General features: G+C 35.6%; 1 protein-coding gene and 2 non-coding genes across 3 annotated transcripts; all 3 read right to left on the bottom strand.

The window, feature by feature from the left end:
• Positions 1-18030: 18030 nt before the first annotated feature.
• On the bottom strand, positions 18031-18168 carry LOC126005494 (U4 spliceosomal RNA). The gene has a single exon (XR_007494551.1). It is a non-coding gene; the product is annotated as a U4 spliceosomal RNA (small nuclear RNA).
• Positions 18169-22785: 4617 nt separating this feature from the next.
• On the bottom strand, positions 22786-45768 carry LPL (lipoprotein lipase). The gene is made up of 10 exons (XM_049770965.1): positions 45536-45768; positions 39372-39538; positions 34491-34670; positions 33895-34006; positions 32586-32819; positions 30703-30945; positions 28951-29071; positions 26892-27074; positions 25697-25801; positions 22786-23068 (listed from the first exon to the last, which is right to left on the bottom strand). Coding segments are annotated over exons 1-10 (1434 nt in total). The 5' UTR covers positions 45624-45768; the 3' UTR covers positions 22786-23067.
• Positions 45769-71829: 26061 nt separating this feature from the next.
• LOC126004684 (U6 spliceosomal RNA) lies at positions 71830-71936 on the bottom strand. The gene has a single exon (XR_007493949.1). It is a non-coding gene; the product is annotated as a U6 spliceosomal RNA (small nuclear RNA).
• Between the last annotated feature and the right edge of the window lie 153 nt (positions 71937-72089).

The following is a 72089-nucleotide window of genomic DNA, read 5'->3' as shown; positions in this document are numbered from 1 at the left end:
CTATCCCTCCTGGCCCCACTTTATTCCTTTAATTATGTCCTTTATTTAATCCTTTTATTTTCTTTTAAGACACTCTTTTTTCTTTAGATATGTCTGAGCATATATATTTTTAGTTTCTGTCATGGGTCTGTTTTCTTCTCTCTCCACCCCCAAATCCACCAGCAATATAATGTAGCACCACTTCCTCCTGCAAAGACATATTAAACAAAGGGGAAATTGTACGTGTAAAAGCAAGCTCTTATCTACTAGGGATAAGAACTTATACGTTTTTACAACACAGGGACATCTTCCACCCTGAATGTATGTCATGGGGAACCAACCTAGACTTCAGGGAAATAGGCACCTACCGTCCATCCTTGACTCCTGGATCCCAGACATAGAAACGACAGAGTTCTCCACAATAGCTCCAGGAACCAAGTACCCTCCAGGGCATTCATAATGCTGCTCTGACGCCAACATACGCCAGTTCTAAATTTATAACCTGACAATGAGGAAATGGGAACAACTAGATCTAAGAGCAAGTTATCCTTCCTCACCAGCCAACGATAAGACAAAATCAGAAGACATGTCACCCTTTGATCTGTGCAAAAACCAAGATTGCTACAGATGACTGGTTGTTACAACCAGGACTAGACAGTACGCATCCTGGGACCACCACCACCAACAACAACAAAAATCTCTAACCTAGCTTTTGGTCTACAATCTGTTCAACAAACAAGATCTCCAATTCCAGAGGTCTGACTGAGACAACCGCAAGTGAACGGGTCTTCCAGAAACATAACGAAAGACTGTCCCAGGCTCCATCTTAGGAACAACATAATGACCAAGAACACCAACTACAGAATGTGAATTAAAATGACACTGAAGAAGCAGAACTGCTAGAACCACAAAGAAATCCTTAATCATTAGCTCCATTCCTTGAGCTGCACAGTCACCAAGATCTCTAGATACAGAGGACTGATTTTACCATCCATGACGAAGCAGAAGTCTTCCATACACCACAAAAGCACCGAGGGGAGAGTAAATGATCATGCAAGGAGTCTATAGTTAATCCCATGACAGTATAGTTCAGGGATGGAGAAACCCTGTATCTCCTAGAGTAGACCAAGGGAATTCCCTCTATAATATCCCCAATAGTTGCTGTGCCTATGCATGGGGAAAAAGAAAAAAAAAAGCACAAAATAATCATTTTTCCACATATATATTTATTAATTGATTGATTGCTTTTTTGATGTCCTTATTTTGGTGTAGATATTGAAGTTGATGTCTCCTTTTTTATTTTATATTATTTTATCTTATCTTTCTCTTTCTTTTTGCACTCTGGCATGATTTGAATTCAGAACTGAGACTATTGTGTGGTGCTTCACTTTATTGCTATAGGGCTCACTGGATATTTAATTTGACATTTATTTTTGTATTGTTATGGTGTTTTAATTACCTTTTCACGTCCTCTCTCAAACTGAGGCTGATAGCCACTAGAAGGACTCCACCCATTTTCAGCATATTTTTATTATTTTTCATCTTTTTTGCTTAATCTTTACCCCATTCTATTGCTTTTCTTTCCCTCAAACAAAACCACATAACTCAATTTATCTAGCTTAGCCTCTCAAATAGAGGGAGAAACAAGGGAGGGCACCAGGACCAAACAGATGTATGATCACTGATAGGAAGCTAGACAAAGAGGGGACCACCTACCATGCCTGGGGGGTGATGGTGGGGGATATGGGTTGCAGAAAGGGAATGGGGAAGGGGGGGAGGACAAATTTGGTGGTGGGTATTCCCCTGGTTCAATGTTAATATGCACCTAAAATACTAATGTGAAAGATATGTGAGCCACTATGATCAAAATAAAAATTAAAAAAAAAAAAGAAATGATCTGCAGCAGTAAGGGATCAGGTAGTGTCCCCAAGCTGAGAGTCCTTCTGGAGCTGAATCCGGTAGTAAGCAACAGTCCACATTGAGGGCAAGTGAAAGAAAAAAGGCCACTTAGAATGAGTCAGCAGGAGCGGTGGCTGCAGTTTCCTGCCTGGACGAAAGATGAGGGACTGAGAGGGTATCCTTTCTTTTTAGGAGCCAGGTGGAAGCTTACTGGGGCAGGAGAGATAGTCTCAGTTCCTGAGGAGTTAAAAACTGAGTGTAGGGCCCGGAGAGATAGCACAGCGGCGTTTGCCTTGCAAGCAGCTGATCCAGGACCAAAGGTGGTTGGTTCGAATCCCGGTGTTCCATATGGTCCCCCGTGCCTGCCAGGAGCTATTTCTGAGCAGACAGCCAGGAGTAACCCCTGAGTACTGCTGGGTATGGCCCATAAACCAAAAAAAAAAAAAAAAAAAAAAAAAAAAAAAAACCCTGAGTGTAAAGAGGGCTAAATGGGGAGAGATAATGGATCAGAATGAGAGGGTTGGAGTTTTGTAAGGTGCTGAATGGACTGGGAAGGAGGGATAATATATGCGGGATTATATACAATATAGGCAGGGATTTACAATACAGATTAGGCAAACATAGAGGAGTCCATTGCACACACACTAACACCCACTTACAGACAGACATTAGAATTGGATTCATAGGTTGTAGTTGGAGGTCTGACCCTTCTGGGATGGGTAGAGCATTTAAAAATAAACAAAAATAAAAGAAATACATTTTAAAATTTGTTAAAAATGGGGTCGGCACATCAAAGGGAAAGATTTTCCAATTTCTAGGCAGTTCATCAATGGCAAGAGTGAACTTTGCTAAATGAAGCTTTTGGGGTTAGATTGTGCCTGGAGCATTTTAGGATAGCCACAATTTTCATGTCTAGAGTATTAAACAATATGGTAGTGAGCACTATTAGAGAAGTCTACTCCATGTAGTATCATCCACTGTGTCATGTGCACAGAGATTCCTTTCCTGAAAGGAAACGACAGTATGGGCATTATGATATAATAGTAACGTAGCTTGAATTGAAAAAGATGAAAAAAGGGGGAAAGTGGGAGGTTAATAGTAATTTGTGAAAATGTTACTCAATGAGCAGAACCTGTAACAAAAGTGTGTAGTGTGCCTGCCTATGTCAATGGTCTCTATGGTCATAAGCTTTGTATCATAGTAGCAGACATACTCAAAAGGAAATAGATTAATTGGAGTCAATTAGTTTTGTCTATACATTTTCATAATGTGCACTATATTTGGAGTCTAATATGACAGAGTGCTGAATTGCAAAATTAGGGTGTCAACCTATATCTCCAAGAACCTCTGTGGATAAAGAAGTTGAAGAGTTATTTTATACATAGTTAAGGCACTAAAATTACTGATAGTGAGCACAGAAGTGGAAGTTTCTGGCTTCCAATCATATTCTGCACCTGATTTTGTGGATACAAACTTAGATTATTATAGTCCTTTGTAGTGAGAGGTTGATTGAAGACCTGTTCAATCTAAACAGCAGGTTTCTTTGTTGTATAAAAGGAAGTAAAAGCTTTGTGTTTCTCCTCTTTCGTTCGATTTGTTCCCTTCTCCTTACACCTATTTGTTCTCCCTTCTCCTTGGCACCTATGATGTTCACAGCATCTTCCTTTGTATTCGAGGAGTTATTCTAAACACCACATATAAGTTATATTATTCTGTATTTATCCTTATTCTTTCAAGAAGATTAACTTAAAAAATGTATGAGCCACAGAGATATCATAGTACTAAGCAGGGTTTTTTTCCTTTTAATTTTCTTTTCATGAGGTTCACTCAGGTTCAATACAAAATTCCATATTATCTAGAAGGAATGATCTCTGAGTTTAGAGCCAGAATAAGTCCTGAACACAGCTCGGTGTGGCCCCAAAACTACAAAAAAGGACATTTAAAATATTTCAGTAGGGGGGGCCGGAGAGATAGTATGGAGGTAAGGAGTTTGCCTTTCATGCACAAGGACAGTGGTTCGAATTCCAGCACCCCATGTGGTCCCCTGTGCCTGCCAGGAGCAATTTCTGAGTGCAGAGCCAGGAGTAACCCCTAAGCGCTGCCGGGTATGACCCAAAAACCAAAAAAAAAAAAAAAAAACCAACAACAACAACAACCAAAACCAAAAAAACTCACAAATATTTCAGTAGGTCTTTTATTTTAATGTATCCTACCTTTTCCCTTTTTGCTATTGTAGTTACCAGTAATTAAACACACTGGTTGCATTGGCCTCAAGATTGGATTGTGGTGTTCAACCTGGACAATACACTATTTCTTGAAGTGTACATTTACCCTTACATGTTGTGGTGCACCAGCATTTACATATTCTGTTGCATAGTAAATCTCAAATGATACTGTCATTGGTTTTGAGCTCAACTCCAGCCCCAACTTCTCTATCTTCTGCTGAATTGCTAACCCACAGTACAACTGTTAGCCTGTAGCAAAGCTGATAAGCCAATCTCCCTTATCTTTAGACTAAGGAGTTTTTCTTAACGTATACAGGGGCATTTATAATTTAATTTTATCATTAAAATAACTCATTATAACGAAATTTGCCTTTTAGTTTTGAAGGTGCTCTGCTAGGAAAAACCCCTGAGCACCACTGCTATGTCCTCCAAACAAAACAAGCAAACAAACAAACAAAAAAGTAGAGAGTCTATTCCAAAAAAGTATAGAAAAGACTACTCAGACCTCACCTCACAATTTGAGCTACTTCACTCCTTCCTTACAAACATAGAATAATATAGACACTTTATAACATTCTCTAGCCCCTGATCCTAGTTTCTGGAGAATACTTTCTTTTCCCTTCAAATATCCTGTTTAGGGTTGATTCATGCATGCATAAATATTTTGCTTCCAGCTACAAGGACCTACCCTGTTCTGTCACTAATAATCTATCTCAGGTTAATTTGACTGTTTGATCAGCTTGAGAAGAACATAAAGATTTAGGACAAACTTTCTTTTTGCTACTAAAATCACACAAGAAAGACAATGAATTGCATAATCTTGAAAATACTTTGGAAAGAAATGCAGCAATAACAGAATCTTAGGCCTAGAATAAAGGGTATATGAATAAGAGATTTAGAGGGAAGCTTTTTCTCTTCCATTTTGAGTAGCTCTTTGGGGAGATTGCAAATGAAATGATAAATAGGAGGGAGAATGGTTTATATATGCCAAAGTTGTTGTTTGTAGCAATGTGGAGTACCATGAAGAGGAAGTAATAGCCAGAATAGAGAGAGAAAGTGTTAACAACCACCCTATTCATTCCGTATCTATCTTACCAGTGAGGTTCTTGAGGGTGGGATGGTTAAGACTGATAAAGTCTGTGCAAGCACCTGCACAAAACGGACACTAGAGTGCAGACATCCACCCATACTCCCAGATTCAATCTCTTTTTTTTTTCCAGAAAATAATTTCATAAGACAAACAATGGTTTTAAAATGTTTATTTAGGAACCCTATCAAGTCAAAGAAAGGAATTTCTCATTCTAAAGGGGCAGTGGGCAGCCCACTGAGAATGGTACATTTGCCACTCGCTTTTAAAAGTTGTTTTTTTTTTTTTTTTTTTTTTTATAGGGTTTACAAGTTTCCATAGTTTGGGGCTTTCTGAGCAGCTAAATTGACAACTAAGATATTAGAAAGAAAAAATGAGCTTGTGGTGATTTTTTTATGTTCTTATTTTAAGGCTTTTTCTTCTCTCTTTTCTTCTCATCTTTCTCCTTGTTGGTTAACATTGATATTATTCACAGTCTTATAAGGACTCAACATCTCCAAAGAGAGTCCTACTTCCATACTTTTGCAGTAGAAAAAGAGTTGGTGACAAAGTAACTTCTTTTCAGATTATTCTTGGTTTTGTGATTTAACATCCAAGGGGTTCCCCCTGAATTAATACCTATTTCACTTAAAAGCAATGGCAAGTGTACGTGTGCAAGTCATTAATAGCTAGAGATGAAAACACTTATTGTTAAAAGAGGGGGAGGGGTGGTGCATAGCAGGCAATGTGCCTTGTATTGGCTGCTGCTAATGAAAATGGGAAATTTGTCTCTGAGCTGTTGAATTAATGTGAAATCAGAGAGATAACTAGGAGCAGCTTTATTTTCTGAGGGCCACTTTAGCATATAAGATCATGCAACTAGTCTTTTTTTTTTTTTTTTTTTTTTTTTTGGCTTTTGGGCCACACCCGGTAATGCTCAGGGGTTACTCCTGGCTATGCGCTCAGAAGTTGCTCCTGGCTTGGGGGACCATATGGGATGCCAGGGGATGGAACCGCGGTCCGTCCAAGGCTAGCGCAGGCAAGGCAGGCACCTTACCTCTAGCGCCACCGCCCGGACCTAACAACTAGTCTTTCTTTCTGCACCTATTTTAATTCAAATATCTTCACTTTAACTTTGGGAGTCTGAGTTAGTGCCCACAAGTTAGCTGGCAGACAAAGGCAGTACACAATTCAGTGGTCTATTCTTGTTGTCTTAGGTATGTTCTTGTCTATAGCCACTCAAGATTGGAAGCAGGAATTGAAAATGGTCAAATTCAAGCAGACTTTATTTGAAAAAGAAAGAAATAAAGAAAGCAGGAGTGCTCTCACAGCAGTAAAGATTCCAAAAAGAAGGATTACTTCTTGGGTGCAGAATTATTGCTCTCCCTTTTTTATACCTCTAACTTTAGGGATGCAGCAAACAATTTTTTTCTATCTTTTCATTAAACCTAAATGCTACTAGTCTCCTTTCTTTAGGGTCCTTATAATGTTAATGAAAAGACAGGAAAGCACAATAGTAAGAAGTCTATAATCTAGCTAGATCACATGACATTTTATTCATTCTGTTTCTGAATTTTACCCTGCCTATTTGTTTTTTCCTTATAATACCATCATCTCAATTCCATGATGGCCAGTCAACACTCATACTTGAAAGGAGTGTGAAGAAACTTGGAACATAATTACTTTTAAAGAGAATTAGAATTTTAAATTGATCAAATAAATAACCCTTAAATGGAAAATTAACATTTTATTTTCTTTAGTTATTAATTAAAAAAACAGGTATTTAAGAGAAAGGAAAGCTAACATAGAAAAGAAAGGGATATAACTACCCTGAAGTAGATTTGAATTTGTGGGTAGTTTATATTGACTCCTGTCTTCTAAATTAGAGATACTTTGGAGTTGGTGAATAAAAAAGGTACCTTCAAAAGGAATGACTTTGAAAGTTTATTTTGTTTCTACTCTAATGTGATTTACAATATTGTTAATGATGATTTCCTGTGTAGGCACAATGTTTCCCATGAAGAGGCCAGTGAGACTTTCACATTCTTAGAACTACTGAGACTTAGAGTGTTTGACTGAAACTGGGAATCTTGTCAAATTTTTATCCTGAGTACTATTTATATGTATTATTTATGTTTAATACATATAAAATAATTTGAAAATTGTCAAAGTCTATTTTAGTTAGTTTTTGTTTAATCGACTCTAAAGAGAATTGCTAATAGAAAGCAGCTGTTGATATGGTCTTGATTTGTTGTTTATGTTTTGTTTTTGTACATGAGGAAAATTTGTAGCTCATGGAATTTTTGAAACCATAAAATCCTAATCTTGGCATATTATATCCTGATTTTTGTATCTTAGTACAAGAAATAGTTCTTGTCTTTCTATTTTACTCTTTCTAATAAAGTCTAAAATTGTATTGTCCTAAGCAGAAAAGTATAAAAGTCTCTAGTACAATAGTAGAAGTCACTGTACTTTTGTTTGGGGGAAAGTCAAATGATCATTTCTTGTCCTTGAACTAAATATCTATTTTAAAGTATTATCTTAGAATCTTTAAAGTATGTGAAGATTTATGAAGTTTGTTAAAGTACTGTCATACTACTTAAACACATATTCTCACTGTCCTGAAAACTGCTTAACGTTAGTGATTATAGGTTAAGTATAAAAAGTAGCATTAAACCATAAAATTCTTTGTTGGAAGGAGGTTACTCTAGGGCAAATTCCTTCTGATAATTCTTAGCTGTATTTTGAATGTAACTACAGCTGGTTCTCTAAAACAACATGTGGGTTTGGTTTTGCGGAATTTCCTGTAGAATTTTCTAACATACTGAGGCTTTTTTTTTTCATGTTTAGAGAGTGCAAATAGACTAAAAATGGCCTCTCCAAAGTCTCTACATCATATATACTAAAGTCAATCTTCTCCTAAGGAAAAAAAAAACACAATGCTTTTAAATTTTTAATTCATATCAGAATTAACTGAAGACATTTTCATTTTTTTATTTTAATAATTTTTTCATTGAATCATTGTGAGATATACAGTTACAAAGTTGTTTATGACTTAATTTCAGTCAGATAATATTCCAACACCCATGCCTTCATCATTTCCTGCCACCAATGTTAGAATCATTGGGGAATTTTAACAAATTCAAAATATCAGCAAAATAAAGATAAACTAAAATAATATCTCTAATGATAGTACCAAGAAATCTGTATTTTTATTCTATCCTAGGGTATTCCCTTTTGCAGACAAGTCTGAGAAACATTAGAGACCATGTAGAAGAATGAAATTAAATTTAAAATATGGAATTTTAATAAAATTAAGAAATATAAAGGGCTTCACTTCCAGTTCAAAGAGAAGCCGCAAATAAGAGGCATATAATTTTTACTACAGATTATAATGATAACTAGATTACAGACAAAAGTCGAATAAGCTATCAGACTATAAACACACTGTAATATAATATAAAAAATTTTGGAGATAAAAAAGCCACAAAAAACTTCAGAGATTTCAAAAAGCCTTAAAAATCAAGAAATGTTTGAAGAACATTGATAATACTGGAAAGGAGTTCCCTACTGCCAATTCAAGATAAAAACCGGACCCTTCTGAGAAAGACCACCAGATTTAGAACTTTTCTTGACAACAACCTAGTAACTGTCAACAAAAATCAATAATATCTGTATTTTGGATAAAGGAATAATTATAATTACTTCATCATTATGACTGCATTGAAGAAGAATTCTGACTGTTTACTGCTTTTACGTAAAAACAGTTTATGTTTATATGCTTTAGATGCCTTTAGTACAGGAGATATTTTATTTAAGTTACAGAGGGAAAGCATCTATTTTTGGAGAATAATTTGGATAATTGGAGAATAAATTTGGAAATTTAAGAAATTTTCAATATCTTGATTAATCCAGGAAATTTCAATATCCTGATTTTTACCTAATAGATCTGAAATAGTATCTGAGTAGTATAAATGTGAGCAAAGTCAGTTTTTTAGATAAGTATTATTGTTAAAAAGCTACCTATTTACCATAATGGCTTCACAACATGTTGACACTGTTAAATTGGTGGGGATTATTTCAGAATTTCTGTATTTAAAAAAAAAAAGTTTCACTTTCTCCAAAAGAAAGCTTTTAGAGAAATCACCTCTATCTCATAAAATATTTTATCCTATGCAATTACTCTTAGCTCAAACTGGGGGAAACTTAAAAAAAAAAAGATCACTATTTAATCTGCTTTCTAGGGTTTGAAATATAATAAATAAAAAAGGTTGAGCATTTGCCTTAACTGTGGCTGCTTAGAATTCCCAAAGCCTTATGAATTCCATGGAGCACTTCTAGGAAAAGTCCCTGAGCACCACTGGGTTGTTCAAAACTGATAAGGTGGAGAAAAGGTTGTAGGATGAGTGGGGAAGATATAAGTGGGGGGTAAATGGAAATATTGTATGTATGATACCCCATAAATAAATCATGGGTGCCTAAAAACATTTTAGTAAAATTTTTAAAAAGTCATTCTAGGGGGCCGGGTAGGTGGCGCTGGAGGTAAGGTGTCTGCCTTGCAAGTGCTAGCCAAGGAAGGACCGCGGTTCGATCCCCCGGCGTCCCATATGGTCCCCCCAAGCCAGGGGCGATTTCTGAGCACATAGCCAGGAGTAACCCCTGAGCGTCAAACGGGTGTGGCCCAAAAACCAAAAAAAAAAAAAAAAAAAAAAAAAAAAAGTCATTCTAGGAACCTAAAAAATATATTTCTCTCCAGTCCTAAAACCAAGTCTATGGTGGTGTAAGAAACTATCTTAGTATCTGGAAACCAGCACAAACTTATGGCCAGCAGAAATGTTTCCCAAATTTTCCCTCCTAAGGAGATAAGGACTAAAATATGATTTATTATGTGGTGTTTTCAAGCTGAAAATTTATACTCCTGTATTCACTTTATCAGTAAATGAGCAGAAATAAGCAAAGTCATGCAACCTGCTCTCAAAAATTTGAACTCCCCCGCCTCATATTTGGGGACACCATTAGAAACTATTCTACTCGTAATTGAAGGCTACTTGTATCCTCGGCCTTGAAGATGACATTAATGTGGTTCAAAACTAATTTGTCATCACCTGAGTGATATGTAGGGAATAAGCTAGAAGCCTTTAATCAGACACCGGGGAAGCACCTAATCAACATTTTACTGTATGAACTTATTTATCTTGAGAAGAACATTTTGTTTAAATAAAACCTACATTTTTTATTTTTCTATAGCAATGAAAACTTTATCACTTTTTCTGAGAAGGAAAAACTTTTATTAACCAATGGTTCTCTCTAGGAAAAGACTCCCCAAAATTTTACTTACACAATTAAGGCAACATTCATTATTTTCTTTGAGCAGCAAAACCTATAGTTTCTATTTATTTTAGTAGAATAGATCATTTCTTTTGTAAATCATATAGTTATATAACTATTGGATCAAAAAGAAAATTTCAAAGCAACGAATAATGAATATACAAGCTATGTAACACACACAAAAGACAATACTATGGTAAAAGTTTATGCAGTAAAGGCTGTAATAATAAAAGAAGAAAAACTAAAATCAGTAATCTGACTTGCCCTAATTTGAGAAATGAGAAAAATATTTTAAGAATAAATAGGGAGGCAGGCTATATGTCTTGCATGCAATCTATTCAGAATTGACTTTATCAGATTTGACTTTATCTGGACCACCAAAACCACCAGGGGTCGGTCACTCCTGAGCACAGGACCAGAAATAGCCCCAGAGCACTGCTTTCTAAAATGCCCTACTCTTGAAAGATCTTTGATTACTATTTATATTTGTGGGGGGATGGTGGGAAATGCCAGTGTGTGCAACCAAAATAATGAACAGTGCAGTCAAGTGTGCAGAAATCACGGCTAATCTGTGGAACCTCAGAAAGTTGAGAGTGCCATCTCAGATTGTCAGCATACAAGTGGCATCCATATCCCAGCAGAAACCCCAAACCTAGAAGGAAATGATTAATGCAAATGTAATTTTATGTTTTAGTGTGTTGTAACAAGCAATCAAATAAACTTGATGTCTGTTAAGGAGGAAAACTTGGGGACATGGGTGGAAAAGTGAGGATATTGATGGAAAGAAGGTCACACTGATGCTGGGATTGGTATTAGAACATTGAATACTTGAAATAACTGCATTATGAACAACTTTTTAAATCATGGTACTACTTATGAGCAAAACAGATAACCGAGATCAAATTCAGGGGCCAGAGAGATAGCACAGCAGTAGAGCATTGCTTTGCACGCAGCCAACCCAGGATGGACAGTGGTACAAATCCTGGCATCCCATATGGTCCCCAGAGCCAGCCAGGAGCGATTTCTGAGTGAAGAACCATGAGTAACCCCTGAACGCCACCAGGTGTGACCCCAAAACCAAAAAAAAATCAAATTCATTACTAGTATTCTATTTAGGGAAGAAGAAAAGATAATGAGATCAAAGAGTGGAATACAGTTTCAACTATGTTTTAGTAATGATTGATTTGTTCCTCACTCTGCAAGATCCTTGAGTACTACCATCAATGACCCCCAATCAGGGCAGCTCCATAGATACACTATTCTCAAAAGAGATGTATACCAAACTATAAAAAATAATGGGTACACAGCTGAAAATAGAAGTGGAGAGGGTGAGCCAAGTTCCTGTCTTACAGAAGCAACAGCAGCTGTACACACCATCTAAAACTGTCAATTTGTCAGTAGCCCAACACAGAGCTCTGCAGAGATGCCAAACCAACCAAAACTCCAGGTACTCTGGTATTTGGAATAACATCTGCAGGACTTCTTTGGAATGAGTAGCCATCCTCCACTATGCCTTTTTGTATTCAGGAAGTTCTGGCAGCCCAAACCAAGTCCCACAAAAGTCCCAATGTTAGACATAGAGCTCGGAATTTCTGGACAGCTTCAAATGCAGCCCAGATCTAACCCATTTTTTTTGTTTGTGGTTTTTGGGTCACACCCGGCAGTGCTCAGGGGTTATTCCTGGCTCCAGGCTCAGAAATTGCTCCTGGCAGGCTTGGGGGACCATATTGGACGCCGGGATTCAAACCTATGACCTCCTGCATGAAAGGCAAACACCTTACCTCCATGCTATCTCTCCGCCCCTATAACCCATTTTTTAATACTGTCATCCCAGTCAGAACACAGCAATTTAGATATCAATGTAGATCCAAAGCCACCTAATTTACAAAAGCAAAACAAATATCAGAAAACCAACTAGCAACAAACCGCTTAGCAAACCTTCTGACAATGACTTAATGGCCTTACTAAGAGATACTTCTTTAATTTTCAGGATTTTTTCTTATTACTGTACTTTAAAAATTTTTTACTTTCCTCTTACCTGTAACAAGAAAGGTGGGAATTTGGGGACAATGGTGGAGGAATTATTTTATATTGGTGGTAGGACTGGTCTTGGAACAAATATATTATGAGCAACTGTGTAATACCTGGTCTTTAAATACAGTAATATAAAAAGGGGGAGGAGAAAATTTCCCTTGATCATTGAGAGTTCTGAAATTTAGGATTTAAATTATTAAAGGTGTGTAATGTAGTATATAAGACACATTTTGGTTCATAGGAGGTCTACTCTTTATGACTATTTTATTTTTGTTTTGGGGACAAATCTGGCAATGCTCAGTGGTTTCTCCTGGTTTTAAGCTCAGGAATTACTTATAATAGTGCTTGCAAGATCATCTGGCACGTATGCCTGTGCTCTTCACCCACCTTCAAGTGCCAGGCTTCTTACTAAAGAAGGTTATTATGCTCATTTTTCCTATTTCATTTGGGGCATGTTATTAATCAACTCTGGTTGTTTATGCCCCACCTTTGTGAGATAATTCTGTGATTGTTCCACTTTCTCTAACATTGCTCAACATGATATTCTCAAATCCATCTATACAGTAGCAAATTTCATAACTTAATGGCCAAGGAGTATATGTATATGTGTACAAAAGATATTTTTACCTGGTTATCTGTTCTTAGGCAAACAGGTTATTTCCACATTTTGGTTATTGTGAATAGTGCAAATATCTTTTCTTTATTGTGCTTTTAGGACCCTTGGGGAACATTCCAAGATGTAAAATTGCTGACTTGCATGGAATCTAAATTTATAGTTTTTTTGAGGAATGTCCATATATTGATTTTCACAAAGGTTAGACTAGTCAACATTCCCATCAGCAATTAATGAAGGTCTTTATATCTGTGCATTCATGTCAACACTAGTTGTTTTCTGCTTCTATGTGAACCAGTCTCTCTTGTGTGAAATGATATCTCAATAAGGTACATAAGAAAACATAGGCAGAACTCTCCATGATTCTGAAAACATCTTCAAGGATACATCACCATTGGTCAAAAAAAGTAAAGATAAACAAGGATGCACAGTCATTGGATAAGTGAAAGAAAAGAAACACAAATGGGACTACATTAAATTGAGAAGATTCTGCACTTTAAAGGAAATGCAAACCAGAATATAAAGGCACTCTGCCATTTGGGAGAAATAATTTTCTCATTACTCTCTGATAAAGGGTTAGTACCAAAGATATATAAAGCATAAATAGAACTTTATAAAAAATATCCAACCCCATCAAAGAATGGGAAAAGAAATGAACAAAAACTTCCTCAAAAAAGAGAGAGATGGCATATATATGCATATATACATATATATAAGTTCTGTATCACTAAACAGAGAAATTTACTTTAAATAATTTATTTATATACCTTGATTACAAACATAACTGTAGTTGGGTTTCAGTCATAACAAGAACACCCTTCTTCACCCATGCAACCTTCCCATCACCAATGGCCCCATCTCATCGCTTCCCCACCCCCTGCCTATATTCGAGACAGGCTTTCTACAACTCTCACTCACTGACATTGTTATTATAGTTCTCAACATAATTATTTCTCTAATTGCACTCACTACTCTTTATGGTGAGCTTCATATCTTGAGCTGGTCCTTCCAGCCCTCAATTCTGGGAATTATTTCAATGTCGTTAATTTTTCTTAAAACTCATAGATGAGTAAGACTATTCTGTTTCTCCCTCTAATTTCGCTCAGCATAATAGATTCCATGTACATCCATGTTTAGGAAAATTTCATTACTTTGTCTCTCATGACAGCTGCATAATATTACATTGTGTATATTACCACAGTTTCTTTAGCCATTCATTTGTTGAAGGTCATCTTGGTTGTTTCCAGAATCTGGCTATTGTAAATTTAAGAAAGTGTTGCAATGAATATAGGTGTGAGGAAGGGATTTTTATATTGAATTTTTGTGTTCCTAAGGTATTTCCCTAGCAGTGGTGTACCATATCAAATAGGAACTCAATTTCCAGTTTTTTGAGGAATCTCCATATTGTTTTCTATAAGGGCTGGACTAGACAATTCCCACCAGTAATGAATGAGAGTTCCTTTCTCTCCACATCCCTGCCAGCACTGATTGTTCTTGTTCTTTGTGATGTGTGCCAGTCTCTGTGGTGTGAGATGGTACCTCATTGTTGTTTTGATTTGCATCTCCCTGATGATTAGTGATGTGGAACATTTTTCATGTGCCTTTTGGCCATTTGTATTTCTTCTTTGACAAAGTGTCTGTTCATTTCTTCTCCCCATTTTTGATGGGGTTGTGTTTTTTTCTTGTTATGTTCTGTCAGTACCTTGTATATCCTAGATATTAGTCCCTTATCTTATGGGTATTGGGTGAATAGCTTCTCCCATTTTGTGGCTGGCTTTTTTATCCTGGACATTATTTCCTTTGAGGTGCAGAAGCTTCTCAGCTTAATATAGTCCCATTTGTGTATCTCTGCTTAGACTTGTTTAGAGAGTGCTGTTTCTTCCTTGAAGATGCCTTTAGTTTCAATGTCCTGGAGTGTTTTACCTACATGTTGTTCTATATACTTTATGGTTTCAGGTCTTTTATCAAGGTCTTTAATCCATTTGGATTTGACCTTGGTGCATGGTGTTAGCTGGAGGTCTGAGTCCATTTATTTTGTAAGTGGCTGACCAGTTGTCCCAACACCACTTGTTGAAGAGGCATTTCTTGCTCCATTTGGCATTTCTTGCCTCTTTATCAAAGAATAATTGTATATCTGGGGAGCATTCTCTGAATACTCTAGTCTATTCCAACTAATCAGAAAAATTAAAATCACTTCCTTTTCTTTTTCTCTCCTTCTTGCTTTCCTTTTCTCTTCTCTCTTTCCTTCCTCTTTCTTTCTTTCTTTCTTTCTTTCTTTCTTTCTTTCTTTCTTTCTTTCTTTCTTTCTTTCTTTCTTTCTTTCTTTCTTTCTTTCTTTCTTTCTTTCTTTCTTTCTTTCTTTCTTTCTTCCTTCCTTCCTTCCTTCCTTCCTTCCTTCCTTCCTTCCTTCCTTCTTTTCTTTTCTGTCCTTTTCATTTGTCCATTATATGATTGTGGATTCTTTACTATAAATTTTATTATGTGTCCATACATTTCTGTTCTCTCTGTTTTGTTTCATTTGTCTGAATCCACATCATTGTTTTAATAACACATAGATTCAATTACTGTTTTGTAATACTGCATAGTTTAACCATATTATATTGTTCTTTTATTTAATGATTGCTTTAGTTACCCAGTAGATGATACTTCATGGTGTAAGCTCTTCTTACAGTACTCATTACCATATTGCTTAGTATTCTAGACTTGAAAAATTATAATTGTTTTAAAAATGTTCTATGAACAATATAATCTCAGAAGAAGAATCTAATCTCTTTCTACAATGAAGTTTACCCTAACCAATGATGATTTGCTTAGTAAAACCTTTCCCTGATTTGCTGGCCTTATATATTTTAAGCACTCTGACCCATTCCACCTGGGTCAGTTCTTTAACTGCAACCCATGAATCAATTTTCAATTTCTCTGTGTGTGAGTGTATATGTGGTGGATACTTCTATTTCTGTCTAATGCCCATCTGTATTGTACATAATGCTTGTCCATGTTGTTATAGTCACTGTTATATATAACCATTCCTTTTTCCCCTCCCCTGCTTACCGTTTTACAATTGCTTTTCTGGGGCCGGGCGATGGCGCTAGAGGTAAGGTGCCTGCCTTTCCTGTTCTAGACTTGGACAGACCATGGTTCGATTCCCCAGCGTCCCATATGGTCCCCCAATCCAGGAGCGACTTCTGAGCGCATAGCCAGGAGTAACCCCTGAGCGTCACCGGCCCAAAAACCAAAAAAAAAAAAAAAATTTGCTTTTCTATCCTTTCACCCTCTCACCCCAATCTGTTATTTTTGCTTATTTAACCCTTTAACCCTCAGCTTTTAACTCCTTAGGAACCAGAACATTCCCCTCTGTCCCAACCAGCTGCCAGCTGGCTGCCAAAGTGAAAGGACAGTCTCCCAGCCTGCCTTGCTTTGACCTGAGAAGAATATCCTTAAATATATATGCACCAAAATGAGGGACAAGCAAAATATTTAATACAATTGTTGACAAATATGAAAGAAGATATCAATACCAACACAATAATAGTGGGAGACCTCAACACCGCCCTGTCACCCCTTGATAGGTCAATCAGACTGAAACCCCCCAAAAATTTACTAGCTCTGGAAAGAGAAATGGAAGCAAGTGGACTAGTAGATATATATATTGGGCACTCCATCCCCAGAAAACTGAATACACATTCTTCTGCAGTGCACATGGGTCATTTTCCAGGATAGACCACATGCTGGCCCATAAAACATATCCCCATAAAGTCAAGAGGATAGAAATTGTACAGACTACCTTCTCAATCATAAGGCACTGAAATTAGAAGTACAAAAGGACACAGAAGAAAAACTTTAACACCTGAAAATTAAACAGCTCAGGGTGGGTTCTTATGACACCCTGATGACTAGGATGGTCTGGATGACGCATTTGAATATTACCGTTGTAGTTGTTCATGAGAGATCTTAATCTTTTCCTATGTGAAACTCTCTACAAAATTTCTCACAACATAATTTTTCTCAGAATGAGTGATTCAGTAGAGAAACAATATGGAGGTGGCCCTAAATGCTGAGTTAGTAGTAAGCTCTGTGATCACAACCAGATATGATCCAAAAACAAATAAGCCAAAAACCAAACAAATAAACAAAAAACATCCCCCAAACCCAAAAAGCAACAAAAATAGAATTACTCAAAAATTTAAATACTCTTGTGTATTTATATGCCTTTGTGTTCGATCTTTTTGTTTTATTTTTAGACCAGACCTAGAGGTGGTCAGGGCTTTTGGCAGTGATTAAGGGATTGTTTAGGGCCCGGAGAGATAGCACAGCTGCGTTTGCCTTGCAAGCAGCCGATCCAAAACCAAAGATGGTTGGTTCGAATCCCGGTGTCCCATATGGTTCCCCGTGCCTGCCAGGAGCTAATTCTGAGCACACAGTCAGGAGTAACCCCTGAGCAACACCGGCTGTGGCCCAAAATCCAAAACAAAAAACAAAAACAAAAAAGGGATGTTTAAAGTGTTGGGGATAGAACTCAGGTCAGTCACATACAGGGAAAGCAATTACCTATTGTTTTATCTCTTCAGACTTTGGGGTCAATTTAAAGTGTTTATTATTATAGATGATATGATTATAATAGTGTTAACAATTAAAATATTGATGTATAAATTTACTGTACCCAGCATCTTTGTAGTTAGCTTAATGATGATTACCACACTATTCTAAATGTTTTGCGCATCTGTTTGGTCTGCAGAGACATAAATTTGATGCTCAGCATACTATGATAACAGAATTAATACACAAGATGTGATGAACTAGTTGAGTAGCATGTGTGGGACAGAGTACTTATTCTGAGATGAGTCACTATTGTCATATACATACTGCCTCAAATTACAAGGGAGGTGTCATGGGATTAATACAAATTCATTTTATTCTACTTAAAGTCCAAGGCATATGTTTTTTGTTTTTTAATTTTTTTTAATTAGCAATAATCACGCCTTGGATAAACCTCATTGGCTATGATCCTGCCACTGCGCAAAGCCGGCATATGTTTTCAATAGTACACTTACTGTTCTCCAGTGGTATATTCATTGTAATGTTTATATTTGAAAAAAAAACTCTTAATATCATAGTTTATAGTATGATGTAAAAAAAACTATAAAATACCAACTGTTGATTTTTAAGAATAGGCTACAATTTTATATGTGTTACTAACTAGCATTGTCCCAACAAGTTGTGACAAGTTCTAGTGGTAGGTTCTAGTAGATGAAATGAAATATTATCACACAGACCACTAGTGCTCTTTTCCAGCTGAAGTTGTCATATCTCTGATAGAAACACCTGTAGAAACAGGAATGTCGGGTTCTGTGTAGAACCTCTTATTATCCATTTTACACACCACCTCCTACTTTAATTATTCCTGGTGTACACACATATATCCAGCTTCTGACCCCTCCACAATAGTGACCTGGATTTATACATATACAATCTCCCTTCCCTTGCTCAGTTCTGCTATCAAATTGTAATGTTAGCCCATCAATCTGGGTATATACATATAAACTTAGTTTGTACTTATATGATTGACTGAAAGTTCAAACTGTTATAATTGTCACTCCTCTCCTACAATTGCCTCAGATCATTGCCTCTTAATAATTTCTGCTTTTATTGGTTTATGGAACAAACCAATTAGATGTCATATAGGGAAGTAGCTGAAGGCTTGAATCATCCAGACCTCCCCACTCATTTCCTTATAATTTGGTCTCTATCCTTTTACTTCCTCTTCTGGACCTTCTTTTATGATTTCTTCCTAATCTGTTCCCTCTCTTCTTATTTTCTCTGTAGCAGAATCACAACATAAGGGAAGTCACTTAGCCTATTTTGGTTTATTATGTCAACTAAAACTTACAGTGTTGTATGATTTCTAATAACAAATTGATTTCTAAATTCAATTTTATAATATTGTAATTACAATAGAAAATTCCCAATAAGGTTCATTTAAAGAATACTATATATTATTATCTATGGTAAGTTTAGCATTTTAAGTCAAAAGAAGACAAGTTTAACAGAATTATAATGGCAGTTAATTATGACAATTTCACATGTCCTACTGCAGATTACACTTTTTAAAGTATAAGGTTTGCTTTTTATTACAGAAAAGTTTGCAAGATTTACTTTTCACTAGTCTGCTCTGGTATGTTTCTAATGATAACAATCACTTGGATTGATAATCATCAGCATGTATACTTTGTCGTATTTCTCATAGGCTGTGCCCAACTCAATGTAATTGCCACTGTAGTGATGGACAGCATTACTAGCCAACATAGCACAATACCCAATTTCAGATTTTCTGAGTTCCTGGCAGTTACTTTTATGATCAGTTTTGCTTTGTCTTGCCTGATCATTTTCAGTTTATGCTTATAGCCAAGCACTATTTGTGGTTTTCATCACCAGCTGGAATCAGCAGGTTCAGACTCTTGCAATTTTTGCTCTTTGCAGCCGCCATACTTTTGTTTTATGTGCAGGACAGCCACAATCAATAGCATCCCCCAGGATGGCCAGGGGGAGAGAAAAGGACAAACAAAATGTGTTTTTTAGATGGCAAACTACCATAGAGATGTTTCCTGGAAGGGCAAAAGCAGGTGTTCCCAAAACATAAGAGTTCATACAATATAGAGAGCTTGTAGCTGTTCTATGCTCACAGACCTAAATGTTGATATTTTGAAGATTTTAATTAAAATTCAATTTAACTTGTCATAAAATCCACCTATTTTAAATGGACGATTCAATGACATTTTGCAAATTGTAATTATTGTGCAAGAATCCCATCATAATTTCTGTACCCAAAAAATAAAGGTTCATCTCCATTTGTGGAAAATTGTTCTTTTAACATCCATTTACAGGCAGCCATTAGTATACTTTTGTACTATGAACTTGTCTTTCTTGGAAATTTTATTGAATTTTTATTATATAACACATCATATTTTGCGTTCTATTCCTTCATTCAGCAAAATATGTTTATGTCACAACTTTGTATGTATACATTTCTTTGTATGAACAATCCACATTCCATTTATCTCTTCCTCTCTTGATGGACATTTGGGTTGCTTCCACTTTTGTATTGTTAGAAATAATGCTACTGAGAATACACACATTTAATCTTTGTGGGCAGAGTTTGTGACATTTCTTTGGGGTATATATACCTATTAAAGGATTCATTTATTTTTAGCTATAAAATTGTGTCCAGAGTGGCTCCATCATTTTTGTTTTCACCAGCAATGTGTGCATGATCACATTCCTTCACATTCTTCACAAAGCTTATCTAACATGTCTCCACAGATTCTAATAGGTAGTGAGAAAAATTAATTGGGGACTCTCTGACTCCAACTTCAGAAAATCCTGTGTCTTACTGATATTGAACTTTTGCATCAGTGACCATTGAAACAATTTTTTTCTAGACTAAACTCTTACTGATGATGGCTGTACATAAATTTATTTTTAGCAGAATAGATATATGCCATTCAAGTTCATAATCAAGTCAACCCCCCAAAAAATTCCATAAACAAAACTACCCTTTCATTACAGTTCACTTCATTGCACAAATGCCACTTAATACATTGCTATATGCCTTAGAAGCATCCCAGAAAATAATCAAATATTTTATATGAATCTAACATTTTACTTGTGAAAAACATTACAAGCAAGAAAATTCTGTCTTATTTAGGAAAAATATGCTATCATTTATTGCTATATTTATTTTAAGGGCTTTTTACGGCTTTACTGCCATCCAAATGTAATGAATAATAAAATAAATGTACACTGTAATTTTTAGAATCCATATTAAATATATTAAAATCTTAGCAAATAATTAGTAAATAAATATTCCCTAAATAAATTTATTTTAGGGATATAAAATGATACAAAACAATATTTAAGGCTGAAATAAAAATTTATCCATTTTAAAAGTGGATTCCATTTCTTCATAACTATAAGCTTTGAACGCCATTTTATTGTATTATTTCATAGAAGTAAGTTGGTTCAGTGAAATTGTCACTAAAGAAAATACAAAATTAGCACCAGATTACTAAAATGCAGATAGCTACAATATTTCCAATATGTACAATCTTCCTTTATAATATACACATATATACAACTAATAAATAACATTTAAGGCCAAAGCACTGTGAAATCTTGTAAAGTCAGTTTCTAGTGTTATATCAATTTAATTCATCTTAAATCTATGAACCCTTGGTCAAAACCCAAACCCAGAAATTTACTAAATTAGCAATAGAAGGGGATGCCAGCAACAAATATACATTATTTTATTATTTTGAGTTAAATCATTTCAACTTGCTCTTTTTTTTAACCACAACATTCATCTTACTTTATATAGGCACAACCATATTTCTCAAATGAATTTCTATAGTTCTGACACTTCTAGGCCAATGTCCCATCCCATACATTCCAATATATCTCTTTATCCTTTACCTTTTAAACCAGGCTGAAAAATAAAACATGCATGCAGAGCTTCATGTGTGAGAATGTTTTAAGATACTAACATGTTTATAGTTCATTTTACTAGCAATAGTCTAAAATGTAATATTCATAATTTTATATTAATATATAGAAAATCATACTAAAATATAAAATTTAGCTTACAAATATATTACTGGTTTCTATCTAGTTGTTAAAAATAACTTTCATGGAATTTCATGTGGCTATGGGCAACTGAGGACTCTAATGATTGCTCTCAAATTCTTTTTTTTTTTTTTTTTTTTGGTTTTTGGGCCACACCCGTTTGACGCTCAGGGGTTACTCCTGGCTATGTGCTCAGAAATCGCCCCTGGCTTGGGGGGACCATATGGGACGCCGGGGGATCGAACCGCGGTCCTTCCTTGGCTAGCGCTTGCAAGGCAGACACCTTACCTCCAGCGCCACCTACCCGGCCCCTGCTCTCAAATTCTTTATCAACTCATCTCTGTAACTTTTTATCTCTTAATAAAATGGTTCTTGTTTAAAATTTGTGGCCATCTGCATGACACAAAATTATATTTTTCTATTAAATCAAAGATAAAAGAGATCCCCCAATAAGATTGATATAAACCAAAAATGGAGTATTAACTACTGGATACTAAATGACTCAAATATTAAATGTAAGTTTGAAAATGTTAAAATAAAATTACACATAATTTTTCCTCTATAGTTAAAGTTACATGTCATTCAAGCATTGTAGACTCTTTTGAATTACCTAGACAGAAAACTGTTAAAATAGAATCTTAAGATAAAGCAAGAAAAGGAGTAGAGAATCTTAAACATTGGACTGTAAAGATTACTACATATCTTATGAAATTTTAAACAAAATTATTATGTAACCAATTACAGAGAGTGTTTTAAGGGGTTAGTGGGTTTTCAAATCTATTCTCCATTCTTTATCTTGGGCAATTTATGTCAAATGGTAAAAGGATGATCATTACCACAGAAATCAGGTGTTTAAACTCTTAAATTAATGGGTCTATATTATACTACAAAAATTCATCTTCTGATTTCTAAGAGAAGGTATAAGTAGGAATATACAAAATATAAGTTATAGTAGTAGTTTCTAGCCATTTTTTAAGTTATAACTATATTCATTACATGAAGAAGTTTTAATTTTTACCATAGGCCCAAAGAACTTCTCATTTTTTCTTAAAGTATAACATACAGAACATTTTATATATACTCTTTAAATGTTAGAAGTATTATTTGGCCACTATGTACATCATATTTGTGATACAACTTTTCAGTATATGAGGTTGTGCTAAATAACTAACAAGCATATTGCTGACTTTAATACTTGGGAAAATATATATATTTAATAATAACCCAAAGCACTGGGCTTCTTTGTCAAAGTTTGTTTTATTCTTCACAGAATTCATGTATTCTTACTTTTTCAGATTTAGCTGGTTTCTGAAAAATAAGAGGAAGAAAAGCAGTGTATTAATATTTTGCAATCATTCCACTAAATCTACTTTACGATGAAAGTATTAAAGTAGATGTTTAGTAATAAGGTTGTAAGAATAAACCAAGAGTTGTTGTGAACAATGAATCTGAGACACTGGCAGGCTTATAGAAATAAAGAACCATTCTCTCTACTTAGCTACATTTTAATAAATATATTTCCAGAGGACTAAGACAAATTATTTTTAACAACATTCATTTCTAAAACTTGGCAAATGAAATTTCAATTTACTCATTTTATTTTCTTGTGATATAATACTTTTAAAGTGTTATCAGATGAAAGAAAAATAACTTGGGGTTAAGGGCACACCAGCAATACTTAAGGCTTGCTCTTGACTTGGCACTCAGAGATCACTCCTGGTGAACTTGGGAGACCATATGGGATGCCAACAATTGAACTCCAGTTGGCTGCATGCAAGGAAAATGCTCTACCCTCTGTATTATATCTCTCACCTCCCAAAACCCTTTTTAATTTTATTAATTAATTCAGTCACAGAGAAAAAACACAGTTTAATATTTTTATTTTTAACTATTTCCTAGATAAATTTTAGGTGCATAAAATTGATATTTAAGTTGCCTAAATTGATATTTAAATAAATATTGTCTCAATCCTCAATCAGATGAGGAATAAGTATTTCCAGATATATTGTAAGGTGTTTTTCTGTTGTTGCTGTTGTTGTTGTTGTTGTTTTGCAGCCACAGCCAATGATGCTCAGGGGTTACTACTGGCTATGTGCTCAGAAATCTCTCCTGGCTTGGGGGACCATATGGGACCCCAGGAGATCGAACCATGGTTTGTCCTAGGCTAGTGTGGGCAAGGCAGATGCCTTACCACTAGCTCCACTACTCGGGCCCCTCCAGATATATTGTTGTAAAAATATATGAAATGACAAAAATTATCCATAGTAGCTGTAATTAATTTTCAACATTTTGAATTTTTGTTTTTATATTTACTATGGAGAATAACTTTGGTACAATGCATGTGCTATTTATGTTATATTTGTATGAGACAAAGTGCATATATGAAACTTCATTTAGGAGCTTATAAAAGTTAAGGCAAAAACTTCAAATTTCTGATAATAAAAACTAAATCAGAATAAATTCTCTATTTAGTTAATATTTCATTATTTTGCCTGGCTTAATACAAGTAAATGCTCTCTGATCTTATATTTATCTTGGGTGCTCTTAATTTTTAATCAATGACTTTATTTTGTCACTCAAAGTTTATATGCAATCATTTATTTATAATAAAAATTAAAACATACATTAACATTCATAAAATCTGAAGAATATAAATTGTTAATTGGATGATAGAATCATAATGATCTTATTTACCTTTTACTTATATTTTTCTAACCTATTCACAGTGGACATGAATATATTTTAAAATATAAGTTGAAAACAGGAAACAACATCGTATCTTTAATATATTTTAATAGACAACTTTTATTCACATTTGTTTACAAATGTAATTAGGAAGAGGAGACAAACTTACAGCAATTACATTTTCTATTTCTAAATGATATTATGGCTTTCCTGTTGTTTGTGGTATTTGTCTTGTATGACATAATTTAAGCTTTCACCTCTTTATATATGTATATATATATATATATATATATATATATATATATATATATATACCATTAGCACTTGACATTTGGCAGGAGAATGAGTAAAAGAATAAATAAATTGTCATATCAAAGGAATTCAGGAGGGGATGGGGGAATCACATGCTTAGTTTCCACTTAGTACTGACGTTTTGGAAAGATTCGGCTGACAGCTGCCACATGGATTAGCGTTAAAGGTCAGATGGAAAAGAGCCAGGGAGTTGTTTTGAGAAAGAAAAGGAAGTATCTTCTACACTTTAACTTCATAATTCTATAAGCTCTTTGGGAGTTTGTGGGTGGCTGCTTTTAGTTGCCCTTAGGCTCTCTGCATAGAATCTGCTATCACGAAGAGAATCAAGATTATAAATTATAACTTATTTTCTGCTTCCCTGGGGAATGACAAAAGAAAAAGTTTCATCTAGAATGATGATTATTAATTTGTTGTTTCATGATTTTGTGCATAAGAACTGTAGAGAGGGGCCAAAGTGATAGCATAGCGGTAGGGCATTCCCTTGCACACAGCTGACCTGGGACAAACACGGGTTTGATCCCTGGCATCCTATAGTCCCTGAGCCTGACAGGAGCAATTTCTGAACACAAAGCAGGAGTAACTCTGAGCGCCACTGGGTATGACCCAAAAAATAAAACAAAACAAAAAACAAAAGTATTGTAAAGAAAGCAGGAAAATGCAGTAAAAAAAAATAAAGGATTGTGAACTAGTCCAAAAATAAAATCTAAAAACTGACCTTATCAAGAGGCTATATTTGGCAGAAATAGAAAAAAGATGCAGCATTTCCAAAAGTAAATATTCCAGCATGACATGTATACAGAAGGGTTATGAAAGATCCCCTTATGATTTGAACCATAAAGATCAGTGATGCAGGTTTTTGTTTATTAATTAGAGGGTGAAGCATAAGACATAAAACAACATCACTGAATAGCATAAAGCTTTAAGTCCATTGATGCTTACCAGCCAGACCTTTTTTTCAGAGACTTATCATGACATTTCACAAATACTACAGCTGACTTTCCTTTTTGCAGTTTAGACACTTTCTCCCTGGAACAGAAGATCACCCTGTAAAAAGAAATGAAAATGAACACATCATCTGGGATGTAAAATCATGATTTAAAAATATATTATTAGAGCTGTTTAAAACTTATTTTAAATGATTGGATCATTTTGATTAGCTGTTTTGACATATTTATATATATAGTATATATAGAGTAAATTACTAGCCATCACAACCAGTGTCGTCTTTCCTTTACTAGTGTTCCTATACTCCATTTTCTATCCCAGCCCCTACCCCATCTGCCACCTTGAAAGGAGCATTACAAAGTTCAGTGGTTGCAGTTTAGATCCCATTTTTCATGATTGTTGAAGCTGTTCTTTGGGTATATATATATTCTCACATCCCTAGTAAAACCAAAGCTCTGACCTATGTTCCCACCTGTTGCTTCCCTTTCTGATCTTCCTCTCCCATTTGATTTCTTTCCTCCTCTGTCTTCTCCCCTAATACTAGGGTCAAGAGTGAACTATGCATCCCCTTTTCTTAATGTGTGGTAAATAGAACAGCTGGAGGAGTAAAGGTAATTTAAAAACTTGTTTATTTGAGACTACATCTTCAATGATCAGGTCCTACATTTGAGTAATCCTTAAGAGTTTGTCCTGTTACTGCTCAAGGGATCAATCTATGATAGATATCAAACCCAGACCTTCCTCTCCAAAACATCAGCCCCAACCCTTTGATCTACTTCCATAGATATTTTTATATTTTTCATATTAAGCTATTTATATTCATAATTTTATCAGCAACAATTCTGAATGAAGTTTTATTTGGAAGTCTCAGAGGAAGGTTGACACTGGTGGTTATATTGATGCTAAAACACTGTATATCTTAATCTCAGCTATGTAAATTATAATGCTTTAAATAACAAATTAAAAAAAGTATAAGCTCAATTATCTGGGGCTATTGATTTTCAACCTTATTTTTATACCCATAGACTTGTAGAGGCTTGTAGACTGATAGCTGAAATAATTTACTTAGGTCATATAATTTTAAATACAACTATTACTAAATGTTACTTGTATGTCAAAGTATCCAAAAATACTGTCCATATTTATATATATATAGTGAAATTAAGTGAATTAAGAAAAGTTAATTTACTTTTTTTGAGTTTCCCCTGCTTTTACTCTTATCTTCTCAATAGCAAAGCCTGGGCTGCTCCACCAGTCTGACCAGCTAAAGTATGAATCACTCTCCCATTTGAGTTTCAGCATTAGCAGCTCTCCAATATCCACCTCAGTGTAAATTAGAAAGGAGTATGTCTTATTTGTGGAAACTTCAGGTCTGAAAAAAAAAGAGATGCATTTATTAGTTTATATTTTTAATCCCCTTTTGCACCTTTTTCTGATCTGTTTTATCTTTTTTCTTTCTCCTTCCCTACATATAAACAGTATTATAGTTTGAGAATATTTTTTAAATGTAAAAAAAACCCTACATGATGTAAAAAATAAAATTCAAGTGTAAATGGCACTAGTGTATTTAGTCCAATGCACTATCCATTTTGCTTCAAAGCCAAGAGCACTGAGTATATAACTTTATATATATATATGTTTTATTTAATTATATAGCTCTGGCTTATTCTTGAGTTCTAGACATAAGATTTCAATGTATTACTGAGGTGAGGCCTTTTTAGTAACCAGGTCAAGGATTTTTTTCCATTTTCCCCATTTTTCTGGACCTATGCAAACAACGGCGATTGCTACTATCACACCTTTACTTTTTTTTTTACTTTTTTCCTTTAAGGAAAAAAAATACAACTTACTGAACTTAAAAACAATTGTAGAATGCCTGTCTCGAATACAGGCAGGGGATAGGAAGGGGGAAGGGGGTAATGTTACACTGGTGAAGGGGGGTGTTCGGTTATGACTGTAACCCAAATATGATCATGTTACTTAAAAAATATATTAAAAAAAAAAAAGAATGAGGGGACTGGAAAACCTGTCTAGAGTACAGGTGGGGGGCGTGGGATGGAGGGAGATTTGGGACATTGGTGGTGGGCATGTTGCACTGGAGATGGGAGGTGTTATTTACATGACTGAAACCTAATCACAATCATATTTGTAATCAAGATGTTTAAATAAATAAAAATATTAAAAAAAGATTTCAATGCATTGAGTATATTTTAAAATTATTTTAAAAATTAAAATGATCTCTTTGCCTTCATCTTTTCTTTCCTTTATTTCTTTCTTTACTTCCTTCCTTCTTTTTTCCTTCCTTCTTTTTTCCTTCCTTCTTTTTTCCTTCCTTCTTTTCATCCTTTCTTTCCCTTCTACCAATACTAATGTGCACAGATATGTTCACTTTGTGCAATCTTTATACATGCAATTCTTTGTTATTTACAATAACAACAAATTTACAATTCTTTTTAAATTACAGTTTATTTTACTTTTTGTAACATATTTTCTTGTTTTCTATCATTATGATTAAGAATGTAGCTTCTCAAATTGGGGGTTGCAGGCCCGAGTGTAGTTATATAAATTCAATCACATAAAATAAGTCATTAGTAAAGGTTTCTGAATATGCAAAGATCAAAATTTAATTCAAAGTCAACTACATTATTAATCCAAGATATTTTGGGCAGTTCTTGCCTGTGTTGTATTTCTTGAATGAAAACTAAATGTTAGGAGATAGTTAGGAAGTCTTGGTTTAGTGTAGTTTTATTTTCTAAATGAGTGATATTATGTATATTGTAATAATCTAGAAAGGAAGTACTTATTTTTGTACAATTGAGAGGAGATTTCCTATTTATTTACTTAAAATAAGTTTTCAGAGGCTAACTGAGTAAATTTATTTTCAAAAAGAAAGCAATAGGCTCCCTTGGAATCTTAGAATATAGATAGATTTCATTTATTTTTATAAACGATTCACTTAACTGTTACTTCAATGTTGCACTTACTTTGCTTCTAACTTATCCTATTACAAGTATCACTTGTAATGAATACCTTATACCATAAAATTATTTTAATTTAATATCTTTTGCCAACACACCATAGTGCTTACAGCTTACTTTTGGCACTACTGTCAGACATTGTTCCTTCATTAAATATTTTCTACATTTTACTCTATTTCTTTTCTGTTCCTTATAGCAATGGCTTTGGTAGAGCACAGTGCCATGATAAACCCACATGCTAGAAAGAGGGAATGCCATGTAGCTACTCACAGAGTGAAAGGGATGTTCTCACTTTCAGCTATAGTACCATACAGAGAGATCGTAAAGGCTGGGTTTGTCTGTGTGTCACTCTCAGTCCCAAAAAAATGTAGTTTTACTTGATAATGGAAGACTGTAGGGGAGAAAAAAATCAGAACAAATACTGATCAGTCTTTATGGAAATATCACATAACTCAAATAATTCAGAGCCACAGTACCTCACTAGTGCTCAGATAACAAATGCTCAAACAAATATCAACTTATCTTGAAAGGGTTTCCTTATAGCTCTACAATGTCTACTAACAGGAAATTTAGACCTTTAATTTGATTCCCTTTCAAAAAAGTGTGATTTGTAGTAGACAGGAGAAACTAAAGTGGAATTGAAACTTCAAGCAAAACTAAAATCTTTGAAAATGATATAATATCAAGAGGCCAAAACACCCAAAATATTTCTCTATGAATACCATCTTCTTTGGTAATCCTTGTTCCATAGCACCTATACCAAGTATATTTGACATGTTACCATATAACTTTAAGTGATCATGTTTCTTCATATTTCATAGGTATAGCTGATGTGTAAGTACAGCTTTCAGATCAGAGATTCATCATTATACCCTTCATTCACCTACAGTCTAGCACAGCATAAATTAAATTCACGATATAAATTTTGTCCTCAAAAGATTAAAGTATTTTCTCTACTTGGTTATTCTTAAATATCAAGAAACTAAATGTTCTGAGGCTGGAGAGATAGTACAGTGGTAGGGTGTTTGCCTTGCACACGGACAATCCAAGATGGAAAGTGGTTCGATTCCCAGCATTCCATATGTTTGCCTGAGCCTCCCAAGGGTCATTTTTGAGCCCAGAGCCAGGAGTAACCTCTGAGTGCTGCCAGTGTGACCCCCTCCACCCAAAAAGAAACTAAATGTTCTAACTTCTCCCAAGAGCTTTCTTGATTATAGATGCTACCAATCTCTAAATCATCTAATATACCCCTTGATTTAAACCACCTTATCAAGTCATGAAATAGCTATATTTTAAAGTTTAAAAATAACTTCTTACCTTAAGTAAGTAAGTAAGTAAAGCAAACTTTAAGCATTATAAAACTCTTTCTACTTCTATAGTGGATCAGATAATAAATATTCCTGGCTTTGGGGGTGATATACTCACTGTCCAACTACTCAACTTTGCAGCCTGACTCAGTGCTAATATAAATGCACAAAGTGCTGTCCTAATAAATTTTTGTTTTCTTTTTGGGGGGTGTTTATGTCACACTTGGTGGTACTCAGGGTTACTTCTGGCTCTGTGCTCATAAGTCGCTCCTGGCAGGCTCAGAGGACCATATGGGATGCTGGAAATAAAACCCAGGTCCATCCCAGGTTGACCGCATGCAAGGCAAACACCTTACCACTGTGCTATCTCTCCAGCCCCTAATTCTTTGTTTTCTAAAGTTAGTATTGTGCTAGTTTTGGTCATGGGCCATAGTTTGCTGACCTTAGATGAATGGTTTTAAATTCATATTGAGTACTGATGGACTAACCCAACCTGATAACCACAATTAAAGAGAAAAGAGGCAAGCATGCAGAGTAATATGGCAATGAAAATTAGGATTAGTCAAAACTATCTACCAACATACACACAAAGAAAGACTCAGTTTTTAGTAATATCATTGCTTCTATTGTAATGGACAGTATAATTTCTTGTGATATGATAATTATAATAAAAATAAAATTAGAGATTTTTCTTATTTACAAATTATCTACTTACCTTTGTAAGGCATTTGAGAACGAGTTTTCAGGTACATTTTGCTGCTTCTTTTGCCTCTGACCTTATTAATCTCATAACCCAAATTATTGCAACGGTTCTTTCTGCAGCTCAGGCAGAGCCCTTTCTCAAAAGCTTCTTTTGAATTACACCGGTAGGCCTTACTTGGATTTTCTTCGTTCAGTAAAGAATCAATAAAAAGATGAATGGAGCGTTCATGGGAGCATTTCACTAGTTGGTCTACATCTGAAAAATAAGAGAGACACTGGATATTTCAACTCCTTGAAAGTTCTTAGTAAGCATTACTCTTATGATTTAGGGATACTGTTAAAATAAAGTGACCTCAAGATTTAGTCCTATTAATGCTTGAATAAAGATCTTATTTAAGGAGGTGACTTGGTGGAAGCTGCTTATCTACATCTAGAAATATCAAAGTTTACTGAGATTTTTAATTTTTATAGTACTTTACTTTTACATTTTTATAAAGCTGTAATAAACATCCATTTACAGTACTATTCTCTTGTTTGAAAGAATCAAATACTTCTAGATGCTTCAATACACACACACACTATTAGAAACTATACCATAAAGGGCATAGACTTAAAGTTTTAGTATTTAATCACATTTAATATGTATAATTGAGAAGTGCCAACTAAGCACTTTTATCACATGAATATAGAAATAGTAATGTTATAATAGTATGCTATTATCATAAATGTTAATAAGAATTAATAGTAATAGGGTCTAAATCCTGTAACTTGTGTACAAAAGACCTGAGTATTTTGACGATAGACAGATCCTTTAGTTCACATAATTTGTAATGGTTTCTTTAAACAAATTATACATATGGTAACATAGATATTAAAAGAAATAATAGGATTAAACAAATAATGGTAACATAGATATTAAAAGAAATAATAGGATTAAACAAATAATATTTTCTTGGAGTTGCTGGTGTTTGACCTAAAACCAGCAATGTTTAGGACTCTCTCCTGGCTCTGTGCTCAGAGACTACTCCTGTTGGTATTCAGGATACCATACGCAGTGCCAGGAACCAAACATAGGTTGTCTATGTGCAGAGTAATTGCCTTAATCCTTATACTATATCTACAGTATCATAAGGTTTAAATTAAAATCTACTTCTGATTTATTTTCATATATAGCTGAAAGAGTCAGAAATTTCTAAGGTTTCTATGTAGAAGTTTGAGTTCAGCCCCAGGTACTGCATAGTTCCTGAGTAACACTTAAAGAAGGCTCTCAGAAAATCTAAATAAAAATTCCTGCCCCTCCAAAATAAAACCATATAAGCCAGAAAAAAAACATAGCTGACAGAAGAAATTGGAATAACATCTCTAATTTCAGTAAAATTCAAATCATTCTGCTGGTTTAGCAACTATAGTCTAAGTAAACCACACTGTGGCAAGGTAAGAGTTTATGTTATAAAATCTAAATCTAAATCTAAATCTCATCTTTCTTTTACTTTATACTAGCAGGGGTCTCAAACTCACAACCCGACGGCCCTTCGTACAACATTTTGTGGCCCTGCCCAAGAGGAATCTTTTTTTTTGTTTGTTTTTTGTTAGTTGTTTGGGTCACACACCCCCAATGTTCAAGGCTTATTACTGACTTTGCACTCAAGGATCACCCCGACTTTGCCTCCTGCAGCCCCCACGTAAATTGAGTTTGAGATCCCTGCTAGTACTTAATTTAGTCTATAACATAATAAATAAAAGTAAACTGTCTGACTACAGGACTAAAACTCTAAAGTGATCATATAAAACATGATAGACTTCTTCAGAAACATGTCTGGAAAAAGAATATTTGTTTAAACCATATACTGTGAAAAATAGGTAAGATTGGCTACTAAGTTAAAAATAGAACTTTACCTCCAAGGCCTTTCTCTGCAATTACACGTATAGCTTCTCCAATGTTGCATCCTGGTTGAAATGTGCCTCCATTAGGATAAATATCAACATGCCCTACTGGTTTCTGGATTCCAATACTTCGGCCAGGTGACCCTCTGGTGAATGTGTGTAAGACATCTACAAAATCTGCATCATCAGGAGAAAGGCGACTTGGAGCTTCTGCATACTCAAAAGTAGGCCCAGCTGGATCTAGGCCTTAATGGAACCAAAATATTAAAATAATTCTTATAGTTGTTTTAGTGTCTAGTTACTTATATATAAATCCACTGCTTATATATAAGTCCATTACCTATATATTATTTTATTTTTAATTGACAGCAACAGAGATTATTATTAGTTCTTGTACTAACTGAGCCAATTATATGTCATAAAAATACTTATCTTCTTTTAACATGAATTTGAATCCCCTAAATTGATTTATATTTCAATTTTCACTCAAGATGATTTTGCTTCCTTCTGTAAATTTAATTTCCTCTCTCCAATGTCTTTTAGCCTTTGTTGGAGTGACAAGAGTCATATACTTGATTGTGTTATGGGAAAGGGGATTTTAGTGCTTGCACACCTTGGAGGAGCACCTTATAGTACATGTTGTGTTACAGCATCATTGTGCTGCCAGGGATCTCTAAGGTAGTGTTGGCAAGAGGATCGTGCTTTTAAGGCAGGCTTTCTGCCACTAACCTCTCCTTGGGAATGGGTAAATCACATCTGACACTAGTTAGAAGATATTTAAATAATTATGGATTCTTTCTTCTCTAAACTTGACACTCTATTTCTCTGCCCAAAGGTGTGTTGCAAAGGTTACTAACTGCTAGTTTCGAGATAGGTGCATGAACTGGTACTGATTTGCAGGTGTAAAAAAGATCGGAAACCACTGCTCTATACTGACCCACATCACTTTTTTTTCTTTTTGCAATATTCTTTAATATTGGTATTTTTAAATGTTATCAAGTACATATAGGAAAGGTTAAGCATAGTTATATTATTAAAGCATGGAGAAGAGAAGGGGAGAGGTAGACTTCTCAGATTCTCAGAAAGCTCTGGGGCTCCTAAACGCTTATCTCTGTTCTATTTTTAATTCTCTTTTATTGCTGGAAGATAATAAGCCTGTGGGATCAAGAACAGTATCTTCTTATCTTACTTCAGAAAAAAAAAAGACTTCCAATGATAAGTGATTACTTATTACTATATGGGTATTTGACAATCTGCTTCTCTTCAGAATAATGGATATTTCAACTGTTTTATAATAAGGCAAGATATGCTGCTTCCTTACCTGTAATTCTGTTGACTTTCTTGTTTGTCAGACTTCCTGCAACACCAGCAGCATGAGCTCCAAGGCTATATCCCAAGAGATGCACATTGTCCAGAGGATAGTTAAACTCCTCCTTTAGAAGGTAAAGAGAAAAGAAAGATATTCTAGATTTTACAAAAATAAAAATAAAGGGAATAAAGGGAATATTTTTTCAAAATATCAAATACTAAAACTTAATTTTATTTAATGAGTGCTCTTGATAATTTTTCAGAAACTGGTATTCTATCAAGGATTACCTAGTTGGAAAAGTCATATTTGATTGGACATGACATATTTCCTCTCTCCTAAATTAACGAACTATTGTTTAGTCTACATTCTTTATCTTGGCAAGCATATTTATTATGGAATATCAAAGGAAGGTCAAAACAGGACTCTGCCTTGGTTTTATAGCTATACAATTCTTACCACTATGTTATTAAAAATAATAACTTCTTATTCTGAAGATTTGAGTTGCTCTCCAAATAATTATACTTAAATAATAAGAAACTAAGACTATCTGTCTAGCTCTAGACAAGTGATCTGTTTTGGACTGGTAAGCTTAGTTCTTTCAGACTTACCTCCATCCAGTTGATAAATCTGGCCACATCTTTTCCCACTAACTTTGTGTAACCTGCAGACACTGGATAATGTTGCTGGGCCCTAGATAGCCAATCCACCACGATGACATTGGAGTCTGGTTCTCTCTTGTATAAAGCAGTCACAAGTTTTGGAACCCAACTCTCATACATTCCAGTCACCTAAAGAAGACAAAACAAACATTCTTAAAATACTCACTGTACTGTCAGTTCATTAAAGATGTATTGACCCAATGCACCTATATTAAATGAAAGAAAAAACCAAAACAACAGAATGTTTACTCAAGGATAACTTCTGGTAAGGCTCGGGGGACCATATGTAGTGTCAGGGATAAACCCAGGCTAGCTGATGTTAATGTAAGTGAATCCTTTAGTGTACTATCTTTCTGGTCCTTTAATATTTTTTGAAAGGGATATTAACATAACATATTCTTCCTATTTCATTTTCAGATAGAAAAAAATGTAGGTCTTTAACTTCCAAATCAAAAACTTGATGTAGAATTTGATCTACCATATTTTCCGGCGTATAAGACGACTTTTGAAACAAAAAAAAAGTCAACCGAAAATCGGGGGTCATCTTATATGCCAAGTATATCCCGAAAAATGTTTCAATATGCTGCTAAACTTAAATTGTCTGAATATTGCCACAAAACAAATTTTCCAACTCAATCCTGCACCAATCACTGCAAGGCTGCTCTGACCACCTATCTAACTCAGCCAATTCAAGCAGGCTTTTTATGCATGCAAATTAGACAGTGTTCTGGACCCGAATCTACACTGTAAAAAGCCTGCTCAGTTTGGCCAGAGTCAGAGAGGAAGTCTATTACAGTATAACCTTTGAACCTTTGCTTGTTGTGATTGGCTCACTGTGTTACATGAGCACAGGAATACATGCAGCACATGCAGCACAGGAACGTTCTGTCTGATACAGTGAATATAGGCCTAAACCTATGTTTTAACTGGCAAATTAGGGAGTCGTCTTATACTCCCAGTCATTTTATATGCCGGAAAATATGGTATGTGTAGGTTCTTTCAGGCTTATGTTTTCATTTTATTTGTCTATTCTTTAGATATAAATTAGTAATGAATATATTCCTAACAATAAGAATATGCATATCTGCATAAATTTTCATATTTTGTGCTCTATGGTTTAAAAAAGCAATCATTTTCAAAGATTCTGCTTCTAGTGCTAGGTCTTCACTATTTATTTCTAATACTATTAGCACTGTTTTAACCTTTGTAGGTCATCTAATAAGAAGTTAAGTCCAAATTATCTTGATTACCCATAATCGCAAATTTCTTTTGAGAATATGTGGTTTCTAAACTTCTCAGTGATAAACTATTTCAAACATAATCATAAAATTGATTTTTCAGTGAAAATAGAAAAGCATTTGCTTTTTCATGAAGCAATAATAATTGTTTCCAGCCCCAAATGAGAATTACCATATCACAACAATAAAACTAAACTTAAAACACTGTTCTGTCAAAACTAAAGCTCCAGAACTGTCTAAAATGTCCTTCTGAGGAGTGCTCAGTGAATACCACATCATAAACATTCTTTTGGGTTTGTCATGGCAAAGCTACAGAACTTTATTTTTTATGCAAAAGTCTCTTTATCTTTCTCCTTTTATACCACATGGTTGAATCTGCTGATGCAGTCATTACCCACCCAGTCTCTTGTCTGTATGGATGGTCTTGTTTTTTTAAATAATTTTTATTTACATTTTTATTTCTATGCAGTTTACTTCAGATAAAGCATGAAAAGTTTACTTGCTTTAAGTTCCCACTATAATTTCTTAAGTATAGGCAAAGTTTTCAAGTCAAAAACAACCCAATTTATCCTAGTCAAAGATATCTCTAACAACTAATCTAACCCTTTCTTTCTAAACTTAACAGAAAATACTAATATTAAGTATTAAATAACCCTAAATAAAGGTGTTGGAATTCTAATACTCACATACTTCAACTCTGAAAAAGTTTTATTTTCCCTAGCAGTATCTTAGAAATTTTCTTAAATCACTAACAATTCTTTTTCTCTTTTCTTTCTTTCTTTCTTTCTTTCTTTCTTTCTTTCTTTCTTTTCTTTCTTTCTTTTCTTTCTTTCTTTCTTTCTTTCTTTCTTTCTTTCTTTCTTTCTTTCTTTCTTTCTTTCTTTCTTTCTTTCTTTCTTTCTTTCTTTCTTTCTTCCTTCCTTTCTTCCTTCCTTCCTTCCTTCCTTCCTTCCTTCCTTCCTTCCTTCCTTCCTTCCTTCCTTCCTTCCTTCCTTCCTTCCTTCCTTCCTTCCTTCCCTCTCTCTCTCTCTCTCTCCTTCTTTCTTTCTTTCTTTCTTTCTTTCTTTCTTTCTTTCTTTCTTTCTTTCTTTCTTTATTTCTTTCTTTCTTTCTTTTCTTTTTTTTTTTCTGGGGAGGATGAGTCATACTCGGTAGGACTCAGGAGTTACTCCTGGCTCTATGCTCAGAAATCGCTCCTGGCAGGCTCAGGGAACCATATGGGATGCCGGGATTCAAACCACCATCCTTTTTCATGCAAGGCAAACACCCTAGCTCCATGCTATCTCTCTGGCCCCATTACTACCAATTCTTAAAATATTTACTCTCAATCTACAGCTATATTGAAGGTCTCCTACTAGTTTATTCACCCAATCCAGTCAAAAAACTCATTGAGTAAAAATAAGATCAGTTTGACTGGGGAGTTAAAGCATAGATTAACAACTCTACACAATGGAACTCAGTATATGGTAAATGGCCAAAGTTCTGAAAACTGTTATTCAAAATGTCAGAAGGATAAATGCTGTGTGAAAATTACAAGTAAGCTTAGGAGTAATTAGAGCCAGACAATTATCTTCTGGTAATAGATTATTTGTGTCATTTTGGTGTGCAAAGGTAATATTCTTTTAAAAAGATCCTCAAGTAAGGATTGAAAAACACTACATACAATTGGTAGTGCATTTGCTTTGCACATGGCATCCACAGCACTACAAGTGGCCCTAGAATTCTACCACGAGTAAATCCTGAATGTAGAAACAGGTATAAGCCCTGAGTAGAGTATGAGTATGGCACCAAAACAAAACAAATATAAAGACAAGTAAACCGAAGTGATCATACAAAAAGTGGGGTTTTTGCCCAGCACAAGCTCATTCAGGGTTTTAGCCCAGGCACCACAGATGTTCCCCTGAGCTCTGCCAGAAGTAATCCTGAGCACAGAGCCAAGAATAAGTCATTAGCACAACTGAGAACAGATCCAAGAATAGGTCAGAAATCAAGCAAAATTCACATATACAATATTTTCTAAAAGATAAAATTCTCCTATGGAGAAAATTGAGTTATTTGAATATAATTTCATCTTTCCTGTTTTATATATTAAGCTTAAACTGTTGTGACAAGTATTGAGTAAAGTTCTTATATACAATCAAAATACTTTGAAAATACTGAAGGTTACTTTTCCCTATTTAAACCTTTTATTTTTAATGTTTTAAATTTTGTGTTGCACTTCATTAAGTGCTTGAGGATTATTCCTCAAGTAGTGCTTGAGGGAGTGACAGAGCAGAGCCAAGGATTAAACATAAGGCTCCTGCTTGCAATGCATTTTTTTTTCAGTTTGTCCAGCTGTCTCCCCAAGCCTGAAACCTTTAAAAAAATTTCTAGCAAAACAAGATAGTTTTTATTAAAATTAATTTAGAAATATGTGAGCAGAGAAAAAGAGAGAGGGAGAAGTATGTGTTCAATAGAGAGCACAGGCTTCTCCAGAGTGGATATAGTGATAAGAAAGTGAGATACATGGTGAAGGGAGACACAGGTTTGAAGAACAAGTTTAAAAATTACTTATTAATTTTTAAATTATAGTATTTGTCTACATTTCCACATGTTAATGAGGTAATGTACACAGTTACATCACCCCACCAAAGTACAAGATATTTGTCAGAAATTTCTCTATGATATGTTAATAGACCTATTTTATTAAAATAAACATCTATAAATTCTCCAAATAGTTGCTTTCATTTCTATAGAGTTTTACACTTAATCCTAGAACTGTCATTTGTTAGTCATTTAAATTTCAAAGAAAAAGAAATAATTTGAGGTAATTGATTTTATTTAAATTTAGTATTTACTATTATATTCATAATATTTAATATAACAGAAATAATGTATATAATCATCTCCTATAACCTTGGTAATAAATAATAAAATCTCATTACTAGGTAAGTAGTTATATAATTGAATATTTGTAAACTAAATGCAGTCAAGCATGAACTATATCAAGAAAAGTGGTTGGCTGGCATATTTGGAGAAACTACTTCAGTTATATTTTTAATTTTTACCATTTTATAGCATGTTAGCTCCTTGCCTAGGTACCTGTTATCTCTGGAAATGCTGCCTAAATGTTATAATTGGAAAATGTAGGAAGTAAAGGGAAATCTAATTTATTCTCTTTATTTTATAGCTCAGTTAACTGAGTCTTAAAAATAAAAAGTGACATGAACTAGAGAATGGCAAAATTAGAACCAGAATAAACAGTTTCATATTCAACTCCAACCCTCCCCCTTTTCATCCTTAAGCAAAGTGTTGCATGAATTAGAATTATGACATGTTTCTCCACAATGATGATGTATATATTTTTCCCCGGTACAGGAATGCTGACATCAGCATTGGAACGAACATCAGGAAGTACTGGGGTCAAATAAAGGTCAGCATTCTCTGGTGAAGGTTATTTATAAACCTAATCATTAGATTCCAATGTCTTACCCCTAACAAGGGTTGTCTTTACTTATGACTTACATAAAGTCATAACGATGTAGCATGAATTTAGGTGTGCAAATTATCATGGGATTCCCAACAATCTACTTTTTTCTAAAAAGTCTCTTACTGTCCAGCCATGGATCACCACAAAAGTTTTGCTGCTGTGATTGAACTCGCAGTTAGCCACAGATTCTACCACTCCAGGAATAAGGTGACAAGTATCTTCAGCTGTGTCTTCAGGGTTCCTTAAGGCAAATTTGCTTTCAATGTCTTGAAAATCTTTTCTTCCATTTCCTGAAAATGAAAAAGAATAGAGGGGTGGTTAACTGGAGGACTGTCATTCACTTATTTATTTTATTTAGTAGATTAACAGTTTAAGATTAAAAGTACTACCAGTGGGAGGTTTTTTTTCTAAAATTAAAAACAGTGAATGTGTATTGCAAGTGAATAATTGATGCCCCAATGGTGACCAAAGTTGACAACAATAACCTTAAAATAACAAGATCCAGGTACGTGCTTCAAATCAGAGAACACATATATTGCACATGAGACCATGAGTTCAGCCCCATTGGTCTTTCAGAGACAACAAATGTGGCCCTAGTGATCTCCAAGGATTCACCTTCTCAAGGAGTGTTCCCCAAAGATAATTCAGTTTAGAATACTGTTTTCTCTTTCTTTTACATCCTATCTTTTAGTCAGTGCTTGTACATGAATACATGTGAATGTGTGTATATACAATTTTATGTAAATGCACTGATAATTGGAATATCTTAGTTAATTTTATTCTCTCTCTCCCTAATATATATGAGTTATGGCTCATATCTAGCTCAAGGATTACTCCCTACTCTGCACTCAGGAATCACTCCTGCTGATGCCCAAAGGTCCATATGGGATGCCAGGGATTGAATGAATCCAGGTGAGCTGAATGCAAAGCAAGTGCCCTACCAACTGGATATTGTTCCCGGACCCTCCTCTCTCTCTCTCTCTCTCTCTCTCTCTCTCTCTCTCTCTCTCTCTCTCTCTCTCTCTCTCTCTCTCTCTCTCTCTCTCCCTCTCTCTCTCTCTCTCCCTCTCTCTCTCTCTCTCTCTCTCTCCCTCTCTCTCTCTCTCCCCATATATATGTATATATAATTAATTTAGTTAAAAATTAGTTTTGCTGCTAATCCTGGATAAAAAGTAGGAAACAGAATCTTGAAGATCTCTTGGTGTCTGTTCATACTTCTAGAGAATATCTATTAACTGACAACTTTTGTGTTCTATAGTTCTAATTTTTCTTTCTAGATCTCTGGTTATATCAAAGAAATGTTTTCCCACAATGAGGCTTGCTTAAGGGAAGTTTGTTTACTTTACATTAGCATGAAAAATATTTGCACCAAAAACATGTAAATGTATGAGAATCCTTTGTGATGGAATTGCTCTGAACTGATAGCAAGATGATCAGTTCACAGTATTTTAAAAATACTTAGTGCATTATTAAGAAATATGTATTATATGTAAGTCATACTTCATTCATAAAATATTTATTTACCAAAATATGCCTTTTCAGTCTTTTATACATATTTAAAGTTTAAAAAAAGCTATATTAAAATTGATTTTAGAAAGAATTTACTGATTCCTCAGAGCTAATATCATAATGAGTAGGTAGAAGAGAACATCAGTCTATTTTTATTTTTTTTTGGTTTTATGGGCCACACCCATTTGATGCTCAGGAGTTACTCCTGGCTATGCACTCAGCAATTGTTCCTGGCTTGAGGGGGATCATATGGGACGCTGGAGAATTGTACCGTGGTCCATCCTAGGCTAGAGCTTACAAGACAGATGCCTTACCTCTAGCGCCACCTCTTCAGCCCCCATCAGTCTATTTTTTGACATTCTAGTCATTAAATATAAGTTTTGATAAATACTGCAAACAGTAAAATAAAAATTATAAGGAAAGAATCCATGAAATAAACAATATACAAAAAATGAACCAATTAAATTTAAATAAATATAAAATAAGTATACTTAAGATAATATAAATATAAACTAAATTTAAAAAAAGCAGGCTTGTAAAATATAGTCTAAGGAAAGTTATATTAGGGAATATGATTTAACTTCTTGTCAAGTTAAAACATAAAAGCTCAAAATAAGCCTATGAATCCAGTATATGAATATAAAAAGTGAATATTTGAGACCAGAGAGATAATCAATGGTCTGAGTATATGCTTTTCAGGCTAGAGACCTGGGCTTGAACTGAAATACTTTATGATTCCCAAGCATGTCTGAGAGCAACCTCTACACAAAGAACTTAGAGAAGTCCCTGAGCACCACAGCTGTGGCCCCAAAATGAAAATAAACAAAACAACAAAAACAAGAAAGAAATTTCTACACATAGATTTTAGATTTAAAAATTCAAAAGTTTTGTGAAGTAGCTGAGGTTGCTTGAAAATACTTCTAATGTCTTTATCTTAACTTACCTTTTTTTCGCACTTCAAAATTTGAAAATCTGTAACATTGCAATAGTAAAACCACAAATAAAAATAAAGATGAAGCAATAAATTATAATGAGTTACATACAATAGGATCAGATATTACGTGTCAAATCAGAATTAGATAAAATCTTATTTAACATGTTTTATTAATCTTTTAGAAGAATAAACTTTATGAATAACCTAGCAATTTCTCCTGTCACCTATTTGCCAAATTAATGGTTAAGAATTGGAGTACTCAGATCAGAGCCATAGTCAGTGGGAGGGCATTTTCCTTGCATGAGGCTGACTGATTTTCAATTTCCGACATCCCATATGGTCCTACAAATACCACCAGACATGATTCTTGAGTACAGAGTAAGTAGTAATCCCTGAGCAATGCCAGGTGTGGTCTCAAAACAAAACAAATAAACAACAACAAAGAGAATTGGACTGTTTCAATGAAAGCAGAGCAAGAAAGACCTGAGCACCTCCAGAGGTCGCCCCCTGAAATAATTTAATTATTTCACATCATTCTGAATAGACGTTTAGTCTTTTTTTCCCTATGCCTGGTATTACTAGTAACTTTGAAATATTCTTTAATAGAATATTTCTTTAAGATTCCTAAAGGGCACTGTGTATATTTCCCCCCACCCCACACAAAAATATTTTCAATACATCTCTTGCTTCAGAGTAATTTGTATGTTTATTGGGATACCCTATTTCCTATAGTCAATATTTTCTAGATCTGCAATAAAAGATGCCAAAATTAGATTTTGTACATGTCAAACAAAGTTGTATTTGGAGAGATTTTTATTTCACTTTATGTTTCAAAAGTTACACAGGGGTCAGGGAGGTACTAAAGGTGTAATCTTGCCTTTCACCAAGCTGACCAGGTTCCATTCCACACATCATATGGTCTCCAGAGCCCCATAGGAATGACTCCAGAAAACAATGTTAGGAGTAGTCCTGAACACAGTCAGGTGCTACACAAAGCATAAAGAAACCATTGGAAGAAAAATAGTACCTTTCTATATGCTATGTGATATTTTCATTGCTATGGCACTTTTTGTTTTGGGGCCACATCTGGTGACGCACAGAGGTTACTCCTGTCTATGCGCTCAAAAATCGCTCTGGGCTTGGGGACCTTATGGGATGCTGGAGATTGAACCCAGGTTCGTTCTAGGTCAGCCACATGCAAGGTAAATGCTTTACTGCTGCGCTATGGCTCTAGCCCTGCTATGGCACTTTTATATAGGAAATCATAATTGTTTTCTGCAATTAGTCTTTCCATTTCAGTGATCTGATAGGAATTTTCATACTACTTCTGTTTGTAGCCCCTAACAAAGACTACAGCTTCCTAAAGATAAACAGGTAAATATGCTTTTTCAAACTTATACTAATCTAAACATAATGGCTTTGGTCATATAGTGACAAAAAGTAAACTGGAACCTAATTATTTAATTAGTATGTTCAGATGTACCAATACAAACTGAGGTTCCTCTTCTTTAACAGATAAACTACACCTACTTTACTGTTACTTAGAAACTCATTTCCATTTATGGAAATGACATTCATAACATTGTTCTTATAAGACATTTTACCAGGACCCTTTAAAGATTAATGTTACCTTATATTTAAAAATGCCTAAAGTATGTTGCCTCATAGGTATCAGAATAACCATGCTGATATATTCTTATCAGGCATGTCCTAATTAATTACTAAGAAAATATTCTAAATAGAAGCAGAGTGACTTGACTTTGAGCGTAACTTGACTTTGAGTGTAGCATGGTCTGAGACAGGAGTAACCCTGGTGATAAGCCATATCTTACTAGCTCTGTGCTCAGAGATCACACACTGAGATGTATGGTACTGAGAACCAAACCTGTACTGGTTCTCTGCAAGGCATGTATCTTACCCTCCGAACTGTCTCTCTAACCCCAAATTAATGTATTTCTAACTATATAATTTTTATACCTAAAGTTATAAGTAGGCCACTAAAATATGTATATAAAACAGTGAATTTATGTTAATGTAGATAATAATTCATGGAAATAAAATTTGGCTAAGAAGAAATGTGCTCTCAAGGTAAATTTGTAAGGATATGTTATTGGTGCTAGAAAGAGTAGTGTCGAGCTTTTCAGGATTCCCTAAAGACTATTTATAGTTATCAGTCATAAAATTAATATTTGTATGCAAAAACAAAGAGCTTAATCATAGTGTAATTCTCTCCCACATTTGTTTGATCTCTCTCTCTCATTAGTTTTCTGTACACACAAGTACACACACTCCAAAAGAACATCAATAATTAAGTTCTGATTGATGGTTAGAGTTATTGGCTCACTTCTATCAAATGCAAATGATAAACACAACCACTGGTATGAGTGGTATGAGCTTATGGCAAATACAGAGGAGTATACTCTACCTAAGAACTGAAGGTGTTTGTGTTTTTTTTTAATAAAATCTTTAATTATGTCACAAGGAGCCACACAGTTACAAAGTTGTTTGTGATTGAATTTCAGTACAACGATGTTCAGTACAATATACAACACACTTCACCAGTGCACAAGAACTCAAGAGTTTCTAATAGAATGTCCAGTGCTCTCAAACACACACACACACACACACACACACACACACACACACACCCAGAGAGAGAGAGAGAGAGAGAGAGAGAGAGAGAGATTTTTTAAAAAATCTTGCATTTTTGTTCATTCAACTTTTTAGCTTAGCCAAAAAAAAATCTCTTCCCCCCCACACTTGAGTACAGAAATTAAGTTTTAGCTGCAAACTGGCTAGGAGCAAGTCGCTTCTAACGGAAAACATAGCCCTCACTATACAAAAAAAAAAAAGTTGCCCCTTTCAAAAACCATTTAGTCGGTTGATATTTTTGATTGCTGCGATTAGCTCAAGGTAAGAAGGCGATATTCTGAGCAGATCACGTGTGCACCCTGATCTGAGCAATAAACTATCAGGAAAAAGAACTCTTAACCCTGGAGTGGAATACATCTTTTTGCTCTGTGTGCCCCGTACCCATAGTCCTCAACTGAGGCCCCTAGGCTTGCAACAGTAGGAGAGAAGAGTTCCACTTACAGAACCAGAATAACTCACAGCAAACTCCCTAAGCTCCAAGCCAGCGGGCCCCAAACTGCTGGCTATTGCGCCACATTTTTTCAAGAAAAGGCAACCCTTGGATAGGTTTTCTGGGAACAAAAATAAGCCAAGCGTGCAAGAGTGGAGGCCTCTACTTGGACTTGGAGCAGAGAAGGAACATGCCCTCAGGGATCCCTCTAACGCCTCCAACGGGTTGGACGCTTTCTACACCAAGCTCCCACTCACAGAGCCTGGAGCTGAATTGAGCCAAGAGAGCTGTGGAGCCAGGGTCACATTGGTCAATGCATTCCTTTCGTTCCAGCTCTGCTGCCCTCCAAACAAACCCTAGCCACCTCCTGTCCCCCCTAGGCTCAGCTGATTAAACGTTGTTTTATTTCTGAGTTAAACTTTAATATGTGAGCCTAATCTACAAGGAAAGAGGGAGGGAGAGGGGAGAGGGAGGGAAGGAGAGAGAGAGGGAGAGAGAGACAGACAGAGAGAGAGAGAGAGAAAGACAGAGAGAGACAGAGAGAGAGAGAGACAGAGAAAGAGAGAATTGGGAGAGTAGACAGTTGGCAACTGCTTTCAGTGAGAGTGGAGATCAGAGGTGCAGTGAAAGATTTACTTCCCTGCCCTGCCCTTCCCTTCTTCAGTTCTTGCTAGAATTCTCAGGGCACATTTTTCTCTCCCCAGAGCTCCAAGAAGTGTCTGTCCCTAGTATAGGTTGGGGAAGTCAGTATGCACAACTTACTGTTGTCGGCGGCCACCCCTCCGTGGGGGACAGTTAGAATCTGGAACCACACACCCAGAAGCGCCAGGAGCAATGTCTTGCTCTGCATCTCCCCACGCTCCTCTCCTTAAAAGTCTTGGCACTGGCTGCCTGAGTCGGAGACTGGAACAAGCTGGAACCCGGGTCAGACTGGCGCGGAGAAGAGCAAGTGGCTCCTTTAAAGAGGAGTGCAAGTCTGCTAGGAGTGGCTGGGTTCCTCTCTGGAGTAAGACAGTTTCCACGCCACTGCTGCTTAAGTGACTGGCAATATGCAAATAAACTTCATACTTATTGGCTATTAAAATCTTAAGTTGGGGGGAGTGCCCTAAAATCACTTCCAAAAGTTTGAGCAAACTGCAATGAGAATCAAATCTGCCAAGGAGAAAAAAGGGGAAAGGGCAATAGGGAATTTTGCTCTTTTGCTTTCTCTGTGTGGTTATTATTTGCTTTCCGTAATGTGTCTGCTCCGTGTAGAAGACCCAAATACAGCTTATATGGGTATGGATTTATGTTAGTTATTCTTCAGTAACCAGTTTTCCGAGGAGGGAATGTTCAAACCGGTCAAATATATTTTGTTAGACATGAAGCACAATGTCCTGGAACTTATCCTTGCACATTGTACTACTAGCATTGGCAAGTGTAGTGGTGAAAAACCCTCCTGCTCTAATCTCACGACAGGCATATTGTACCCAGTCATCAAACTTACCAGAGAATACAGGAGGAAATGACTTACAGGTTTAAAATGGATAGACTATATAGTATGTAATTTACCTTAAAAGTCTGTTTTAAAAAAAATGTTTCGAGGTACCCAAAATAAGAATAAGAATGCAATTAGAAATGATACTGTGAGGATTTGGACAAAATTCTCAGATGCTTCTGAGTATACGTTTACACATAAGATTTACATTAAGTAGTAAGGACAATTACCTGTACTCTTTACATCTGAGAAACTAGCTCCTAAGTCTAAACAATATAAGCATTGTTTACATTCTACTGTGATATCTGCCTGAGTTTTATTTTTAATCTTTTCTCTATTTTTCTTTCTCTTTATCTTGGATTTTCTCTGTTCACTTCCTTCTCCACTCTTTATTTCTCTTCTCTCTCTCACCTATACACACACATATACATACACAAACTATGTTTATGACTCAAAAGAATAAAAGTCTCTCCAATTTAAGCTAGGCTTAATTTATAGAGTCTTCCTCAAAAATAAAACTCACCTGTAATTTCCAAGTAATTAAAAGTTTGAGGTTCTGTAGGATATAGTTTTATCTATTATTTAAAGGCATAGCATAATACTTTGTCTTTATTATAATTATTAAAACAATATATTATACAATTAGTCTTCTACTAAGTATGGAAATGAATCTTGTAACCCACCAAGAATGAACATCCTAAGAACTATGGACATAGCAGGAAAAAAATCACTCCGTAGGTAAATAGAAAACTATGGTGTATAGTTCTCAAAAATTGAGTTATAAAATTTAATTTTATAAAATGACACTAGATAAGTACAATCACGCATTACAAAGATTTACAGGAAAATTAACTCACAGCAACTCAAAATGGTGGAAAAGCAGGCAAATTGGCTCCTGTCTACAGAATAGTGAATAGGTGGGAGTGGCAGCAAAGCACTCTTGTAATTGATAACTCTGAAAATATTGCAGTCCAAATATGGACTGCAAATGCATTAACACATTCAGAGAAACATTCAGACAAAACATAAAAACCCTACGTTAAAAAATAGAGCATGGCTCATCAAAGATAGGTTTGAAGTGCCCCCTGCTGACCTTCTGATTATATTGTTATATCTCAAAAAAAAAAAAAAAGAAACATTTTAAGACATTTGAAAGAAACCGGCTTGATTAAATTCTTGCATTATTGAGTTTTTTCTTATTGAATTACATGTACAATGTATATCGTACCTTCTCATCCACCTCTGTTGATACTTTACACACGATCTAATTGTACTGGGAAGATAGGTGGTTCTTAGTTGATTATTATGGGCAAAATTAACAGCAGATTAAAGAAAAATACCTAACAGGAGAAAAAGCAGGATTTTTGCTTTGCTCCTGGATCACACCCAGAGGTGCTTGCGCTAGTAACTGGCTTTGAGTTCATCACTCCTGGCAAGCGAGGTGGGTTCAAACCAGGTCAGCTACAGTCCAAGCTAGTACCTTACCTGCCATACTATTGTTCTAACCCACGAGCAGGAATTGTTAAAACTTAAGTTTTCCAAGGGCAAAGCAATAGCATAGCGGGTAGGGCATTTGCCTTGCACGTGGCTGATCCAGATTTGATCCTGGAATCCATCCCATTTGGTCCCCTTAGCCTGCCAGGAGTCATTTCTGAACGCAGAGCTAAGAGATTACAGTATGCTGTCAGGAATAGCCCAAAAACTAAACCAAGAAAAATAATACTTTAAAATTTTCTTTTAGATTTTTAAAATTTACTTTATTCAACACCATGGTTTACAAGGTTGTTCCAACAGCCAAGAAAACATCTACTCGCAGAAATATAAAAGCACAGTGTCTGTACAAAGAGCACAGCAGACTGGTGAAGAACTCCTATGTGGTTCTACCAAGGACCAAAACAAAATAAAGTTTTGGTCTGGGATATTCTCAAAAAAATAAAAAACAAAAAACTGAGCAGAATTTCTGGAACCATAAAGAAAAACTCTATCCTAGACTCGGTTTTAGGACCTGTGCAAAAACCAAGATCTCTAATTACAGAAGATTGACCTTGACAACCACAACTGAGCAGAACATTTCCTGGCACCATAAAAAAAAAAAAATCTCGGGGTTTGACAATGAGCATACCATAGCCTATATTTGATCCCAATACAGTGTGCTTCAAGGATGAAGAAACCCTGTATCTCTTAGGCCAAGGAAATTTTCTTTCTAATTTCCCCAATTATTCTGCCTATGCAAAAAAGAAAAAAGAAAAAAACAACTTGCCAAACCAGCTCCCCTCATATATATGTATGTATATATATATGTATGTATTTATATGTATGTATGTATGTATGTATGTGTATATATATATTTTAGTTTTTGGGTCACACTCGGTAATGCTCAGGGGTTACTCCTGGCTATGCACTCAGAACACTCCTGGCTTGGGGGACCATTTGAGACGTGACGTCAGGGGATCGAACTGCAGTCTGTCCTAGGTTATCAGGTGCAAGGCAAACTCCCTACCATTTCACCACTGCTCCTGTCCCACCCCATATATATTTTCTTATCTTTATTTTTAATTTGGTGTGGTTTTGGGTTTTTTTTTCTTTCTTCCTTCTTTTAAATTAAATTCATAACTTCTACACAGGGGCTTGTCCCTCTTTTTTTTTCTCTTTTCAACAAAACCATAGAACACAAATCAGCTTGTTCTGTCTAATAAATAGAGAGAAAAAAAATGGTTGGTACCAGGGGCAAGAAGTCTCATGAACATTGAATGGAAATAAAAAAAAGGAAAGATAAGCCCTAAATACCCAACCCAAAGTCAATGACAATAAAGTCAAAAGACCCAAACTACAAACTATACACAAAAGGGATTTGTTACACTAGCAGTCCAGGGGGCTAAGGGTGGAGACAGGGGAAGCATGCTGGGAACCGGGGTAGCAGGAGATAAACACAGATGGTGGGAATTGCCCTAATTCACTGTCACTATGTACGTTAAATATAACTGTGAAAGACTTTAATTCACATTGGTCTCAATAAAAATCATTAAAAAAAAAAACTACAAAGGAAAAAAGAAGTGGAGAAGGTTGGCTGGTTGACATGCATATGAATGACCTGGATTCCATCAGGGCAACTCAATATCACCTAAGATCATCTGGAGTGATTTCTGAGTGCAAAGCTGCAGTAACCCCAGAGCAAAGAACCTTAAAACATTCACCTAATGTTCACTTAAATGCTCACTTAAATATAAAACCGACTTCTCTCTCTTCCTTCCTTCCATCCTCCCTCAGATTTTGCTAAATCTGAATTAGGGAAATGGAAGACAATGCCATCTGACTAGAATCTTTTGCAGACCTCATAAATTTCAGTTCTTACTTCTAATTAACTCCAGTTTAAAAATAGACTCTTGCTCCATCATCTTCCACAAAAGGCAAAAAGTATTAAGCTATTTTGAGAAACCATCCCTAACTTAAACCCTTTTTCTGAAAAAATATATGGTTTAACAACATAATATTTTTAGATGTGTTTGATACAAAAATGCCCTCTGCACTTTTATATTCATTGCGGCAGTATTTACAGTAGCCAGAATCTGGAAACAACCTAGATCACCAACAACGAATGAGTGGCTAAAGAAACTGTGGTATGTATATGTGTGTGTGTGTGTATGTATATATATGTATATGTATATATACATACATTTATATATACAATAAAATAGTATGCAGCTGTTAAAAATTAAGTCATGAAATTTGCCTATACATGAATGGATATGACACTGAGTGAAATAAGTCAGAGGGAGATAGAAATAGAATAATCTCACTCACCTGTGAGGTTTAAGAAAAAATAAGACAGTATGGTAATAATACGTAGAGACAACAGAAATAAGGGCTGAAAGGACTAGCCCATGAAATGAAGCTTATCACAAAGAGTGGGGAGTGCAGTTAGAAAAATAACTGCACTAACAACTACCATTATAATGATACTGAGAGAGAGAAATAGAATGCCTATCCAGAAAAAGGCAAGTGGTGGGGGGAGGAGATAAATGGGAGACATTGGTGGTGGGAAAGTTGAACTGGTGAAGGAGGTTGTACATTTTATGACTAAAACACAAATAAGAACATATTTGTAATCATGCTGTTTAAATAAATAAATTATTAAAATATAAAAATTAAATTAAAATTAAAAATAAAATGTGTGTGATCTGGGCCTGATTTCTTCCATTTAGCCTAATGTTTAAAAGTTTTATCTATATTGAAGTATAATTTATGTTTTATTTTCTTTTATACCCAACTAATATTTCATTACATATATTTATCCGTATATAATTTGATGGACATATAACTCTACTTTTGGGTTTCTTTGAATAAATTTGCTATGTATTGGGTGAACAACATACTTATAACACTTGGAGATTCAATTGAAAAAACAAAATTACTGTGTTCTAGCATAAATACATACTTAAAGTAATATTTATAAATTATTATACTTCTAATATGACATTATTTACTATCACTTATAAATGATAGTAGATAGTATGACTTTACTGTAAGCATCTAAATGTTGAGGATTAACTCTTACTCATAAATTCTGTTTTCTTTTTTTTTTTTTTTTTGTGGTTTTTGGGTCACACCCGGCAGTGCTCAGGGGTTATTCCTGGCTCCAGGCTCAGAAATAAATTCTGTTTTCTTATGATCAAATATAGAGCTAATTACCAGGATAGTCATTCAAACATTTATTAGAACAGACTATTAAATAAAAGGAGGAAGAAAAGGAAGGTTTGTAAAGTGAAAATAATTATAATATGATAGGACTGAAAAAAGATAAACTGACATTTTTATTCTTTAGAAATGTATATATGGGTATTAAATATATAATTAAGAAACATAATAGAGTGTTACAAATAAATGAAATAAATTAAAAAACTAAAACAATATCAAGAGCATACAGATTTGCACTGGTATTGCCATAATATTTGTAAGACTATGATTTTTTTTATATAACTTAGAAATACCATAAAAGCTTTTATAAATGTTTAATCTTCTACTTGGAATATTTTAGTGTAACACTAAATGACATTTTTACATCTGTCTAAATAATTCTTTCTCATCACAGGTATAATACTATTTAAATGAAATATTTATATGCTATTTATATTAATTACAATATTTGTAATGTAAGACGTTCTAATAATAATAATATGCCACAGGTGAACAACTTTAATAATTATAATGGCAAGGATATAATGTCAGAATTTAATATTTGTTTGTGCCTGCCCAGAAAAATCAATAAATTGATGCAAAATTATTTCTAAAAGTGAAAATTGACTCTATGTATGATCTCACATGCCAATCACCACATTTCCTTTTACTACAAAGGTCTTGAAAAACACTTTTCTAAAATTCAACAGAGCTATACAAATCGTATATATGTATACTCTACTCTGGATAAACTTTTTGAGACAGTTTCAAGCTACAGAAGGTCAACTCAGTTGACTTATTACCTAATAGCAATGTAACAGGGGCATAAATCTGCCAGGACCTTGAGTCTACATTATTAAGGACTTTATCTAGAAGCCTTGAACCTAATTTATGTTTCTGTGATTGAGGTGGAAGAAAGAAGTAGTCTCATAAGTTCAGTCCTACTTGAATGAAGAAGCCTTTTAATCTCAGATTTAAGAAGTGGCAGCTTCAATGAAAAGTAAAACTTATTAGAAGTTAGTAGAGAAAAAAATTGACACTAGGGGACAGAGTCTAAAGTGAAAGGGGTATTTTGGGCTTATCAGTTTTGTAAGGACCTATCTCCAAGAATCATTTTTATATCATCTGTCCTTTGGGGGGGGAGGGAGGTGTCCATATATAGTACTTTATATCAATTCCTGGCTCTCTGCTCTACACCTCTGGTGGTGTCCTGGGTGCTGGGGATTGAACGCACTTCACGGGAATGCAAGACAAATCCTTTGCTTTCTTTTGTCTAGACATCCGCTGTCTTAAAATTACTTGTCATGGAATGCTGTGATATCCAGTGCATCATTTATAATGTGCTGAAGTTGGCTTATATTGGCTCACTAAAATTGATAATTCACTGTACCAATTTCCCTGAAGCCTAATTAAAGAAAAAATAAAAATAAACAAATAATTTTTAATTAAAGAAATTAACCTGGCCAAATGGCCAGTTTAGGAAATTTGTAGTCTGAAGTAAATCTCTGAAGTTCTGTTTGCATTAGAGAAATTGTAAATAGTTGTAAACAATGCCTTTTTTTCTGAGAGGAGGTTACTCTGAAGTATTTAAATTCTGCTCTATAAATCTCTGTATACAAGTCCTAACTATGAATGATTTGGGGCTTATATGTGATGTTTGGCAATGTCTGATATATTTTTGATCATAAGTGAAAGAAAGAGTTACTCTATATAAAGCAGAAATGTTATCAAGCATCATAGTGAAGGTCAGAAATCACAAATGATAAGCACAACCAGACTTTTGTCTGTTGGGTTGTTTATTTATTTATATTTTTGTAGTTGTTTTATTATAGTTGTTACATGGTTTACCACATGGCTGCTTTCAATTTAATGTTTCTTTCCTTTTCTTTTACTTAACTTTATTTAAAACACTGTGATTTACAAAGTTATTCATAATACAGTCTCTTCAGGAATCCTACAATCAGTGTTATCTTTCTACCAATATTCCCAGTTTCTCACCCATCTCTCACCCCCCTAGCAGACTCAAAAGAGTTTACATTACAGTGGTTATTACAACACATAAAGAAAATTAATCTTTCCAATTAATAAGTTCCTCAGAAATGAGTCTTTGCCGGGATGGATGGCTGAGGCTCTCTGAGGTTGCACACGTTTTTTAGCTTTCTGAAGTTACACATCTTAGCTGTGGTGTGATCGCACTTGGCTGCACTGCTCATTATATTGGTTGTACATATCCATATTTTTCAGTCACCCCAAGCCTGCCTCATTTAAAGGAAAAATTACTATAAATATTATATTTACTTTATATTCTATTTATTTATATTACAGAAAATAGATCTAGTAAAGGCACTTGTTGGTGCTAGTTGAGTGTAAATTGTTATTGCTAATTGAGCTTGGTGGGTTTCTACACAAATTTACCATCAAATTTTTTATTGGGCTATCAATGATATGAAATTTGGAGGTGTCATGCAGCCACATATACAGCAGGAATAATATGATGGCTTGGCAACTTGGTGAAGTTCATCATATCCCAGCCAACAAAAAGTATTTCCAGTATTTTTGCTATGTTCCATTTTCATTGGTAAAAAATGATATCTCATTTTCATCATTTTTGGGTGTGTTTTTATATAAATATTTACTTAAGCACCATGATTAAAAGCATGTTTATGATTGGGTTTCAGTCATAAACAGAATACCCCCCTTCACCAGTGCAACATTCCCACCACCAGTGACCTCTCCTTCCCCGCCCCTACCTGTATCGCAACAGGCATTCTACTTTCTCATTCTTTAACACTGTTCTGCTAATTATTAGTATAGTTATTTCCCTAACAGCATTCACCACTCTTTGTGGTGAGCTTCAAATTATGAGCCAGTCCCTCTGGCCCTCCAAGCCCTTAACTCTATTGTCTCTGGGCCTCATGTCTTTAATTTTTCTTAAAACTCATAAATGAGTGAGACTTTTTGTGACTATCTCTCTCCCTCTGACTTATTTCACTCAGCATAATAGATTCCATGTATATCCATGTATAGAAAAATTTCATGACTTCATTTCTCATGAGAGCTGCATAATATTCCATTATATGTATACATATACAAATATATATATATACATACATACATACATACACACACCACCATTTCTTTGACCATTCATCTGTTAAAGAGCATCTTGATTGTTTCCAGAGTCTAGCTATTGTAAATAGTGCTGCAATGTATATAGGTGTGAGGAAGGGGTTTTTATACTGTATTTTTGTGTTCCTAGGGTATATTCCTAGGAATGGAAGAGCTGGATCAAATGGGAGCTCAATTTCCAGTTTTTGGAGGAATATCTATATTGTTTTTCATAAAGGCTGGCATTCCACTAGCATTCCCACCAGCAGTGAATATGCATTCCTTTCTCTCCACATCCCTGCAAGCACTGCTTCTTCTCATTCATTGTGATGTGCGCCAATCTCTGTGGTGTGAGATGGTACTTCATTGTACTTTTGATTTGTTTCTCCCTGATGAATAGTGATGTGGAACATTTTTTATGTGTCTTTTGGCCATTTGTATTTCTTCTTTGTCAAAGTATCTGTTCATATATTCTTCCCATTTTTTGATGGAGTTATATTTTTTGTTATTAAGTTCTGTCAGCATCTTGTATATATTTGAGATTAGTCTCTTGTCTGATGGGTATTGGGTGAATAGTTTCTCCAATTCTGTGGGTGACTTTTTTTATCTTAGGTACTATTTCCCTTCAGGTGTAGAAGCTTCTTGGCTTAATATAGTCCCATCTGTTTATCTCTGCTTCCACTTGTTTGAACAGTGCTGTTTTCTCCTTAAAGGTACCTTTAGTCTCAATGTCCTGGAGTTTTTTAACTATATGTTGTTCTATATACCTTATAGTTTCAGGCCTGATATCTGTTATGTATGTAAACATTTTTATGGTATTATTATGTTACTGACCCTACCCTGATCGGTGATTGTGACCTACCGTAGGGTGTGACCTGGCATTCTGCTCCCACCCTAGGGTAGTACCTGATTCTGCTCCCACCATTAGGTGGTATCTGATCCCACCATTGAGTAGTACCTGATTCTGGGGCATAAAAGCACGTGTCTGTGGAAGGTGAGGAGCTTTATTCCTGGGGCCTATTCTTAGGCCTTTTGGCTTCGGCCTCTTCACTGAATAAAGAGCTGTTTTCTTCAGAAGCCTGACTGCCTGTTGGCTTTCTTCCCGCCGCATTCACCTCAGAACCACCTGCTGTACAGGGTAACAGACACGTGGTCTGAGCTGGAGGAAAAGGCCTCATCCTCCATCTCTCCATCAGTCAATCTCATCAGGGGCTGATTTGCAACAATATCAAGGTCTTAATCCATTTGGATTTGATCTTTGTGCATGGTGGTAGATGGGTCTGAGTTTACATTTTTTGCAAGTGGCTAACTAGTTGTGCCAGCACCACTTGTTGAAGAGAATTTCCTTGCTCCATTTTGGATTTCTTGCCCCTTTATCAAAGATTAGTTGATTGTATGTCTGGGTAATATTCTCTGAATACTCAAGTCTATTCCACTGATCTGAGGATATGTCTTTATTCCAATTCCATGCTGTTTTAATAACTATTGCTTTGTACTACAGTTTAAAATTGGGGAAAGATGCCTCCCATATTCTTTTCCCCAAGTATTGCTTTAAATATTCGTGAGTGTCTATTGTTACAAATAATTTCAGAAGTGTTTGATCACTTCTTTGAAAACTGTCATGGGTATCTTTAGAGGGAATGCATTAAAGCTGTACAAGGCTTTGGGGAGTATTGCCATTTTAACGATATTAATCATGTCAATTCATGAGCAGGGTATGTATCCTCATTTCCTTGTGTCCTCTCTTATTTCTTAAAGCAGGCTTTTGTCGTTTTTTGTATAGGTCCTTCACCTCTTTAATTAAGTTGACCCCAAGATATTTGAGTTTCGGGGGCACTAATGTGAATGGGATTGTTATTTTTAATGTCCATTTCTCCTCTTTCATTAGTAGTGTATAAGGAGGCCATTGAGTTTTTGCATTAAATCTGTACAATGCTTTGGGGAGTATTGACATTTTAATTATGTTAATCTTTCCAATCCATGAGCAGAGTATGTATCTCCATTCATTTATGTCCTTTTTTTATTTCTTAAAGCAAGTTTTTGTAGTTTTCTTTGTATAGGTCCTTCATATCTTTAGTTAAGTTGACTCCAAGATATTTGAGTTTGTGGGACATTAATGTGAATGGGATTTTTTTAATGTTCTTTGTTTCTCTATCATTATTAGTGTATAAGAACGCCATTGACTTTGCATGTTAATTTTGTAGCCTGCCCCTTTGCTATATGAATCTATTGTTTCTAGAAGCTTTTTGATAGTGTCTTTAGGGTTTTATAAGTATATTATCATGTCATCTGCAAACAGTGAGAGCTTGACTTCTTCCTTTTTTATCTGGATGACCTTGATATCTTTTTATTGCCTAATCACTATGGCAAGTATTTCCAGTACTATGTTGCTTAGGAGTAGTGAGTGAGGGCAGCTTTGTCTTATATCAGGTATTAGAGGAAAGGCTTTTAGTTTATCTCTGTTGTTAATAATATTTTCCATTGTCTTGTGGTAGATGGCCTTAACTATAATGAAAAAAGTTCCTTTCATTTCCATCTTGTTGAGTTTTTTTTTTATCAAGAATGGGTGTTGGACCTTATCGAATGCTTTCTCTGCATCTATTGATATGACATACGATTTTTGTTTTGTTGTTGTTGTTCATATGGTGTATTATGTTGATTGAATTACTGATGTTAAATCATCCTTGCATTTCTGGGAAAAAACCTACTTAGTCTTGGTGGATGACCTTCTTGATGATGCATTGAATTCTATTTGCCAGAATTTTGTTGAGGATCTTTGCATCTGTGCTCATCAGGGATATTGGTCTGTAATTTTCTTTTTTGCAACATCTCTATCTGGTTTTGGTATTAAGGTTATATTAGCTTCATAAAAACTATTTGGAAGTGTTTCTGTTTCTTCAATTTTATGAAAGTGCCTTAAAAGGATTGGTAGAAGTTCCTCTTGAACGGTTTGAAAGAATTTTTTAGTGAATCCAGGGCCTGGGCTTTTGTTTTTGGGCAGACATTTGATCACCATTTTAATTTCCTCAATAGTGATAGGGCTGTTTAGATATGCTATCTCATCCTTATTTAGCCATGAAAGGTTATAAGAGTCCAAGAATTTGTCCATTTCTTCCAGGTTCTCATGATTTTTCTGGGCAGGTACAAACAAATCTTCACTTCTGACATTATATCCTTGCCATTATAATTATTAAAGTTGTTCACATGTGGTATATTATTACTAGAACTTCTTACATTACAAATATTGTAATTAATATAAATAGCATATAAATATTTTACTTAAATAGTATACCTGTTATAATTTTTTGTGGCATAGAGTTTTTCAAAGTAGTCTCTGATTACTCTTTGAATCTCTGCAATGTCTGTAGTGATCTCCCCCTTTTCATTTCTAATCTGGTTTATCAAGTTTCTCTCTCAATTTCTTTGTTAGTTTTGCCAGTGGATTATCAATCTTGTTTCTTTTTTTTTTTTTTAAAGAACCAACTTTTGCTTTTGTTGAACTTTTGGATTGTTTTCTGGATTTCCACTTCATTTATTTGTGCTCTAATTTTTATTATTTTCTGCCTACCTATTGTTTGTTCCATTTGTTGATCATTTTCTAATTTTATCAGCTGTGTCATTAAGCTATTCATATAAGCTCCTTTTTCCTTTCTGATGTGTGCTTGCAAAGTTATAAATTTTCCTCTCAGTACTGCTTTGGCTGTGTCCCATATATTCTGATAATTTGTGTCATTATTATCATTTGTTTTCAAGACTGTTTTGATTTCCTTTTTTATTTCATCTCTGACCTACTGGTTTTTCAGTAGTAAGCTGTTTAATTTAAAGGTTTATTCCCTTTATTTAAACATCTTGATTACATATATGATTGTGATTAGGTTTCAGTCATGTAAAGAACACTCCCTTTACCAGTGCAACATTCCCACCACCAATGTCCCAAATCTCCCTCCATCCCACCCCACCCCCACTTGTACTCCAGACAGGCTTTCCAGTTCCCTCATTAATTAACATGATTATGGTAGTTCTCTGTGTAGTTATTTCTATAACGGCACTCACCACTCTTTGTGGTGAGCTTCATGAAGTGAGCTGGAAGTTCCAGACCTCCTCTCATTGTCTCTGAGGATTGTTGCAAAAATGACTTTTATTTTTCTTAAAATCCATAGATGAGTGAGACTATTCTGTGCCTCTCTCTCTCCCTCTGACTTATTTCACTCAGCATGATAGATTCCATGTACATCCATGTATAGGAAAATTTCATGACTTCATCTCTCCTGATGGCTGCATAATATTCCATTGTGTATATGTACCACAGTTTCTTTAGCCATTCGTCTGTTGAAGGGCATCTTGGTTGTTTCCAGAGCCTGGCTATTGTGAATAGTGCTGCAATAAACAGGTTTTAAAGTTTTTCTTCTGTGTTCCTTTTGTAGTTCACATCTAATTTCAATGCCTTGTGATCAGCCATGGTACTCTGCACTATTTCTATTTTCTTGATCTTATGGAGATGTTTTGTGGGCCAGCATGTAGTCTATCCTGTAGAATGACCCATGTGCATTGGAAAATAATGTATATCCAGGTTTCTGGGGACGGAGTGCCCTATTAGTCTACTCTCTTCCATTTCTCTTTTCATAGCTAGTATATTTTTGTTGAATTTCAGTCTAGTTGACCTATCAATGGGTGACAGGGCAGTGTTGAAGTCTTTCACAATTATCGTGTTGTTATTGATATCTTTTTTCAGATTTGTCAACAATTTCATTAAATATTTTGCTGGTCCCTCATTGGGTGCATATATGTTTAGAAAAGTGAATTCTTCTTGCTGTACATATCCCTTTTAGTACATTTGAGTAATTTATCCATTGTCTGATCATTTGCTTTACAGCTTTTTTCCAGTCTCTTCTGCTGTATGGAGCTGTTATGCATCTCATCTTCCAGCTCACTGATTCTATCCTCAGCTGCTATTACCCTGTTGCAGAGGTTTTCCATTGAGGTTTTCAATTTGTCTACTGAGTTTTTCAGGCCTGTTATTTCAGTTTGAAGTTTTTTTTTTATTTCTATCTTCATAATCTCTTGATTCTTATTAGTGTTCCATTCAACTTGATTTATGCTTTTTTTGAGTTCTGTGAACGCCCTCCATATTTCTTTTCTAAACTTCATATCTGAGAGACTGACTAAGTGGTTAGCCATTTTCAGGTCATCAGAGTTGCCATCTTTATTTTCTGGTGTGTGTCTGCATTTTTCCCCATTGTCACACTCGTATTGTGAGTTTTTCTACATGTTGTGGTGTTCATTAGCTAGATGACATGCACTGCAGGGAAGAGAAGCAGAGCAGTTGCAATCCTCTGGCTCCACCCTCTGTGGGCAAGATGACTCACCTCCAAAGAAGAATAACCCTCAGGGAAGAATGCCACACAGGATTAAGTCTTAGGTCAAAGCAAGCAGAGAAAAGTCCAAAGATGTTTGCTGTGCTTCACAGACACAGCAGAAATCATCTGGCTCCACCCTTTGTGGGCGGAAGAGCTCACCTCCAAAGAAGAGGAGCCCTCAGGGAAGAATGCCACACATTATCAAGTCTTAGGCCAAATCAAGCAAAGAAAAGTCCAAAGATGTCTTCTGTGCTTCACAGACACAGCAGAAGTCCTCATTGTCATCTTGATTTGTATTTCCCTAATGATAATTAATGATGAGCATGTTTTCATGTGTCTATTGGCCATCTGTTGATCTTCCTTAAAAAAGTGTCTGTTCATTTTCTTTCACTATTTTAATGGGGTTTTTAGATTTGGGGGGTGATTATTTTGAGTACTAGCATATCCTGAATATTAACCATTTATCTTACAGTGTTGAGTGCAAATATTTTTTCCTACTAGGTTATCTGTCTTTTAGTCTTAGCCTATGTTTTTTTTTGCTATACAAAAACTCTTTAGTTTGATGAAATCCCATTTGTTTAGTTTTGATTCTGTAACCTTTGACATCATATAACTGAAGGCTCATTTGGGGTCTAGGTCTTGGGATATTTTTCCTTAATGTACTTTATAAATTTAGGTCTGAGCTCATGGACTTTGATCCACTTGAGTTTACTTTTGTGTATGAGATATGGATCCAGCTTTAATTTCTTACAAGAGATTATCCAATTGAACCATGACTATTTATTGAAGAGGCTATCTTTATTTTATATCATGGTCTGGGATTCTTTTTCGAAAATTAAATGACCATATACTTGTGCATGTGATTGGACATTTTATTCTGACCCATTGGTCAGAAAATCTGAGATTTGTTTTAGTACCATACTGTTTTGATCACTATAGCTTTATAGGACAACCTTAAGATGCTTCCCAGTTCTGATTTTTCAGTATGTTTTCGATTATCGAGAGTCATTTATGATTCAAAAAACTTTGTAATTGACTGCTCTAAGGCCATAAACAATGTTATGTTTATATATATATACCATATATATTTAAAATAAAAATCGTGTGTATACATATATATATACATATATATATATATATATATATATACCATATATATTTAAAATAAAAATGAGAGGACTGAAACTCTGCTGGAACTCAGATGCCAGCACATATCTCTGTCTGTCTCCTGTGCTGTGCTACATTCTTGGCCTGATTTCATCCTGTGTGTGGCTGCATCTGCGCATGGCTAGCCTTCCTTAGAGCCTGATTTTATCCAGTGTGTGGCTTCATCTGCACATGACTAGCCTTCCCTGGAGCCTTCCCTGGAGGTGAGTGAATACGCTCGGAAAGGAAGAAGCCACTGAACTCTGCTGGAACTCAGGTGCCAGCACCTATCTCTGTTTGTCTCCTATGCTGTGCTGCATTCTTGGCCTGATTTTATCCTGTGTGTGGCTGCATCTGCACATGGCTAGCCTTCCCTGGAGCCTGATTTCATCCAGTGTGTGGCTTCATCTGCACACGGCTAGCCTTCCCTGGAGGTGAGTGGATACGCTCGGAAAGAAGGAAGCCACTGAACTCTGCTGGAACTCAGATGCCAGTAAATATCTCTGTCTGTCTCCTGTGCTGTGCTGCATTCTTGGCCTGATTTTATCCTCTATGTGGCTTCATCTGTGCACAGCTAGCCTTCCCTGGAGGTGAGTTGATATGCCCAGAGAGGGAGGAGACCAGCCACATAGCAAAGCAGAGCAGCCACGCACACCATTTAGCCAATGAATACAACCACAACACGTAGAAAAACCCACAAGTGTGACATTGGGGAAACAATTCAGGCCAGCGCCAGACATAGAGAATGAAGATGGCAATGCAGATGACCAGAACATGGCCAACCGACTAATCAGTCTCTCAGATAAGGAGTTTAGCGTCGAAATATGGAAGATGTTCTAAGAACTCAAAGAAAGTATAGAAGAGAACACTAATAAGAATCAAGAGAATATGAAGATAAAAATCAGAAAAATCCAAACTGAAATTTCAGGTAAAATAACTGGTCTGAAAAACTCAGTAGATGAATAGAAGAAAAACATGGATGAGCTTTCCCATGGGTTAACAGCAGCTGAGGATAGAACTAGTACACTGGAAGATGAGATGAATAACAACTCCATACAGCAGAAGAGATTAAAAAACAGCCTTAAAGCAAATTATCAAACAATGGAAAAATTACTCAAAGAATTGAAACAGAAGAAAATAGAAGTCTATGATAAGCTCAATAGAAACAACTTAAGAATCATTGGAGTCCCAGAGACCCATGAAGAAAATCTCCAGGAAGAATCAATGGTCAAGAACATCATTAAAGACAAACTACAAGCTAAAGAATACATGCGATAAAATCCTGCATGCCCAAAGAGTACCAACTAAAAGAGAACCCAGAAAAAACACCCAGAGACACATCCTAGTCACAATGATGAATCCCACAGATAAAGACAGAATTTTGAAGCAGCAAGATCGAAAAGAGAAATTACATTCAAGGGAACATCCTTGAGATTTACTGCAGACCTGTCACCAGAAACACTCCATGCCAGAAGGCAGTGGTGGGACATAGTGACAAAACTCAATGAAATAAATGCTTCGCCTAGAATACTGCACCCAGCAAGACACACTTTCAGGTTTGAAGGAACAATACATGGTTTCACAGACAAACAACAGCTCAAAAACAGTCTTAAAAGAAAAACTGAAAGACCTACTTTAAGACAAGACTGACCAACAGACACACCAAACTTTGATATAAAGATGGCACTAAATCCCAGGACAATTCTTTCTCTCAATGTCACTGGACTAAATGCACCAGTTAAGAGACACAGAGTGGCTAAATGGATCAAAAAACTCAATCCAACCTTCTGCTGCCTATAAGAAACGCACCTGAATAGTCAGAACAAACATAGACTCAAAATAAAAGGCTGGAGAAAACTAATCCAAGCAAACAACACCCATAAAAAAGCTGGAGTGGCCATACTAATATCAGATAATGCAAACTATATACTCAGGAAAGTTGTAAGGGAAAAAGATAGACATTTTGTATTAATCAAGGGATAGGTACAGCAGGAAGAAATCACTCTCCTAAACATATATGCACGGAATGAGGGGACAGCAAAATATTTAATACAATTGTTGATGAATCTGAAAAATAATATCAATAAAAACACAATAATTGTGGGAGACCTCAACACGGCATTGTCAACATTTGATAGGTCAACCAGACTGAAACCCAACAAGAATATACTAGAGACCTGAAAAGAGAAATGGAAGAAAGAGGCCTAGTAGATATATATAGGACACTCCATCCCCAGAAACCTGGATACACATTCTTCTCCAATGTACATGGGATATTCTACACTACATTCTAGACTACATGCTGGCACATAAAACATACCTCCATAATATCAAGAGGATAAAAATTTTGCAGGCTACCTTTGCTGACCAAAAGGCCCTGAAATTATATGTGAACTACAAAGGGACACAGAAGAAAAACTTTAATACCTGGAAGTTAAACAGCCTAATACTGATAACCAGTGGGTCTGAGATGAAATCAAAGAGGAAATCAAAACCTTCCTAGAAACAAATGACAATGAAGACACAAGCAATCAGAACAAATGGGACACAGCAAAAGCGGTACTGAGAGAAAAATTTATAGCTTTGCAAGCACACATCAGGAAATAAGAAGGGGCATACCTAATGACGCAGCTCATAGAATTACAAAATGCTCAACAAAAGGAACCAAAAATAGGGATACAAAAGGAAATAACAAAGCTGAGAGCAGAAATAATGAAGTGAAAACCCAAAAAACATTCTGAAAGATCAACGAAAGCAGAGGTTGGTTCTCTGAAAAAATAAACAAGATTGATAGATCACTGGCAAATCTAACAAAGAAAGAGAGAGAGAAACTTGATAACTCGTATTAGGAATGAAAAAGGAGAGATCACTACTGATATGGCAGATTCAAAGTGTAATCAGAAAATACTTTGCGAAACTCTATGCCACTAAAAACGAGAACCTGGAAGAAATGGATAAATTCTTGGACTCTTATAATCTTCCAAGGTTGAATAAAGAGGATGTAGCATATCTAAACACCCCCATCACTGTTGAGGAAATTAAGACAGTAATCAAATGTCTGTCGCAAAACAAACGCCAGGCCCAGATGGATTCACTAATGAATTCTTTCAAACCTTTCAAAAGGAACTACTACCAATCCTGGCAAGACTCTTTCATAAAATCAAAAAAACAGGAACACTTCCAAGTAGCTTTTATGAAGCCAACATCACCTTGATACCTAAACCAGACAGAGATGCTACAAAAAAAAGAAAATTACAGACCAATATCTCTGATAAACACAGATGCAAAGATCTTCAACAAAATCCTGGCCAATATTCAATGCCTCATTAAGAAGATCATCCACTACTATCAAGTAGGTTTCATCCCAGGAATGCAAGGATGGTTTAACATCCGTAAATCTATCAATATAATACACAACATCAACAACAAGAAAAATAAAAATCACATGATCATATCAATAGACGCAGAGAAAGCATTTGGTAAGGTCCAACACCCATTCTTGATCAAAACTCCCAGCAAGATGAGAATGGAAGGAACCTTTCTCAATATAGTTAAGGCCATCTGCCACAAGCCCGAGGCAAATATTGTCCTCAATGGAGAAAAACTAAAAGCCTTCCCTCTAAATTCTGGCAGGAGACAAGGCTGTCCTCTCTCACCACTCCTATTCAACATAGCACTGGAAGTACTTGCTATAGTGATTAGGCAAGAAAAAGATATCAAGGGAATTCAGATAGGAAAGGAAGAAGTCAAGCTCTTGCTGTTTGCAGATGACATGATACTCTACTTAGAAAACCCTAAAGACTCTACCCAAAAGCTTCTAGAAATAATAAACTCATATAGCAATGTGGCAGGTTACAAAATTAACACACAAAAATCAATGGCCTTTCTATACAGCAATAAAAATAGGGAAGAAATGGACATTAAGAAAACAACCCCATTCACAATAGTGCTACACAAACTCAAATATCTTGGAATCATCTTGACTAAAAATGTGAAACACGGGCCCGGAGAGATAGCACAGCGGCGTTTGCCTTGCAAGCAGCTGATCCAAGACCAAAGGTGGTTGGTTCAAATCTCGGTGTCCCATATGGTCCCCCGTGCCTGCCAGGATCTATTTCTGAGAAGACAGCCAGGAGTAACCCCTGAGCAATGCCGGGTGTAGCCCAAAAACCAAAAAAAAAAAAAAATGTGAAACACCTATACAAAGAAAACTATAAAGCTCTGCTCCAAGAAATAAGAGAGGACACACGGAAATGGAAACACATACCCTGCTCATGGATTGGCAGGATTAACATCATCAAAATGGCAATACTCCCCAAGGCATTATACAGATTTAATGCCATCCCTCTAAAGATACCCATGACATTCTTCAAAGAAGTGGATCAGACACTTTTGAAATTCATTTGGAACAATAAACACCCTCAAATAGCTAAAGCAATCATTGGGAAAAAGAATATGGGAGGAATTACTTTCCCCAACTTTAAACTGTACTACAAAGCAATAGTTATCAAAACAGCATGGTATTGGAATAAGGACAGGTCCTCAGATCAGTGGAATAGGCTTGAATACTCAGAAAGTTCCCCAAACATACAATCACCTAATTTTTGATAAAGGAGCAGGAAATCCTAAATGGAGCAGGGAAAGCCTCTTCAACAAGTGGTGTTGGCACAACTGGCTATACACTTGCAAAAAATTGAACTTAGACCCCCAGTTAACATGTACAAATGTAACATGTACAAAGGTAAAATCCAAATGGATTAAAGACCTCGATATCAGACCCGAAACCATAAGATATATAGAACAACACGTAGGCAAAACACTCCAGGACATTGAGACTACAGGCATCTTCAAGAGGAAACTTCACTCTTCAAGCAAGTGAAAGCAGAGATTAACAGATGGGAATATATTAAGCTGAGAAGCTTCTGCACCTCAAAGGAAATAACGCCCAGGATACAAGAGCCACCCATTGAGTGGGAGAAACTATTCACTCAACACCCATCACATAAGGGGTTAATCTCCAAAATATACAAGGCACTGACAAAAATTTACAAGAAAAAATATCTAATCCCATCAAAAATTGGGGAGAAGAAATGGACAGATACTTTGACAAAGAAGAAATACAAATGGCCAAAAGACACATGAAAAAATGCTGCACATCATTAATCATCAGGGAGATGCAAATCAAAACAACTATGAGGTATCACCTCACACCCCAGAGATTGGCACACATCACAAAGATTGAAAACAAGCAGTGTTGGAGAAAAGGGGGAGAGAAAGGAACTCTTATTCACTGCTGGTGGGAATGCTGTCTAGCTCAGCCTTTATGAAAAGCAATATGGAGATTCCTTCAAAAACTGGAAATCGAGCTCCCATGCGACCCAGCTATACCACTCCTAGGAATATACCCTAGGAATACAAAAATACAATACAAAAATTCCTTCTTTACACCTATATTCATTGCAGCACTATTTACCACAGCAAGACTCTGGAAACAGCCAAGATACCCTTCAACAGATGAATGGCTAAAGAAACTGTGGTATGTATACACAATGGAATATTATGCAGCTGTCAGGAGAGATGAAGTCATGAAATTTTCCTATACATGGATGTACAAAAAATCTATTAGGCTGAATGAAATAAGTCAGAGAGAGAGAGAACGACGCAGATTGATCTCACTCATTTATGGGTTTTAAGAAAAATGAAAGGCATTCTTGCAATAATAATTTTCAGACACAAAAGAGAGGAGGGCTGGAAGTTCCAGCTCATCTCATGAAGCTCACCACAAACAGGGATGAGTTTAGTTAGAGAAATAACTACATTGTGAACTATCCTAACAATGAGAATATATGAGGGAAATAAAAAGATTGTCTAGAGTACAGGTGGGTGTAGGGTGGAGAGGAGGGAGATTTGGGACATTGGAAATGGGAATGTTGCACTGGTGATGGGTGGTGTACTTTATATTGCTGAAACCTAAACACAATCATGTATGTAATCAAGTTATTTAAATAAAATATATATTAAAAAAGAAAAGATTAGCCAATAATAATAAAATAAACTTTGAGTTAAATTTAAAATTAAAAAAAAATTTAAGGACCAACTCTCAGTTTGGGAAGAGACCAGTTCAGGTGGGGGTACCATATATTTTCAAAATAAAAATGAGAGGATGGACTCTCAGGCTGGGAAGAGGCCAGTACTCTTTTCCAACTAGTTTACTCTCAGCGGCCTCTTGGCCTCTTCCTTCTTTTATTGTGTAACTGTGGTTGCTACCATACTAGGTTTCTGATTAGTTCCCATGAACAGTGACAATTGAGTCCACTGTCTTAAGTTAGATTGTATATTTTCCCCACTTTTTATTTTTCTCCTCTTTGTGAACTGTTCAATAAGGTATTTTGGTGAAAGAGTCCCTTTCTATCTTTTCCTCCCTTTGTTATTTGTTAAATAAGGAAGTTTGTAGAAATGCCCCTCCATTTAACGTTTATATAAGAACCAAGTCAATTGGATTTTTGGACTTGTTCTATATATTTATTTTTAATAAATTTTTAGCTAGGTCACTGTTGCAAAAGTTGCTTGAGTTTCAAACAACTAAAATAACTGGATTTCAATACTATGTCCAAGTGTACATTTACCAGTGCATATTTCCCATCACAAATATCAACAGTTTTCCTCAATCCTCCCCATACCCTCTTTACTCCAACATAATGAAAAGAAAATATTAGACACCATGTGTCTGACAAATATTTAAGACACTCACAAAACAACCAAAAATAAACAATTTCATGAAAAGAAGAGAGAGGAGTTAGACACTATATCAGTAACAATATTGCAAACCACAGTGTCTAAAGAGCAAAAAGTGAAGAGAAAGAGAGAAAGACCTAATAAAAATGCCTGCCCTAGATGCAAAGTACTTTTTTACATTTCCATGCACATGTATATTACTTTTAAGTTAACCTCAAAAGTTTAAGTGGGTTGTTTTTCTTAAGAATTAGAGTCAAAGGAGCACAGTAAAAAGTGTTAGAGTGGCAATTATTTTTTGCATAGGCCCACCAAAATATGAGGGACATGGAAAGGAAAAGCCTTGGCCTAAATACAAGGAGACCTTACCCCTGAAGTTTCCTGGCAAAAGACCAACTCTAGGCTCCAGGAAAACTAGTTTGTCCAATCCAGGTCATTGTCTGTAGTGCCAATATACTTTTATTTTTCACACAGTCTCTGTTGTTGGTATCATGTTTATGTATTAAAGATTCTGGAATCTGCATATCCTATACTGCAGTCAGTATGGTGCAGAGTGTCTTCTCGTTTCACCTCACAATTAAAGGGCAATGCAGAGAACCCTGTCCTATAAGCAGGTCGTTGTTGTTGTCAAGTCTTCTGAGTGTTAAGGAAGTCTCTTTTGAACAGGTCAATGTCAGAGCCGTGGTAGTGTCTTCCCTGGTAGAGGACTGCTTCCAGGTGTTGTTATAAAAAACCTTGGATGTTTCGTAGATAGCTTCCCTGGTTCAGGGGTGAATGGAGGATGCCCATTCTTCTGAGGCCTGTGCCAGGTCATTATATCAATATTCAGGGTGTAAGGTCCCATTGCACTACAAGATTAGTATGTTCCAATCTCTATTAGATAAGAACTTGTTTGTATGTATAGTATTTTCCCATTTTAATGTGCCTATGCAAACCAGGAACAATGCCACGTGGCGTTATCAGCACATATGGGGGCCATAAGAACAAGTCCAACAATCCCCATGACATGGTTCAATCATAAACATTAAACTGAGGGACTCTTCCACCAAAATTCCTTATTGCACAGCTCACGGAGAGAAGACAAGATAAACAGTGGGTAGAATAGTCATGGTGAAAGAATATTTAGAAAGAGTTATAGCTGTTAAAGAAAATACACATAAAATATTCAAAAGACATATGGGTCCATTTTATGTCTTTTGAAATAGTTGGGGGTTCTTAAATCCAATGCACGACTTTGGTCTGTGATTAGAACTGTGTAGTACTAAAGTTTAAAGGGGTAAATATGAGGTACTGATGTTTGGGGGTGGGAACGTTAAGGAGTAATAATGAGCTTTGTAGGGGTGAGCGAAGGGGCAGAACATGTTGGGGCAGGAGGTTGGTCTTGGTGCCTAACAAATTAAAGAACTGAGGGTAAAGAGGGTTAATTAAGGGGAAGACAATGAATCCAAATTGGGAGATAAGGAAGTAGAAGGGGCTCTGTGTGGAGGAGGGGAATTATATTAGAGGGGATATATACATTGTATAGATGAATTGTTTATGGATTAGGCTTGGTAGTCAGAGAGGACCACTGTATAGGAAGTCACATCTACATATACACTGATTTTAGAGACCTATTTGAATATTATCCTCCAAATCTAGGGAATTCCATTTTTTTCTAAAAACATTCGAGAAATAAGAATATTTTTGGCGCTTTTGAAAATGAATAATAGTAAGAAGAGAACTCCTGAATAAGGTCCAGGGCCCAATTAACCAGGCGTGGCCATGAAGACTCGTCTGGTGTGGGGATCTCTGTCCTGCCCAGAGCCCCCAACATACCAGTCGAAGACACCCAAAAGTCCAGGCATGTTGAGTCTTCTGAGCACAGCCCCTACCTCTGTAGTTTGTGTATGCATAGGGGAGGGATTTCTTTTTCCCACCCTCCCCCCAGGGCCCGATTAACCATGCGTGGCCCTGAAGCCTCGACTGGCGTGGGGGGATCTCAGTCCCCTGGACTAAGTGGTCAGCCCTGGGGGCCTACGCCAGCCAGATATTTTTTTCACTTAACCAAATTGTTTGGTTCTGTCATTTTCCTTATAATTTCCTCATATTTGTTCTCATCTCTTCTAGTGTTTTATTCATTGTCTATTTTCATATTTCTTTGAGCTCCTTAAGCAACTTCCATACTTTCTCTTCAAAGGCTGTATCAGAGAGTTTATGTAGTTTGATATTATTAGTTACTGGTCAAAGCTTCCATCTTTGCTAAGTGGGTTCTGCTTTGTTTTCTCATTGTGAAATTCACAATCTGGTGATATTTTTGTGTGTTGTGTGGTGAGGTGACTAGAATAAGTGTCATTGTATGGTCTTTGTGGGAAGTGAGCAGATAAATTATTGCACAGGACCTAGCTATATCCCAGCCTGGAGGAAAATGGTGAGATCTGTGTGTTACACCAAGCTAGGTTCTAGGATGATTTGGGTTCATGGGACCAGGAGTGGGGATAAGTTATAGACCCTGTCTAATATATTATTCTCTCCTACTCTTGTGATAGCCAGCTTGCTGTTCTCTGAGAAGTTTTATGAAGCCTTTTTTTTTGTTTTTTTTTACTGACACTGTCTACAGTCAAATACTTTCCAAATACCTCCCACAGCACTGGAACAGAGTTTGTTTGAAGAAAACATAATCCATGTGGATGAATTCAGTTTGTGTAATGTTTACAAAACTAAGACACAACTAAAGCCCTCAAGAAATTCACAGGTTTTTTTGTTTCTACTCAGAATTATTTCATAACTTTGTATTAAAGTTTATAGAATACTATGCAGAATATATTATTATATGCAATATATCAGAAAATATATATGTTTTCTTGAAGTGAGACATAAATCCATTCTAGCCTACAATCATGGGGAATTCAGATATGTCAACCACCATATTTTTAATTATTCACAATGTATTTTGCCTTCTGTGCTATTTATATAGTGTTCTTATTCAAGGCATAAACAGAATTTGTGTAACATTACTCTAGAAACATAATGGACTTATTTTACACAACTGATTCAGTCCTCTTTTATAACTGAATTTTGTTCTTGTAATCTAAAATATGTCTTCTTATTGTTTTGTTTGTTTTGTTTTTTCATATTCTGTACTTTAGTTGTCCTATAATATTTTTCCTTCTGTCATAACTTATTTTATTTAATATAATACCCTGTAGTTTTATACATGCTGTTATAAATGACAGGATTTCACCTTAAATGTTTGTGTTAACAATTCTCAGAATACCTGTGATTCAGAGCCATTCCTAGGTGTTCAAGAGTTACCTAGGACACACATAGTGATTTTTTTGTTTGTTTGTTTGTTTGTTTTTTTGTTTTTGGGTCACACCCGGCAGCCCTCAGGGGTCACTCCTGGCTCCAAGCTCAGAAATCGCTCCTGGCAGGCACGGTGGACCATATGGGATGCCGGGATTTGAACCAATGACCTTCTGCACGAAAGGCAAACACCTTACCTCTATGCTATCTCTCCAGCCCCCAGAACTGCCATTTTATTGAGTAAGAGACCACCACTTGGTGGGGGCAGTAAGAACATATTGCTCAACCTGTCCTGAGCCAGTCCCACTCAAGTTTACAAATAAGACAATCTCTGTTTTGGGGGTAAATCTAAACATACAAAGGAACCAGGGATGATCTTTATTTTAGGTAAAATAAGGTATAACCCAACATTGAACCAATTTAGTAAACATAAAGTTCCAAAGTTAGGAATCTGAAATTCATTGTAAAATTTTTCTTTTATTCAGCCTTTACTCATTGGAGGAGGGGATATGGGGTATCACCTGAGGCCACACAGGATGATACTCTTTGCTTGACTAGACTAGAAAGTTCAAGTTAGAGTGCAAAGATGTGTGACTTTTTAGGTCTTTTATTTCCAGCGACCACCAGGGCCCCCCTGGAGATCGTGAAAAACCTATAGTGTTGCAAGTCAGCCCTTGATGGGGTTGACTGATGGAGGGATTGGGATGAGTTCTTTCCCCTCCAGCTCGGAGCACGCGTCTGCCACCCTGGTCAGCTGGCAGTTCTGAGGCGAAGTGGCAGGTGAAAGGCTAGCAAACAGTCAGGCTTGTGAAAATATCAGCTTTATTCGGAGGACAAGACTGAAGCCAAAAGCCTCAGCATTAGTTCCAGCCAAAAAGCCACGCCTATAGATTTTTAATATTCTTGCTATACCCAAGATTGAGCTCAGAATCTCATAAAAGTTAGAATGTGATCTGACACAAGCCATATATTAGGTTATATACTCTATTTATACAAACAGTATTTTATCTATACAAATAGTATTTGATGCACAAATTGATTTGTTCACTGAAGGAATACTTGACAATATAAGCACAAATGTGAGAAAAATTAATCACAACAATATAGTTTAAGCTCCATAGCAACACATTCTTTTTTTTTTCTTTCCCCGACCCCAGCAACATTGGGTTCTTAGAACCCAATGAAATGTGTTATTTTGGAAAAAATGAATTCAATCAGAATTAAAAATCTATAATAAACTGATTTTTATGAAAGATATTTTATTTTATTGCTATTTTTAAAAATATATAAAAAGCTTTATGAATTTGCATGTCATCCTTACACAAGGACCATGCTAATCTTCTCTGTATCATTTCAATTTTATTATATATGCTGCCAAAGTGAGCACATGAAAGATATTTTAATATTCAATTAAATATCTCCACTAAAAAGAAAAAAAGGAAACAAAATCAGAATAGAAAAGAATAATAGACTGATGAACTGAATGAGCATCAAGGGCTGAGTTTAGCTTTTCTGTCCCACACAGGGTGAGAAAACAGAA

Source organism: Suncus etruscus, chromosome 3 (assembly GCF_024139225.1).
Source record: "Suncus etruscus isolate mSunEtr1 chromosome 3, mSunEtr1.pri.cur, whole genome shotgun sequence".
NCBI classification, from domain to species: domain Eukaryota; kingdom Metazoa; phylum Chordata; class Mammalia; order Eulipotyphla; family Soricidae; genus Suncus; species Suncus etruscus.
Note: the sequence above shows the minus strand (reverse complement) of the source record. Positions and strands in the feature narration are given on the sequence as shown.

What these genes read in the sequence shown, in the direction of transcription:
- LPL (XM_049770965.1), bottom strand. Translation starts at nt 45,623, where the DNA reads ATGCAGAGCAAGACATTGCTCCTGGCGCTTCTGGGTGTGTGGTTCCAG. An exon ending in TGGTGATCCATGGCTGGACA is followed by an intron (nt 34,671 to 39,371) that starts GTAAGAGACTTT and finishes TGTCTTCTTTAG; the next exon opens with GTGACTGGAATGTATGAGAG. An exon ending in GATTTATCAACTGGATGGAG is followed by an intron (nt 34,007 to 34,490) that starts GTAAGTCTGAAA and finishes TACCTTCTAAAG; the next exon opens with GAGGAGTTTAACTATCCTCT.